Source organism: Empidonax traillii, unplaced genomic scaffold (genome assembly GCF_003031625.1).
Source record: "Empidonax traillii isolate 1590-97213 ecotype Southwest subspecies unplaced genomic scaffold, ASM303162v1 scaffold103:size1334136, whole genome shotgun sequence".
In the NCBI taxonomy this organism is placed as follows: Eukaryota; Metazoa; Chordata; class Aves; order Passeriformes; family Tyrannidae; genus Empidonax; species Empidonax traillii.
Window position 1 is genome coordinate 175,766 of NW_020955296.1, and position 61,595 is coordinate 237,360.

A 61,595-nucleotide genomic window follows, 5' to 3' on the forward strand; every position below is an offset into this window, starting at 1 on the left:
CAGAGGAATGGAGCCACTAGTTATGTTCTTCCACCACAGATTATAAGAGTGCTTCATTGTCCATGTAGGCTGTGTTTGTGAAAGGTCATAGTTACAAGCATAATTGATCTTCACCTCAGTGGAACTTTCTAGTTGCTTGTATTGGTTTTTTTTTTCTATGAGGTCATGTACTTAAATATTTGGTATGGTTCTCTATTAAAATAATAAGCTACTTTTGTAGCAAGCTAACTAAATGAAGTGTTGTTAATCAAAACTTAAATGCCTAAAGGAAAATCCTATTGCAGAACCTGTATGTCTCTGGTAAAACATAAGTCATATTGAGAAGTCCTGTAAGTCTTTTCACCTCAGTGCCTCAGAATAGATACTGTCACAGTGAAATAGCTAAATTAATAAAGATGAGGGAATTTTTTGTTTGTTTTTCACAGAGCTTGGGAAACTTGAGACAGTTTCTATATTGACTAATTTAGAATTCTGCATTGGCTATGCTTTTCTTGAAATCTGAAGTCAAGACTTTGCTCACGTCACCTAGGGTTCAGGTATGCTTTGGCCCTTCCCTTCTGTGGAGTTAGCTTCAGGAAGTGGCATGCTGATGTACAGTCGATGGTAGTATTTCCAAAAGACATGTGGTAGTGTTGTGGATAAGGCTAAATGACTATGAGCTGAGTTCACTCAAGAAATATTTGTAATGTGGTCTGCAAGTGCCTTCCTAATTCTCTTTACTTGGATAAGTCTTTCTGTAAGTGTGTGCTCTAGGCCCAGAGTGGGAATCACAACTGACAAGAGATATAAAAGTTTAGCATTTGAATGACATACCTTTGTGCTGGTGTACTTCCTAGTGCTGGACATTTTTCAGCTTGTGAGTAGAAACATGAGCAAAGGGATGCACTAACTAGGTAGGGTGATGCAGGATGTCTTTTGCTGTTGTTGAAACCTGAATTAGTACCAAAGGTGAACCTGTGACCTGCATCTATTCGTGTGATCTCTTGGTGTTGTGCGTGACATACGACCTGTGTCACCTCCAATGAATTCTCAGTGGGCAGCTGGCCATATCAGCATCCAACTGTTGTGGATATTTCCTGTCCCTTTAAACAATAAGAGCTGGGCCACACTCAGCAATTTGGAGAGGAAGGAAAACCTATTAGTTCAACTGTGTGAGGAAAAATTGCAGTCCTGTTTGCTCTTAAGAAGAAAATGTGGCCTCTATAGTTACTCATTTATCAAACACTAGATTCACTATGTCAGGGATTCATGAGCTTCCTAATGTTGCGTGTATTACTGTTTTCTGTACTGACTGTATGCCACATAAATGTTAGTTTTGACTGGTCAAAGCTGAGTGGTTCAGTTTCACTGGTGCTAAAAACTTTTTAACATACCGTGGTGCTGATAAAGTTGTGAATCTTGTCTTTAAAAGGAGGGAAGAAAAAAGTTTTGTTCACCTCATAACCTAAGCCGATATTCTGATACAGAAGAAAGAACTAAACGATTCATAAGCATATGTGCATTATTTATCCAAGCTAGTGAAACGACCTAGACTGCCGCTTAGAAAATAAGGAAGAGAATTCCAGCTATTTGGCCTCATCAAAACAATACCATGAGTATCGTCAGTGGGGAAAGGGCATATGGTTAATACATACAAGAGTAAAGAAAGACTACTGAAGCATACTGATTTGGGAGGATACTCTGCCTGCCTGCGTGAGATATAAAAGTTCTTGGACCCAAGCTACCATGTTCATAATATCCAGATGAGTTAAATTTCTTCTGCAGGTAGAACTTTTTAGATGAAGAGGGATTGTGTTCAATGGAGTGTTGTCACTATTGAACCATGAATTTCCTGGCTAATGCTAAATGCAGTTGGTCACTGACAACTTCAGTGTATTCTCTGTTATTAGGGGAGGGGTGAGCATATATTACTCAAAATAGGAAAAGATCCTTGCTTTAAAACTGTAGGCTTAAGCTTCTTATGTAGTCTTGAGAATCAATAGCCTCATCCTATTAGCTTTGTTGTTTCAGTGTCTTCAGTTAGAGAATGCCTACTTAAACCATTCTTAACCAAGAGCTGTTAATGTACAAGGCAGTGCACAGACCCACTGTATACAGAAGGTGCTGTACACTGGTTCTCCACTTTGAAGCTATGTTAGTTATCCGTATTTTTCTCAAGATGCTCAAAAACTGCCATCCTCTCCTTTTTTTCCCCCCTTCTCTTTTTTGGGGGGCAGGGGGGGCAGTCAGAAGAAACACTTGTAATTAGAGAGCTTCTTCCTACCCTAGGTCCTTTTTCAACTCTAGTGGTAATAAAACCGTCCTTGCTCTGTGTTCAGATTGTTTCTACCCAAGACCCACTAAGTGCATTAACTCTTCCTTTGCTTTTGAAGATTTGCACTCTGAATGGAATTTTTGCTTTGAGCCATATCTGCAAGATCAGATGTACTTCAGCCTCTGAGGAGGAAGCTCAGTTTGGTGGCAGAGTTTTAAGTGATTCAGGTTAATACAATAGCACAAGCCAATAGGGAATAGAAGGCTACTGCATGTATAGTACTGCACTGGCCACAGTAATATTGAATGCTTTATTCACTGCTGCTATTCTACTGGTTTTGTATTTTTATATACCCAGTAGAACTCTTAAAGATGTCAAATTACTGTAATGCCAGAGTTTTACATGAGACTTTCAGTGCTAATTTGCTAAGTATCAGATCTTATTGTCATAAAAACACATTGTAAATGTTAATGAAATATTTATTCATAATATTCATATACTTGCTCCATTTTTCTCTTTCCCCTTTCTCCAAGTCTCTTCTTATGAGAACTCATTTTACCATGGTGGATTGAGGTCTAACTGCTAGAACTGTTTAAATGGAAGCAGAAAGGTATGCAGCTCTGAGAGTTGTCTCTAAAAAAGAAGTATGGGAATTTAACCCATTTCCTGTGTAATTCATTCAGCAATGGAGTTCTTTGGTTCTGTAACTCAAAGCTTTGCAGCATCACTGAATCTCAAGGTGGTTTAAAAAGCAGCTAAGCTTCTTTTCCAGTTTTCTGTTGTCTTTAATGTTTTCTAAGTCAGCCACTTAATATGTGTATTTGCAAAGCTGCTATGGCACAAATTTACCAGTAATAATATATTACAAATATGTTATCTTTTTGCCTCTGAATGTCTTCACCTGCAGGGCAGGGAAAATTATTTTAGTAAAAATGTTGGTATGTGATGTATATGTGGGAGCTCAGATAATGTGAGATGTATAGACTTGTTTTTTAAGTGGTCTCATGATATGTCTGGTTGTGTTTGCTGTCAAGGGATTAAACTTGCTAATGAAAAAATCAGGATGACCTTTCTATTCTTATTTAGAGATGGTGATAGAACGAATACATTTATGATGGATTTTAAAGATTATTCTGGGTTCAGTGTTAAAGGTTTATATAGGGTTGTCTTTGAACAAAAGGAGTACTTTCCTTTTGTTTCCCTTGGATGTATTGATCAGTAATTTAATATATTTTGTAATAATGCACAGCAATATTTCTGACAGAACTTTAAAAAATAAACTAAGTAAACTGTGCACTGCATGTTGCATCTTTATTTGTGTGGAGGGCTATTCAGAAAGTGTCACTGATACAGGACCTCTGTGGTAGTTTCTCTGTCTTGTGAGTTTCAGGTTGGCTGTTTTTTAATGCAGGAGACTATGTATTATATAGCACCAAGAAGGCAAGAAATATTTTGAGATGAAAACTGGCATTTATAAAGGGTATGGATAATTCAAGTGTTCTCGTGATCATCCTGTAATTTAAGATGCAGCTCTGAAAAAAAAAAATGCACACTGTCACCTCGATGGGCACATCTGCTTACTTGTTATATTTGTCACAAAAGTGACTATGGGTTGGAGCTTTGTTGCAAGATACTCGGAGCAGAAAGCAAAGGGAGTTCCTCTGTGAGTAAGAGAAGTAAGTGCTTAATTGCAATCTGCTGATTAATCTCAACCACAAACATTCTGGATCTGTTTTTTAACAGGATCTACAGGAAGGGATATTCCAAACTTTCAAATTCTGAGTAACCTTAGTGGTATTTATAGACATAATATCTAGTGCACTGTGGTTAACGTCAAGTTAATTATGACCTTATCTTTCATCCAGGTTGGTCCTAATAGCTTCCGTGAGTAATGGATAGGAAAGTATTGTCAGCTAACAGTTATTTGTTTTGTTAATACATCTTTAATGTTTCATATTTTAAGGGCACTAATATCTTCTTTTGATGAGATGAAGTAATAATGACCTGGTTTTAAGCAGGAAAAGTAACTGTTTGCAGATGCACCAGTGAATGGAAAGTCCACATGAAGAAACAGAAGATGCCAGCAATATCAAAGTATGTTCACTCCCATGTAAATACAAATGTCTGTGTACATGTACACTTCTGTAAAAAAAAGGCTAATCTAGATGTGGACCAGGATATTTTGACTGAATATTTTATAGGATAAATTCGATTTCACTGCAATGACTTCACAAGAAGAATGTGTTTGTTTTAACTGAAATCCTTTCTAGTGCCAAACCAGTTGCTCTGCTGCCTTCCTCATCCCCAAAAAGCACTAGCCCAGTACTAAAGGTTCTTCCATAAAGGCTCTTCCATCTGGAAGAAAAAACTCCCTGTGCCATTCCTTCCTACATTGTCCTGGGTGAGTACATGAATACACACAGTGCTAGACTTCAGCTGTTATGTGCTGAGTTTCTCACTTAGAAGCTCTGACTGTTTAGCCTGTTCCAGAACAGCATTTACAGAAGTCCACAAAACTTACTAAATTAGCCCTGAAAAGTGTTGAGTGTGCTCTTTGCATATACAATATTTACAAGGCAATAGAATGGGAGGTTAATGGACCAAAAACGGTGAGAAGGGAATCTAGGCCTGTCTGGATGAAATGAGTAAGATGGCTGATGAATTAATTCTGCCTGTTCCTCATCTTTGATTAAAAAAAAATAAAAAAAAAAGGCCAAAGAAAACCAAACCCAGACTCATGCCACTCAAATAGGAAATTATTATGCTGGCAAAAAAAAAAAATTATCAAAGGGGACACTTCACCACTGTCTCACTCTCATCATTTGCCCACCACTGAGTCTTTGTCTGTCCATCTGGAAGGAGCAGCTTGACCACACTGGACTGAGTGGATCCTGATGCTACCACCACCCTGATAGGATCTGAGAGACTTGGTGACCTCAAACACCAAATGCTGGGATCTGTGGCCCTCAGGTCTTTTTCCTTTACTGGTTTTAAGTTTTTTATAATTAAACCTAACCTGCTTGATAAATATACATGTCTCTGAGCATATAGGCAGCTATATGCTTAAGTTATTTTAAGTTGTTTAAAGCTTGTTGGGGCTCAGGATATGTGAAGAGTTGGTGTTAGTTCTGCAGTCTTTTCCAGTTTGCAAACTGCAATAAAAAAGCTAATCCACAGACAGAACTGTCCTTGTTTTCCCATCCTTTCTGTTTTTTTCATGTCCTCTTGCCTGCAAGGAAGCAGAAAGATTCTATAGTAGCAGTCATATCGTGAGTCCCTCGTCACTCATGTTTTATCCCAAGCAGAACTGTTGCCACCACTTCTCATCCCTTCCAAAAGATTGCAAATTTCTGTTTAAAAAAAAAAAAAAAAAGTTGCAAAAATGAATTTACCTTGCTATTGTGTGCTGAAGATAAAGAGTGAGCTACAGCATCATGAAGGTAATCTTTCTGCTCAAATCCTGGGAGCCTGCTTCACTGTCTAGTCTTTTGGTGATCATGTTCTTTGAACCCACTTGTTCTGCAGAAACAACCATTTGGGTTGCACAGCTCTGAAAGACTCATTTTGACTGGGGGTTTTCCTCTTGGATGGAATAGGAAAATTCCTGAAACTGAGTGAGAGGAGGAGATTGTGCAACAGGAAAGTAATGTCCTTATTAGCTGTGGCCCCAGCCTCGACCAGTGAGCTTTCTTTTCCTTTTGGTTTGTACTCTGACTGATCTCTGTGGCCAAACAGCCCACGAGTGTTCCTGAGTTTGGTCATTTCATCCTCCTCCTTTGTCCCAGAAAGTCTTTGTTGCCTCCTGGAGCTAGCTACTCTCCCAACTGCAGATATTTATTCCAGCTGGTGCGTTGCCCCTCTCAGCTGGTCACCCAATGATGAAGGAGGAGAAAAGCCCTGGTCTGTTCATGGTCCTGAAGATCCTAGCTGATAGTTTCTCTCTGAGCTACCAGCAGGTTTGGCTTGACTTGGGCAGACATGACAGCTGTTAGCCTAGGGCAAAATGGATTCATAGACCAATACCTATGTTTTTTGGTGCCTTCTGTCCACAAGACTTACCCCACTAAACAGTGAAGGGGATGAGGCTAAACAGAGCAATGTTTTAGCAGTTGGGTATTGACAATTTTGGGAAAAAAAGCCCATCCTGCCTTCTCTTAGCTGATTAGAAGCTGATGTGATAGCTTGCTAAAAGCTCTGTGATACTGTCCAAAAATGTGAGTTTTCAGTTTCTCAACCCTCCCAAACAGAACCTGATTTCCATGAAATTCAGTTGATAATTGACACATTGGAGAAAAAAAAAAAAAAAAAAAAAAAAAAGACAAGGCAACAGCACAAATCTTTGCCTCACCTGACCTGAGGAGTCCTTACTCCTCTGCTACAGACCTCTATTGGTATCATTGGTTTTCCCTTCTGTCTTCAGCAGCAGATACTCCTCTCCCTGACTGCTCACTCAGCAGCAGGGTGTCATGCGAAGGTGTCATGTGAAGTTCGTGAGTCCGACCTTTTAAGTCCTACTACAGTATGCTTGAGTTAGCATTTTTATTTCCATTTTGGTATTCATGTATGCATGCATGGACTTGTTTCTCTCCAAGATTTAGCTTTGTTTCTGTTGCTGCCTTTCATAAAGTGGTGAATTTAGCCAGGTATGAACTCGGCCTTTGCTAACAGGGTGTGAAAGAGCCGTGGTACTGCCAAGGAAAGTGACACATACAAGTTTTCCCAGTTTCAGTATCACACCCAGATGTGATAAACTTCACACAGTGTGGAGTTGAGACTTGTCTAAGCAGGTGCGTCCAGTGTGATTCACCTCCTAGAAACAAGTCCTTCAGCTTGAGTTTCTTCATGCCAAAGTCCTTTATATAGGCATGTGCCTGCACTCATCCTTCTAGCTAAAAGGCATGGAATTAATCAATATTTTAAATTCAGTTCAGTGATCTGTATAGAGTGTAGGTTTGAATCCTCTGGGAATGGAAGGGGTTAGACTTTATAAGGGTAGAAAACACAGTGATCCTGAAAGGTAAGTCAGTACTCTTGGGAAAAGGAAGGTCAGACCACCAAACACCATGACCAAACAATTAAATAGCAGGACAGTGATGAATGCCCACTGTGGATTTCTTGTTTCCTTGTCCCCTGCTTTCACCAATGGAAACAAAGGTATGAATGCAAAAGAGCCATATTCCACTATTCTCAGTCTGACTGTAATAGTCTCAGATAAGTAGAATTTGATAATGATAAACTCAATTAAAAATTATATTATGTATATAAAAAGATGTTTTTAAATTATCAAGTATAATGTAATATTTATTTACCGTATTAAGTATATACAAATGTAATTATATTATAAATAGATCATATATCTATTTATAGATAAACACATATATCTACCCTTTGTGTCTCTGTAACAGTAAAAATGATAAATCATAAGCGTTAATAAAGATAGCCCCAGTCCAGTCCAACACTCCCCAGGTTTTTGAGCCACAACTGGGCATCCAACGCCTTCACATGTCCTTACCAAAATCTGAAAGGGTGTAAAAGGAAGCAATTTTATTATAGAATTCTAGTTCCTCGTGGTTCTTTTGAGCTGCATCTCGAATACTTAGTTCAGTTTTGGGCCCTTCAACTGCAAGAAGGATATTGGGATGCTGGGTGAGTTCAGAGAAGGGCAGCGATGATGGGGAAGGGTCTAAAGCACAAGTCTTATGCAGAGCAGCTGAGGGAACTGGAGTTGTTTAGCCTGGAGAAAAGGAGGCTCAGGGGGACCTTATTGCTCTGACTGATTACAACTGCCTGAAAGGAGGTTGCAGCAAGGTGGGGGTCAGCTTCTTCTCCCAGGTAGCAAGTGACAGGATGAGAGGAAATGGCCGCAAGTTGCACCAGGGGAGGTTTAGATCTGGTATTAGGAAACATTTCTTCACTGAAAGGATGATCAGGCATTGGAACAGGCTGCCGAGGGAAGTGGTGGAGTCACCACCCCTAGCACTGTAGATGAGGCACTTTGGAACATGGTTTAGTGGTGGATTTGGCAGTGTTGGATTAAGGGTTGGACTTTATGATCTTAGAGGTGTTTTCTGACCTTAGTGATTCTATAAATCTACATGTGGATTTTTTATTTTGGTCTTAGTCTTTTGGTTTTTTGGGGGCCCATCATAACAAATCTTTATTTTCAGCTGAGACCTTCCATACCAGTCTATGTTAGCTCACTGGGTTACTCCATGTTTGCTGTGGGTGCAATACCATGTACCGGGTTTTCATCACATGCTGTTTTCCTGCCTCTCCTGCAAGCTGGCACCCACTTTCCACAGAAAAACTCGTGCATTTTCTCCTCACCTTTTCCAACAATTAATGCTGGTTTGGTCTAGAAAAAAAAAGCACAAACTCAAGCTTCATTCCTGTCACTCTTTATCCATCAGAAAGGCGATGTGGAAGCAGCTTCACACTCATGTTGTTAACCCCAGAGCACACAGCAACATAAAAATGTACAAAACCTACTCTTCTCCCTAGCCTTTGGTCTCCTTTTACACACAGATCTATGTTTTGGGAGATGGGGGGTGTGGGGGGGGTGGGTGTGTTTATTTGCCCAGACTTTCAGTTGATGACTTTATTAATTCGTTTGCTTGTCCAGTTTCCCAGACACCAGTTCTCAGACCAGGACCCCAGTGTCACAGTTCATCACTGAGTAAGTAGCAAAGAAAGGAATGTCTTTGAAGAAGCAATTCTGATACAAAGCAAGATAGTCACATGATGGGTTTTTTTCCCTGTTTACTTTGTGACCATTAACCCTTAGAGCAGTCTACGCCTGTTTTACAATATTGATTGACCTTCAGATATGCAAGTGGATCTGCTGTAGTTCATTTAACCATCCTATTTACTTGCTTTCCTTCAAGTTCATGAGGTTAACTTGTATCCAGCTGCAGGCTGAATCTTTGAAAGGTCAATGGGTAATTTTGCAACATAACAGAGTTCCCTGCTGTCCAGTGACCTAAATAATTGTCTTCCTCCATCCAAGGCTTTAGCAGTATGTTTCTCATGGGCTGCTTTCTAACAGAGCTGCCATTTTTGGTATCTGTTATCTGTGTATGAAGAAAAAGAAGATTCCAGCCTTAATGGCAAGACCACATTATTCTCACTTCCACCCTTCACTACAGGTTGCCCTGCCTGATAGGAGACAGGCTGAAGGGATATACCGAGTATGGGCATGGCTGTTCCTAACCCAAAAGCTTCTTCTCCTGTGCACACACCTTGCTTTCCCCACAAGCAAGTCACTGTGGCAGTCACACTCCCACCACCTGAGCTGGGACCGAAGCCCCTTCACATCAGGTGACTCCAGTGGGTGCCCCACTTGACTCCACACACACATCACACTCACACAGTCAGACCAGATTTCCTTACTGGTTCAACTCTGGGTCTCAGACATCTCATTCTTTAAAATAACTTAATTATGGTGCAATAACAAAATAACAGCTCAAGCTGGGTGCCTCTGAGGAGGGACCCAGATCAGGCTTTTGTGAAGGGTCTTCAGTTGTGGCTCAGGTGGTTAGAGTGTGACTCCCAGAGTGGCTCCTGGGTGGCTGGACAGAAGTTTTCTTTATACGGTGCTGTTGAGGATGAGCCCCTGCATTTAACCAGAACTGTGGGTGCAGTGGGCAGCGTGTCTCCAATCTGCCACAGGGCTTCTGGGGAAGAAAGTTGTCTAACATTTCAGAGGCAAAAGAGAGATTGATGATATCCAGTGACAGGCTGAATGGAGGAGCTCAGAGCAGCTCCATCTGCACTGCCAAACACAGTGCTGCTCAGCCACCACTATCTTCTGAAAAAAACCAGGATGGGGGAAAAACACAAGAAATTCCCTCTCCTCTCCTAGGATGGGGGAAAACCACAAGAAATTTTCTCCCCTCCATATAATGGACAGTGTTTCTGAATCCTCGAGGTTCGAAGTCCCAAAGGCACATCAGAACTCCCCTCCCATTCCCACCATGGGGGGTGAGAGGAAAGAGAAATTATTAGAACAGGTTGTTTCTTCTAAATATAGTGCATATACTGCTTGAGGCGGACCTTTCACATGTACCATCACTTCCCTCCTGCAGAACAGCCTCTCTCATTTCTTATATCCAACCACACAGTAAATACATAATCCATTGGTCTAGGATGCACATGGAAGACAGTGGGTTTAGCACAGTCATAATGAAGCCGTCCCTTAGAGATGGTTATGTAGCAGACAAGGCTGAACTTGTTTCTACTCCAAGAACCATTGATACCTTAGTCAATAAGCATTTAGTGTGAACTGGATTAAAAACCACTTTTAAAAAGTGGAAAAGAGGGCTGGCTTACCAATAATGGGTGTAAATCAGTCTAGGAGGCCTACAAGGTGGGTAATTCATGGCACAGAGTCTGTGGTTTCTCACGTGTATTTATCGTATATAAATTCTGTCACTTTCCAGATAGTCCTGCTGCAGTACTGATTTGAATCTGAGCATCTTGTAACTGGTCTGTCTGCTCTTTGAGAAGCCCAAGCAATTCTCACAGGACTCATTCTTTCAGGTTTTTGTTTGTTTGTTTGTTTTGTGGTTGTTTTTTTTTTTTAAAAAAAGGAAAAAGAATTCACTTATTTTAGCAACTGAAGAAACTCCTGTGTGTGAGCCAGTGCAGCTGACTTCATAAATTTTGAGGTCAGAAAGAATGGTTTTCTGACTCCAATCTATTTTCCAATGTGACAGAGGTTGTTACTGCACAGTCTGTAATAATTATGCCAGAAGAATTACAAACCAGCTCTTGGCATAAGCGGGAGTTAGCTTTGAAGCCTAATGACAGACACTTGAAACAGCAACTCCCTAAACATTGCTGCAATTTATAGCTACTGCAATCTCCTCTGTACCATTGTAGGTGTTTAGGGTAGGTGAGACCCTTGTCTTTTGGTTTAGTTGTTAGTTGAGATTTTTTTTTTTTTAAGGAATCTGCTTTCCTTTTGCTCATTGAAAATTTTGATGATCAAACTATAATTAAGCCTCTACCCTACCTTCTGTTATACCAATTATTTGGGTAAAGATTAATCTAGTCAGCTATTTCCTTTAACTCCATGTATCTCTTCTTAATTGCTCTCTCTGATACAGTATTCCATACAGGTGAGTCTTCTACACACAAACCCGTATTTGTTGCCCAGCGAGTGTGTTGGTCAGCAAGTACTGATAAATAATGACACTTTTCAGTGCACTTATTTCTGCACTGGAAATGTTACTTCTTTTCATCACTGGGGTTGGAGAAATGCACCCAAACTATTCATACATCTCTGCTGCCACTCCTTGTGTACTTAAGGCAACTTTCAAAAAACTTGGAGAAATGCTTGGGATACTATTTGTCCCCTGGAAGGGATAAACTTACACACAGGAGAGATGTAAACTGGCACAACAATTATACATCACTTGCTCTTCCAGATGGAAAAAATGGTTGGATATAACTAACAAGGGTACTCCAAGTATCTTCAGGTGCAAGTAATGAATAAAGGGCAGCCACTTCTCAGGTGGAACAGGGCAGCTATTTTACAGCATGCAATTTTGAGCACCATATTGATGAGAATGCACTGTACCTTTGCTGCTAAGTTGCTTTAACAGCTAGTATTTCTGTTTTAAAGCTTTTGTTTATGTAGCTGAGTGGATGGTGCCCTTACCTGGAGCTGTTGGGATAGCAAGGTGAAAAGAAAGTACTCTCCAAATGTGAGAATATCCCATTTAGCCTGTTGCTGTGCTACCAGATCTGCTTTCCACACTTGAAACACGAATAGGATGACTAATTACCTCCCCTTTGCTCAGGGAAATACCAAATACCCCACCCTTCCCACTTTTAACTAAGAGGAAATTTTACAACAACTTTCCTATGGAGCATGTTGACTGTAGGCTGAATTTCCAGCTCACTTACCCCTGGGAAACTCCCTGGGCACCACGGGGCATCTGCACCAGGGTACATCTTGCCTCCTCATCTGCTTTTCTGAGTGGGAAGTGGTGCTGGCTCTGCAGAAGCCTGTTCCAGGTGTGGAAGGGGGCAGCTGGGGAAAACAGCCATAATGGCCTCTTTTGGGAGTTTAGACACCTATTCAATGTCTTCATATAATTCTTATAGGAGTGGGTGGTTTGCCACAAAGGAGAAAGAGGGTGGATTTTCCCAGCCTCCTCCACAGCCCCTTGAAGACACACCACTGACCAAACTGCATAGGAGATTGGCAGAGCTATTGAAAGGGATCTGTGAGGAGGGGCCCCAGCATCAAAAACAGGTAGGTGTCTGCTACATTTAAATCACTGGATAAAACACAATTGCTCACTTCTGCTGGCTGCGGTTTTCACAGCTGAATAGATCTTTATCTGCCTCCATAATCAGTTAAGAATGAGAAGCTCACTTTTACTTTTATAGCCCCTGTACTTAAAAACAGCCCTTCTTCTGCTTTTTTTCTAAATATGAGAAAGACCCATCAAGAGTGGGACTTTGAGTGTCATGAAGGCCCTGCCTGTAGCCCTCTGCACAGGCAGGATGTTTTGCTCTTAGCACAGAGCTTTCAATTCTGATTCTGGCAACTCAGTGCAAGTCAGTGTCATCAACTCTGACAGAGTTTCTGCACTGCTCCCCTTTCTGTCACTGGAACATCCCCCACACACAACATAGCATGTGTGCCAGGCCCAGGAGTCTTGCTGCTGGCATGGAGAAGAGTCTAAGTTGGGAAGAAACAGAGAATCCAGTAAGGGAAACTTGTTACTCCAAGGCTACAGCAGGAATAAGAAGTTCATGTAAGTAGGCACACTCTAAATGCCACAGTTTGTCTCTCACTAGACCCTCGATTTGTCCTCTCTGGGACACACAGGCTGCCTGTAAGAGCTCAACATTTTCAGTCTGTTGACTCAGTTGCAAGTGCCAAAAGGCCATTCTTTCCAGGTGAACCCATTGCCATTTAGGCTTAAAAAGAAAGGGCAACACCCTACCTCAGCATCAGTCCAAACCCTGCAGTGTTTCTCCTACTGCCATCAGTGACAGCATGAAAATCTACTACATTTCTTTTGATTGAAACAAACAAACAAAAAAATAAACCAAGTTGCTGCCGACCTCACCAGGGACTGAAGATGCTCTGCTTGCTGCAATAAAAACATGCTGCTTGCCTATGGGGAATGTCAGGAAAAAGGCTAGTTGTACTAAAAATAGCTTTCTGCTGAGGCCCCCTCAGTAAGTTTATGACAATTTTAAGGACAGAGAGAAGTAATCACTTGCCTTAAGAAGACTGAGTAAAAAGAGAACACAGACTTAGTCTGATGAGAAGTGACTTAGTCTAGGTAATTATCAAGATAGAAGGTAACAAACTTTGGGAGGTAGTGAGAGAAATCCCTTTTTCCCATTCTGACAGTACTTCCAGGAGGTTTTCTCAAGTTGGTTACCATGAAGTAGGAAAGATCTGCCCTGTGGCCCTGGCTGTGTGACATGGTGAGCAAAGTGCAACCCCAAACCAGACCCCTATATCCAAAATGCAAGTGTTTCTCATGCCACAGCTCTGGCCCAGGGACTTGTCTTAGCTTTTTGCTTCCAGGGGACTGAAAGCTTCCTCAGTGCAGAGCAGCCACTCAGCGCTTCAGTTCCAGCCTCGTGCAATCATCGTGGCAGCTGCAGGGCACAGCTTTCAAACCACTTCCAGGTTCACCCAGTTTACCTTAAAGAGGTCTGCATTTGCAGAGCCTTGTGCAATCTCACATGGCCGTAAAAGTGGTACTTATGACCATATACTGGGTGTGGTTTACAGAACAGGTTTTGTTTACTTCAGCTTACAATGTAAAGCCACCAGCTTTAATTCTCCCTAAAAAACAAAACAGCAGGGGAAGTGCATGATTCAGAGGGCCTGGTGCAAATTTTTGCAAAGTAACAGAGACAAAACCAAAATAATTCAAATTATGCATATGTGTAAAATTAAAGAAATTCAAGTTAAAATCAGGACTAACTCCTATTAGCCCTAGAGATGATCCAAGAATATGTATGGAAATAAATAAATCGTCCTAATTTTCAGTTTCAGCATAAAAGAGGGCAGTGCTCACAGATCTGAATGGTTTGGGTATTTACAGACGTCAAATGGAGAGAGGAGAAACATAAACAAGAAAAGCATTCATAACAGTGAACTGAAATGCTGCAGGGTGATTGCTTCTCCACATGCCTCAATGCAACTAAGAGGCAGCTTTAAATCACTGCAAGGGGCAAAAGAAATTACTTTTGAGCAGGATGCCTTCATTTGCCCCACACTGGAGGGACTGTGCCAAGGTGAGACCAGGTATCTACTAGGTTTGGCTGTCAGCACAGAGATTCCAGAGGTCCCCCACAATCCATGGCCACTGGGGCGGACAACAACAAATAAGTTGGCCTGGTCAGTCTAATTTATGAACAGGAGAGCAATTTATCCTATAATCCATCTGAAGGGAAGATTGCTTAAAGCCACATCTTCCTGGCGTTCCATGTGACTGTGCACGCTTTGAGGAGGAAGCAGCCAGCACAACTCAAGCTCTGGTCTTCAACAAATAAGCAGGTGATCAAAACACTTGGTGTTTCCACACAAAGGCCAATTAGGGTGCCATAGGTGACAGCAAGGAAAAGTAGGCCCTTTCAATATTTCTTTCAACATTTGCAAACCACAGTAGACAAAGCAACACCCTCCTTTATAAAGATGGCGTGGGCTTGTGCTCATAGCTGGTATTTCTGATGCTTTGTTGCCAGATAATAATGCTAGTCTGCTTCCTTTTTGCTGCACATGCTACTCAGGCCAAATCCTGACAGGTCAGCACTGTACTTTCAGTGTAGGCAGTGGAGCAGAAATGTTTAGTGCCCAACAGAATCAGGGCACATTCTGCAGTTAATGTCACAGCAAAAAAAATGTCCTGAAGGCTCATCTTTACCTTCTGTTTTCTTGTCAAGACCAATTTATTTATGGTCAATACTGTAAAGACTAGATTCAAGTGGTAGTTTTGTTATGTCCACATTTTTAATGAAATTTGACATTTAAGACAGCATTTCAGTTCACCTTCAAGCCTATAATTACACTTGCAAATCTGCTTAGCAAGACATCAGCAGAGTATCCCAAGGGACAGCTTGAACAGATTGGTTCTGTTCCCATAGAAGCAGCATTTGAGTACCAAGTGATGCTACAAAGCAGACACTGCGGACTGCAATGCCTGACACAGACACTTGCAAACTGGACCATTCCTATTCTTCAAAATAAAAACAAAACCAAAGGCTGCAAAGAGCCCTTCCTTTATCTGAAAAGCAACACTGCACTAAGTCAGATACCACTGGAGGTCAGGAGCACTTCATGAATGCACCACTGAGACAGGACTCCTTTCTACACCCCTTTCGTTATCTTTGGTCTCATGAAATCTGCAAGTGCTAAAAGTACCAGGATAGCCCCAGGGATGAAATCCTGTTAATTATCTCTTGGTCTAGCATCATGATGACCCAGTGCTGAGGAGCACCTTTATGTCTCTTGCACAAATGCAGACTCTGCCCAGCATCTTCTTCCCAAAGGAATCCATTTAGTTGTCTCTTCTCATTGTAGCCCTATCACCACAGAAATTTTGAGAGCAAATTTTGAGAGCCAAATGCCGGGATGCTCAGGATTACATTTCACACCCAATTTACACATCCAGCATTTACACCATTTACACCAAATTTACACTTTGCGCAGTTTATGCCACAACCCCCAAGATATGACTGAGTAAAGTACAGCTCAGACTCCATGTACATCCAGTTCTCTTCAGGTCTGGGAAAAAAGTGGGTCTGATTTGTACCAGTTTGGACTTTTCATCCATGCCCATGGCAAGCAAAGTGAAGGATCTCCTTCTCTCACAAGCCACCTCAGCAGATCTTTCTGGAGGACTCGAATGGTTTCATCCCTGAGTTCAACTTTAAAAGAGAGAAATGCAGTCCTCAGCATTCACCACACTAGCACCAGAACCAAAGAGAACATTTAGCACAGAGGTCTCTACTGCAGGAACAAGAAACAAATAAGCAGCACAACACTGGGAAAGATGGAGAAAAGCAGAAAGAGGTCAGTTTGTATCACACCAAAGAAACAGAGGGAAGCCTGATGACAAAAGGTTTGTACTAGTGGAGGGAAAAAGCTTACAGAAGGTAGACTGTGCTGTTCAACAGCAAAACCTTTGCAGCCCTCAGTGGTCATTTGTGATCATCAACAATGATCCCAGACTGGTAAAAAATCAAATCGGGAGAGCATTCTCAGACATAAGAACTTTCGAGGCCATTTCAATGACATGAGCAAAATTCAAATGTTTCTTTTTTTTCCCCGCAGGGATGACAACGACACTGTTCAGCTTAGTGCATACAGTTCTCCATTCTTCAGCAAGACTTAGTCTAGCTGACTGATGTGCAGTTCAGCTCTGCAGAGTCCTGCCTACTTGCTGCTGCCACAACTCCCTCTGGCCCATCAGCGATGCTGGGCTCACTGGAGCACTGCCTGTGGCTGAAACAAGTGGACTGCAGGAGGAGGCACTTGTCAGTACTGTCTGATTCCTCAATGACCATTCCTGTGTGCATCATGGAGGCCATTGCCAGGAGCTGGATATCCGAGTGAGCATTTGCAACAGTGTGGCGACGGATGCTACCACATTTCTCCAGGTAAGCCTCTCCCTCCTGCTCTGTCAGTGGGGTGAGGGCCATCTCACTGGGCTGCCGGGTCGTCACGTGAGATGGATAATTCAGTACATCAGTCTTAGGACGAGATCTGGAGTACCGTCTCTCTGGAAGAGAAAAAGGAAGCCAGAATGGTCAGTAGAGCACAGATAAAGCATTGCTCAAACTTCTAGGCTGGCTCAGGAAACAGAGATAATTCAGTGTGCAGCTGTAGTGTCCCACCTCCTTACCACTGGAAAACATTCAGGTGCTCACTAGTTTATACTGCTGGGGATTTGGAAAGGAGATCTGCCTCTCCCCCAGTAAGGAGAGACCTCCCATCCTGCTATAAGGCAATGGTGCTGGTGCCTGTGAGCAAAGTGAGTCAGAAAGCCACAAGTGCAGCCAAGGGACTTTCTTGAGCATCCTGGTGATCTCCTTCCTTATCCAGGGAAGAGGACTGAGTAGGAGCTCTCATGTGCAGGTTCACTAAAATGACTAACACTAAAGTGGCACAAGTCTCAAAAAAAAAAAAAAAAAAAAAAGAAAAACATTTAGAGAGGACTTGAGTTGCCAACTCTTCCTCTGAAAAATTTCTCTCAGGAGGTGCTATTAGTTGTTGTCAATGTGAAAGTCCTGACGCTTATACCGCACTGCCTCACCATCTGCCTAGGTAAAGGCCATTCTGCTGGCATTATCCCACTGTATTTTTCAAAGATCATGCCAGAAAAAGAAAATTTCATCCACCTTACAACATGTCTGGTTTGGGTGCTAGACACGGAAAACACCTAACAGTGCAGAGGAGCAGTCCACAAAGTCCTAGGGGAAGGGCACACGAGAGAAGGTCAGCACTTGGGGAGCAGGGATAAGGCAGTGACACAGAATTGATGGGTGTGGGGTGTGCCATCTCCTCAGCAAACCATTAAGGGGAAACAATGCCTGGTCTAAAAATCGGACTCAAGACACAGCCCCCAGTCTCGTATCATGAAGTGCAATTTCAATTCTGATACTCAAAGTTTTTAGAAAGGCAGTGGTCGGAGTTTGTGCCTTGGCTCACTCTAATTCACTCCCCTAGCAGATTGAATCAGACAATAAGAATCAGCCAGCACCTGCTGGCTTCCACTGCTGTGCAGCATTGCCATGTGATGCTAAACACCTCCTGTGGTCTATCTCTACAGCAGCTGAGAAAGCTATTCCATACCTGTCTCATTTCTCACCAACTTCACTGAAGTGCAGAGCCTCATTTCATGAAGCCAGAGCCTTTAAACCATATAAAAGGCCTACACCAAGACTGCTGAGCATAAGAGAGAGAGTAACAAAATGCAAAGCAAAGCACTTATCACTGAAGGTTATAAAAGAGTTTTGGAAGCTTGCATCAGGAACAAAAGCAGAAAACAAACTCTATATTGTTGCAGGGAGGCACGGTTGAGCACACAAAACCACCACTGGCAGCAGCCAAGCTATGTCAACACTTCACCCTGTTACTGCCAGTAATACATTCATTCAAACTGGGTCATTTTTTGCTTAAGAGCATGCACCAATAATTTTTGAGGTTGGTTACAATTCATATACTCGTTAGGTTTCATCTGCAGCTCAAGCCACAGCAAGCTGTAGTGTTGAAGGGCATTGGGATCCAACTCTTTCAAGCTAAAAACAGATCCATCCACAGATGATTTTTGTGCAAGAAAATTAAAATCCTTTATGATGAGAATCAGGTGAAATTAGGGTAAACTCTGAACATTCATTTATGGCTTTACTTTACTCCTTCTACTTTCCTGACCACAAAAGACAGTCTCTTAAGAGAGTTGTCATGCATAGTTTAACTAGACATTTTATTTCTATTTTGGTGCCTTATGACAAGGAATATAAACTTGGAAGCAAACTCAGATCAGCAGTGATGTTAGCCTTAATATATGAGGAAATAGGGTGAATGTTTTAATTTTATCTTCTCTCCTATCCCCAATATAAACATTGTTTCTTAGAAAACTGGATCCCTTCGGCATATTCCATCCTTACAATGCAGGTTACAGCTAACTTACACAGCCAAAGCAACAAGGGTGATAACAGAAGAGCAGGTGGGAACATTGCCCTCTACAATTCCCCTCTGTGAGTGGTCCTGCCCCCTTTCACACCTATCCCTGCTGTGTTCCTCTCTCACTTTAAATCAAGCTTAAGATACAGCAGCCTTGCAGACAGAAGTCTTATGTGTATTCACAGCTGAGTCAGACACCTTCAGTCACATTTCTCAACGTTCATTCTTCTTGAAGTCTCCAGTCCAGAGGGCAGTTTGGCCTCCACAGCAGCTGTGGACAATGCAAGCGTGCATTTCCCAAAAGCTGCTACAGGGAACTTACTGGGCTTCATCACCATTACAGGCTGCCCAGTGAGAGAAAAAACTGGTTCTGAGAAAGCAAAAAGATGACTGAAAGAGGGAGAGAGGAAGAGAAAGAAGTTTGTTTACGAGAGGGAGTTAAGGAAAAGAAACCACCAGCACAGCAGCACTTTGAACATACTAAGATNCTTGGCCACCTGGGCACACTGCTGGCTCATGTTCAGCCTCCTGTCGATCAGCACCCCCAGGTCCCTTTCTGCCTGGCTGCTCTCCAGCCACTCTGTGCCCAGCCTGTAGCGCTGCAGGGGGTTGTTGTGGCCAAAGTGCAGGACCCGGCACTTGGTCTTGTTGAACTTCATCCCATTGGAGTCAGCCCAACTCTCCAGTCTATCCAGATCCCTCTGCAGAGCCCTCCTGCCTTTCAGCAGATCAACACTCTCCCTCAGCTTGGTGTCATCTGCAAATTTACTAATGGTAGACTCCATCCCATCATCTAGATCATCAGTAAAGATATGAAACAGAATTGGACCTAACACTGATCCCTGGGGGACACCACTAGTGACTGCCAGCTGGATGCAGCCCTGTTCACCAGCACTCTCTGGGCCCGGCCCCTGAGCCAGTTCCTGACCCAGCACAGAGTGCCCCTGTCCAGGCCACGGGCTGCAGCTTTTCCAGGAGTATATTATGGGAGACAGTGTCAAAGGCTTTGCTGAAGTCCAGACAGACACATAAACAGCCTTCCCCTCATCCACCAGGTGGGTCACCTGATCATAAAAGGAGATCAGGTTGGTCAGACAGTTCCTGCCCTTCCTCAACCCATGCTAGCTGGGTCTGATCCCTTGTTCATCCTGTAGGTGCCGTGTGATTGCACTCAGGATGATCTGCTCCATAACCTTGCCAGAGACTCCTCTCCTCATTAATCCCTGCTACTGCAGGAACTGAGGTGAACACCACCTATGCTCCAGTCCCATTAACTAATAGACCCAGTTCCTTGAAGTCCTTTTTAATTAGCCTGGTACTTCTTTCATTAGTGTCATCACTGCCAGCCTGGACCACCAGCAACAGATAATAATCAGAGAGCCAGATTAGCTCAGAGAGTCTCCTACTAATATCCCTCACCCAGGCCTCGGGAAGGCAGCAGACCTCCCTGTGGGATAGATCCAGGCAGCATATAGGGCCTTCAGTTTGCCCTCAGAAGGCAGTCGCCTACTACAACTACTCTTTTTTTTTTCTTTATAGGTGTGGCTGTGGTCCATCTGGTAGATGGGGTGCAACTGGGAGACCCTCCAGACAGATCCTCTTCTTGACTGTCCTCTGCCTGACTCTCTGAGGCCAGGGCCTCATACCTGGATACGCAATTGCCCAGTAATCACAAGAACAAAACCCTTGAGCCACAGTTTGCCTAAAGCAATACCATGAGTTTGTTACAGGTACAAGTTGTCTGAGTCCTGATAAGTCCTTCTACCAAAAGCCCATCTTTTCCCCTGTGCTTCCAAGACATAGTACAAGACAGGTTGTGTGTCTCCAGCTTGCTACAATTTGCACAGAAGCAAAGGCTAAAGCGTATAAAAACATAGGGAGACTGGAGCTTTTTTTGCTTCTTCTATTTAAATCTTCTTGACTATCAAATCACTATGCCCATTAGCAAGCCAGTCTCTTCTGGCTGGCCACATGTGCAAGCAGAGCTCCTCTGGATCATGTACAAAGAAGTTTCCCACTATAAGCATTCCCTTCCTGAAGTGCTGTTCTCTCACCTAGACCCATTTATCCATAGTTTAAACACAGATTTTTAGTTTTATCTTTTTTAAACAGAATCCTCAGATGGAAGGAAGGCTCTGTGCAAGAATCCCTGGAATCCCTCAGAATTAACATGCAACAGTTCTGCAGTTTGCAAAGGCTAGCTGATGCAGCAGTGAGCATGGGAATTCAGGCAGCTGAAGCAGGGTAGCAAGCAGGGACAGAGAGTGGGCAGCAAAGCACTAGGTCTGGTCTCTCCCTGGGTTGAAGGCAGTACCCCAGGCACGGACCAGAGTTTTAAATCCATTCCATCTCCAGAGAGAGGAGGTATTTTCCAGGATGCGTGTGTGTGTGTGTGTGTGTGTGTGTGCGGGCGCGCAGTGGTGCAACAGTAATAGTTCAGTCAGTCGTGGAAAAGAAAAAGACTGTCACAAAAATCTACATTCAGAAATATTAACCAGGACCTTCTCAAGGGTGTTTTAGGCTTTGTTTTCTGTCTCTCACAGAGTCATGCACTGTCTCCTTTTCCAGCNGACACCTTCAGTCACATTTCTCAACGTTCATTCTTCTTGAAGTCTCCAGTCCAGAGGGCAGTTTGGCCTCCACAGCAGCTGTGGACAATGCAAGCGTGCATTTCCCAAAAGCTGCTACAGGGAACTTACTGGGCTTCATCACCATTACAGGCTGCCCAGTGAGAGAAAAAACTGGTTCTGAGAAAGCAAAAAGATGACTGAAAGAGGGAGAGAGGAAGAGAAAGAAGTTTGTTTACGAGAGGGAGTTAAGGAAAAGAAACCACCACCACAGCAGCACTTTGAACATACTAAGATTATTTGCAGAAAAGTGCTATTTTGCTGTCAATATCTTAAACTGCAAACACAAGTTCATTCTTTCCTTGAGCTCAGCATAGGGTAGGGTAGGGACAAAAGGCCACCTTGGAAATACCCACAAATAAATGGCAGCTAAAATAAAAGTAAATACAATGGTTTCAAGGCATATTAACTTCACAAGGCCACTTTGTGTTGATTTTTTTTTAAATGACACAGATGCCTCGGTCAGCTGGCAGAAATCCAGGACATCTAGAAGCTTCAGTATAGGTCAAGTGACCTTTCCAACTATCCCAGCAACATGCAGATGTCCATAAACAGCCAAGCAATAAAATTTGTCAAAGTCTGACTGTTTATGGGGGTTTGAGTCTAGATTTAGTCTCAGGATCAGGTCTGCAAATCAATGTTAAATTGTTTACACAGTTCACTTGCATAAAATCATAGAACCATAGAATCAGTCAGGTTGGAAAAGATCTCTGAGATCATCAAGTCCAGTTCCTGATCCAACACCACCATGATTACCAGACCATGGCACCAAGTGCCACATTCAGTTTCACCTTAAAAACCTCCAGGGACGGAGAATCCACCACTTCCCTGGGCAGCCCATTCCAAGGTCTGATCACTCTCTCTGTAAAAAATTTTTTCCTAATATCCAACCTAAACTTCCCCTGGCAGAGCTTGAGCCTCTTGTCCTACTGCTGGTTACCTGGAAGAAGAGACCAACTCCCACCTGGCTACAACCTCCTCTCAGGTAATTGAAGAGAGTGATGAGGTCTCCTCTGAACCTTCTCTTCTCCAGACTAAACAACCCCAGCTCCCTCTCCCTCTCCTCACAGGACTTGTGCTCAAGTCCCTTCACCAGCTCATTGTTCTTCTCTGGACCTGCTCCAGCACCTCAATGTCTTTCCTGAACTGAGGGCTCTAGAACCGGACACAGCACTCCAGATGTGGCCTCACCAGTGCTGAGTACAGGGGAAGGATCACTTCCCTGCTCCTGCTGGCCACACTGTTCTTGATGCAGGTAAGGATGCCATTGGCCTGCTTGGCCACCTGGACACACTGCTGGCTCATGTTCAGCCTCCTGTCGATCCAAATTCCCAAATCCCTTTCTGCCTGGCTGCTCTCCAGCCACTCTGTGCCCAGCCTGTAGCGCTGCAGGGGGTTGTTGTGGCCAAAGTGCAGGACCCGGCACTTGGCCTTGTTGAACTTCATCCCGTTGGAATCAGACCATCTCTCCAGCCTATCCAGGTCCCTCTGCAGAGCCCTCCTGCCTTTCAGCAGATCAACACTCTCCCTCAGCTTGGTGTCATCTGCAAATTTACTAATGGTAGACTCAATCCCCTCATCTAGATCATCAGTAAAGATATGAAACAGAATTGGACCTAACACTGATCCCTGGGGGACACCACTAGTGACTTCCAGCTGGATGCAGCCCCGTTCACCAGCACTCTCTGGGCCCGGCCCTCGAGCCAGTTCTTAACCCAGCACAGAGTGCCCCTGTCCAAGCCGTGGGCTTTTCCAGGAGTATATTATGGGAGACAGTGTCAAAGGCTTTGCTGAAGTCCAGACAGACACATCCACAGCCTTCCCCTCATCCACCAGGTGGGTCACCTGATCATAAAAGGAGATCAGGTTGGTCAGACAGTTCCTGCCCTTCCTCAACCCATGCTGGCTGGGTCTGATCCCTTGTCCATCCTGGAGGTGCCGTGTGATTGCACTCAGGATGATCTGCTCCATAACCTTGCCAGAGACTCCTCTCCTCATTAATCCCTGCTACTGCAGGAACTGAGGTGAACACCACCTATGCTCCAGTCCCATTAACTAATAGACCCAGTTCCTTGAAGTCCTTTTTAATTAGCCTGGTACTTCTTTCATTAGTGTCATCACTGCCAGCCTGGACCACCAGCAGCAGATAATAATCAGAGAGCCAGATTAGCTCAGAGAGTCTCCTACTAATATCCCTCACCCAGGCCTCGGGAAGGCAGCAGACCTCCCTGTGGGATAGATCCAGGCAGCATATAGGGCCTTCAGTTTGCCCTCAGAAGGGAGTCGCCTACTACGATTACTCTTTTTTTTTTCTTTATAACTGTGGCTGTGGTCCGTCTGGTAGATTGGGGTGCAACTGGGAGACCCTCCAGACAGATCCTCTTCTTGACTGTCCTCTGCCTGACTCTCTGGGGCCAGGGCCTCATACCTGGATACGCAATTGCCCAGCAATCACAAGAACAAAACCCTTGAGCCACAGTTTGCCTAAAGCAATACCATGAGTTTGTTACAGGTACAAGTTGTCTGAGTCCTGATAAGTCCTTCTACCAAAAGCCCATCTTTTCCCCTGTGCTTCCAAGACATAGTACAAGACAGGTTGTGTGTCTCCAGCTTGCTACAATTTGCACAGAAGCAAAGGCTAAAGCTTATAAAAACATAGGGAGACTGGAGCTTTTTTTGCTTCTTCTATTTAAATCTTCTTGACTATCAAATCACTATGCCCATTAGCAAGCCAGTCTCTTCTGGCTGGCCACATGTGCAAGCAGAGCTCCTCTGGATCATGTACAAAGAAGTTTCCCACTATAAGCATTCCCTTCCTGAAGTGCTGTTCTCTCACCTAGACCCATTTATCCATAGTTTAAACACAGATTTTTAGTTTTATCTTTTTTAAACAGAATCCTCAGATGGAAGGAAGGCTCTGTGCAAGAATCCCTGGAATCCCTCAGAATTAACATGCAACAGTTCTGCAGTTTGCAAAGGCTAGCTGATGCAGCAGTGAGCATGGGAATTCAGGCAGCTGAAGCAGGGTAGCAACCAGGGACAGAGAGTGGGCAGCAAAGCACTAGGTCTGGTCTCTCCCTGGGTTGAAGGCAGTACCCCAGGCACGGACCAGAGTTTTAAATCCATTCCATCTCCAGAGAGAGGAGGTATTTTCCAGGATGCGTGTGTGTGTGTGTGTGTGTGTGTGTGTGCGGGCGCGCAGTGGTGCAACAGTAATAGTTCAGTCAGTCGTGGAAAAGAAAAAGACTGTCACAAAAATCTACATTCAGAAATATTAACCAGGACCTTCTCAAGGGTGTTTTAGGCTTTGTTTTCTGTCTCTCACAGAGTCATGCACTGTCTCCTTTTCCAGCACAAATGTGCACTGCCTCACATTAACCAACCTGCGTACCATAATAATAGCTTCTGTAGGATGTGCATGTCTTACCGAGTAAGCAGGTGCTACCAGAGGAGCTGTGATCCTCACACAAACCTAAGTATGGTGATACCACTTGCTTGACCAGTTCTTCCAGCTGTAGGTAGCCCTCACTGGGGCCAGTAGGCTCATGGACACTCTGAAAATCAAACACAAAAAGTCAGCATTACCCTTAGAAGGTTTTTGAGTAAAGCCTAAGGTCTGTCAAATATCTCTGCACTGGAATATCCCAACCATTCTGGCAGACTATGTGGAGCTGGTAAGACCAAATGGAGGTTTGTGTGCCATTCAGGTCAACCTTCTTGTTCTAGTCACAGTCATAACCTCCCAGGTATGGAGCAGCCAGCTCTTTTTTCTGACCTAGGGACAGGAAGGTTCAAGGCATGCTCATACTGAGGATGTGCACAGCATACTACAGTGATATAATTACACCAGGGCAGTTCTACCAGGAAACATCTCTTTGTAGAAAAGCTCTAACACACCTCGGGCAAAGTACTGCTACTTTCCTAGGCAGGACTGCAGGCAAAGCACCCTCTGTGGTTCAGCTTACAGCTATGAAGATGGCAGATAACACTAACCAATTTAACAGTAATTTCAGAAACCTTTCAGACTTAACTTCCTGCAAAGCCTCAATAAGCTTATTTTTCTCAAATGTGTTGCTTTGAGACCCTCTTTGCTCTCAAGATTCTTTTATTAAAATAATATTTTAGGGAAAATGAGATATCTCCTGCTGTTATAGTCTGGGTCACTGGAACATCAGAACAGTGAGAAATTATACAGAACTAGAAGCTTAGCCCCTTTGCAATTATAATTGTGTTTCAGAAAGTTTCATTCCTAGACACTCGTTATACTGGAGAAGAAATAAAAGCCACCAAGCTGTGTAGTTGTGTCAACACGCTGGAGGAAAGGGATGCCACCCAGAGGGACCTTGACAGGCCTGAGAGTCCCTGTGCAAACCTTATGATATTCAATAAGGTCAAATGTAAGATCCTGCACATGGGTTGGGGCAATCCAAAGCACAAATATTAAGCTAGGTGGAGAATGGATTGAGAGAAGCTCTGAGGAGGAGAAGGACTTGGGTGTGTTGGTGAATGAGAAGCTCGATGTGACCCAGCAATGTGCACTTGCAGTCCAGAAAGCCAACTGTGTCCAGGGCTGCATCAAAAGAAGTGTGGCCAGCAGGTTGAGGAATGTGATTCTCCCCCTACACTCTGCCCTAGTGAGACATCACCACCTGGAGGTCAGTGCCCCCAACAGTAGAAAAACATGGATATTTGGAGCAAAGCCAGAGGAGGGGCATGAAGATGATCAGAAGGCTGGAGCACCTCTCCTATGAGGAAAGGTTGAGCTGGGGTTGTTCAGCCTGGAGAAGAGAAGACTTCAGAGAGACTGCATTGTGTCCTTTTAGTATCTGAAAGGGCCTACAAGAAACCTGAAGAGGGACTTTTTATGAGGGCATGTAGTGACAGAACAAGGGGAATGGCTTTAAACTGAAGGAGGGTAGATTTAGATTAGACATTAGGAAGAAATTCTTTACTGTGAGGGTGGTGAGTCACTCAAACAGGTTGTTCAGAGAAGCTGTAATGTACCATGTCTGGAATTGTTCAAGGCCAGGTTGGATGGGGCTCTGAGCATCCTGGTCTGCTGGAAGCTGTCCCTGCCTATGTCAAGGTGGTTGGATCTAGATGATCTTTAAGGTCCCTTCCAAACCAAACCATTCTATGAATGATTTTATGAACCCAAACAAGTAATATGGTATTTTGCAGGACTGTCAGGCTGGGCAACATAGAAAAAGATTAAACAGTTGGTATACAGTCCGCTGTATTTGGCATGCTTGGAAAGTACTCTGTTGAGGTCAGAATAAAGAGGATAGTTCTTACAGAAGATCTGGGTCTCTTGGGAGAGGCCTTTGAAAGATGTACAGCATGTACAGCCTACTGAGAAAAGGTATTTCTCCTCTCAAGGGCACTGCTTATCATGCCAGCCAGCCAAGGAGCTGGCATTGGACAGCCAGAAGCCACAGCTCATTCGAATTCCACTATTTGCTGTGATGGAGACTCACACTGCCATTGCAAAGCTGAGAAATCAGGAGAACAAGGGCACAAAGAGGCATTCGGAGAAGCTGGGAAATGAAAATTTATGTGAAGAAAGAGTCCTGTAACTGTTCCTAGGTAGGGAGGAGAGGTACCAAGACACCCATCTCTTACAAGGCAACATCCTTACCTGTTTCTAGGAAAGCTCAGGACACCCAAATTCAGCTCTCATTTCTACAGTTACCACTCCCAAATAAGCACACATCCCCTTCATCACATCCTCCACCCTCCCCATTCTCCAGTGTTCATATTAGTTCACTGAGGTAAAGATAGCCAAGTGGAGTCAGGCAGAGGCTCCCCACCTGCAGAATTAACAGCATCTGGACAATGGAAGGTGGAAGCTTTGTCTGGACCTGAGGAAGAATTTCTTCCAACTTTACTTTTAGCAAGACCAAGTCTCTGAAGCCAAGAAGAGCAATCTGACGGATAGTCAATTCCTGACCCTAAAAAACACAGAAGACAAAATCCAAGAGTTGATAAAGGGATATGTGAGCATTGCACCAACATATGTATGCACAGAGACAGGAAGTGTCTGTCCTGCCCATTGCTGCTGGGGCAAAACACCCCCCAGTCACTCAGGCTGAGGATTCATAGCATTCTTTGGTTGCTTTCCTCTCAGGCTCTGTCTCACACAAATTCTGAAATAAGCGTCACGTCCTCTGAGGCACCGCTAGGTTCGGAGTGAAGCCAAAAATGGACCTGTATTTCACGAAAAGACTACATATTCATGAAACCCACTTTGATCACAAACATTCAAAGCCCAGGGTGGATGTAGCTTGTGGTTTTGCCACTCAGAGCTGAGAAACCAGACAAGGTTTGTTAGGGAAAGAAGTTGGTGCAGATTATTCCTTAAGTAAGCCTACTTGTGATACACGTTGGATTCTGGTTTTGCTCAGTGTCTGCAACTTAGACCTTGCTGATATGACAAAAATCCACAATTCAGTCCATTACAGATTTTAGGATTTAGGTTGGAACAAAGCTAGCCAGACTGCTTGAATCAAAAATAATTTTAAAAAACAACAGCTTCGATATTCACTGCAAGGCATTCCATGTCCTCACAGCTACTTTTTTTAAATCAACAACACAAGTGAGCAGGCTTAATGGACGATGTAATATTTCTCAGCATATTTAAACACAGTCAAACTCCATTTGGCATTCTGGTGTTACCGCCTTTCCCGCTGCTATGCTTAATGTCTGAATGACTTTCGCTTGCCCCACTGCAGCTTAACAGCAGAAATTTTCCTCCCAGCCCCGCCCAGTACTCTCCAGCCTGAAAAGTTTGCCTTGTTATTCTCAGCATGTTAATCTCTGCCCCATAGTCTGTTTGGGAATCATTTTATGATCTCCATAACACACTCAACATGGCAAATATTTAGCTGGAAGGAATTACCAGCAGTTAAACATTAATTCATAATAGGTTTAATGTCATAATTAACAGCATCATCAATATGTAAATATGAATTAAAGCAAATAGTCCGGGGGGTAGCTTGGACATAATAAAAGCACTTTGTGGTTTTAAACCACCACGGTGTGTTTAGAAACATGGAGGTGTAGTTAAGATCAGTACGTATCTCAGAACTGTATATCAGCAGCTGCAAACTTTTTATTTATATCATGCAGTTTAGCCCCATTAACTTCATACCCCATTTCAAAATGCAAACATGTTTGTGTGCCAAACAAAACAAGATTTGTTATTCTTTTTTCCATATCAATAGTCACATCAACAGCTGCAACTATATAAAAGCCAGTGACCTGTTTACATAGTTTCTCTCTGTACAGCAATTTAACCAACCTGGCTGCTTAAAGGTCATATTTTTGCAACAGCTATGAGCCTCGGGTTTAAACTTAGCTGAGATAGGAAGTTACTTCTAGTTACTACCTTTGGTAACATACGCTCACACATTTGGCTGACTTAGTTTCATTCTGAATGGGCAGTTGCTGGGATCACAGAAGAGCACAACTAAATAATCGTGCTGACATTTGCAGGAAAGGACAGGGAACCAACAACAAACTGACTTTCCCATCTACCAGAGTTGCGTGCGAAGAACTGAAGCTTGATGAAAGACTTGCTAGATGAGCTCTCTTCACACGTTTGACACATTACGTAAATGGTTATGTATAGTTCCCCATTTCTAGGTAAAGTCCAGTCTTGTTATTAGGACACTGGCCTGGGATAAGAGCAATTTTTTATACCCTGTTGCACTTGCAACTGTCTCTGTGGTGCCTAGGGCAGCTTACTCTGGGTCAAATTCTCAGATGCATTGAGGCAGCTTAATACATACATTTGCGTAGAATTTAAGGTGCCTACAAATCTTTAAATATGCTGTTACCTTTGTTCCTCATCCATAAAATGGCAATACTTGCCTAACTTTACAGCTTCTATGATATATTTTGAGTGATTTAGATACTGTTCCAAGAGAAATACAGCAAAAAAACTGTGCTTTCAAAGAATCTCAATGTTCCATAGTCACACTTTCACCACTATAACCAAGTTACTTCCAAAGCTGTACCCACAGTGCTGTAATTTTTGTTCAGTTTCTGATCAGAGACGTTTAAATAGCAGGGGAGTAGATTTTTCTGGTAAGAGGCAGAACTCTTAGCATCAGTGGGTATGGCACACACTCAGCTATTTCCACAGTACACAGGCAGCTGCAGTGCAGACAAACTCCTGCCTAAATAGATGAGGTCACTCCCTCACTGTGAATTAATTGCAAAAGGAGAGAAAAAGATAGTATTATAATTGCACAGTTTTACCTGTCAAACACCTACCTTTAAGCATCTGCAGCAAGGAAAGAACAAAAATAAACACAGTAGAAAGGTTAGTGTCTGTCTTTGCAGAAGTCCTTTCTCTTTCAGGATTAGAGGAAAAGGGCAAGCTTTGAGCTTTACCTGCTGCCTTTCAAGCAATACAAGGGAAAAATAATTTTAAAAGGCTCTGGAAATAATGTCTTATGGAAGAGGCAAAAGTCAAGAGGAGGAGACTAGCATTTCCAAGAACGTCATTCTCTGCATGAGGTACATTCTTTTTTTCCTCCCATGGAACATAATTAGGCTGCTTGTATAGAAACCCTGACTAAGCCTACATTAAAAAATGATATGGGTCAGTACTTCTGATGGGATACTCAGCTTTCAAAATACCCAGTGTAAAAAGGTCTTACACAAAATTGTTCATTCATCATTAACCCACAGATTTATGTGACCCCTTATTAAAGCCTAGAAAAACCCAGCTGAGGATTACCCAAAAGCACAAATGGGATACAAGCCCTCCAAAGCAATTAGGGGTGAGTTCAACCTGTTTTCTCCTGACCTTTAGATTTGTCCCTCTGAAGACAAGTTGTCAGTGCTGTCATCTGCACCAAGAGTGCCAGCTACTTAAAAATGGAGGAACCATAAAAACTCAGAGCTTCAGTCTAGACAGGTGTAGTCCAACAGTTTCAGTGTCCAAGCTTAGCTAAGCACAGACAGAGGGTAGACAAATGGGAATAAACTGAGCCCAAAGCACTGTGTTTGTCCAGGAGATTTCAGAAGTCCTTCTTACACAGCTAATTCTGACTTGGACAAAGTCTACTTCCTCACAGATTTAGTTTAAAGGTTTTGACACCTATTCAGCCACTGGTCAAACAGTGCTGCTAGCAAAGAAGTTTCCATCTGCCATTAGCAGGCACTGAAGTTACACTGCTTTACCTGACTGAATTATAATTAAGATTACCTGGACCGGGTAGAATATTGCCTGAAGTGTAGGCAGAGTTTCTGTAAAATAGTGATCCCAGATTTCAGACAGGACATCAATGCGATCCTCACCTAAAGAAACAGAGATTGGGAGCAAAGACTTTAGTGACAGGGACACTAAAATCAAGTTTGATTTTCCAAATACTCTGTAATTTCCCAAATAAGAGCTACAAACCCACCCTTCACTTTCACAGTTTCTGCCCAAAACTGGACATTGCCCGGCTAAGCTTCACCTTAGCTGGCAGAGACACAGGGCTGTGACTATAAATTGTTCTGTCGCTTACTGCAAAGAGAACAGCTCTGTGCAAAACATGAGGCCAATTCCAAAAAAGGAGTGAAGTCCCTCTTCAACTGGAGGCTTTAAGTCCACAGCAAAGGACTGTACAGTCTCACAGCTCACAGCACACCTCACTAATGGGGGAACAGCCACACATTAGCAGGTGAATCTGAAATCCAGCGGATCACAGCCAACATCAACTGATCATCCAGCATCATCCAACTGAGTCAGCAACTGAGTCAGGGAGACCACTCACAAGAGCTGAGCCCCCTCTGGCATCCACCAACTACCAAGCAGCAGTCAGAAACCCGACAAGGCACAAAGCCACTGTGCTTCTCTCGAATGCGGTACTTGGGAAGGTTCCTGAATGGAATTCACTTGTGGCACCCCTCATATGACTCCAACTTAAACAAACACGCCCAGAAGTGGGTACTTAAAATGAAGGAAGACTAAGTTGTGCATCTTGTGATTCCCAGGACAAGAATACAACTGTGATCAAATTATGCTCATAGGATTGTCTTACAAAGCTGTGCGCTCCTCAGCAATTAGGCTAAAAGCCTCTAAGTTTTTAGGAGTTTTTTCCCATCCCAAAGTCTAAAGGTTTGCAATGTTTTTTCAGATTTTAGATACATCCCTAGAAATTTCAGGTGCAAATACAGACACAGGTTTAAAAGTACAACTTTCTGACAAAAGGATTTTCCAGGATACATTCCGTAGAGCCCTAGCTGGAGGTTAAATGCAGTCAAGACTCAAGGAGCAGTAATGTAAGATGGACACTCAAGACAGATTTGAAGGCTCAGCCTCAAAGTGACTAAAAGCCCTTCATGAGGAACTGGAATACACATAAAATTGCAACTCAAAGGAGCCTTATCACTCTGTATTGAAGTGCTTTCCGCATCTGGGGACTTCCACATGGCCTTTCAACATGCTTGCCCATGGGTTGTGCAGCTTAGGGCACAGTCAGAGAGCAGAGAGCCAACAGGACAAGATCCTGCAGACATTTTACTTTGAGCAGAGAACCCATCAAAAACCACAGAAAGGCTCAAAGGGAGTCTTCACTGTTTCAGGTATGACTCTGGCTTCAAAACTGGAACTGCAGGCGGACGAGAACCCACACAACACCCCCATAACAGCTAATCATTACCAGCAACAGCCGAGTGAAAGGGAAAAAGACAACAGGAAACAGACTAATTGAATGTTTAAATTTTTTCCTCCTCTGCCTCCTCCCCAGGACTGCAATGCTTTTCTGTGTGGAGACAGAATTAAATGTCATAGATCACTTCTCCTTCTGAAGGGGAAGCAGGAAAGGTTTGTTTCTTCAAGAAGTTATAAATCCTACAGGTGTTGAAAGAGATTCTGGCAGACTGCATAAAGAAAGATTGTGATTGAAAAACAGACACAGTAAAACACTGCCATGCCCTACAACAGGAGCATTACTCTGTGTCTGAGTGCTGGGGTAGTAGAAATTTTCCAGGAAGACAGAGATAACTGAGAAAAGAAGAAATTCTTGTTGCTGTTACCACAAGACCTGCAACAAGCCTACATGTTATGAAAAAAAGGTGCCCATGAGTCATCTGCAGAGATGCCAGACTGCACGCAGACAAAGTGTCTCCCAGTGTCACTTTAAACTAGGGACAGGTATCTGCCTAGGAAACCTCATCTTACCCAAACTGCTTGAGCATCTGCAAAATACTCTTGGGCAGCTCTCAGCTTATTACAGATTCGAACTCAATTTTCCTAATGCTAAAGCAGATAATGGAATAGTTTTACATGAATATAGAAACCAAGTCTATGATAAGCCGAGCAGCACTCATTCTGAAGAGCTGGTTGTGGCAGATCAGGTACCCACATTGGAGAAAAAGCAGGAGTCTGCCTTTTTTCCTCCCTTACAGGGCCAGTGCCAAAGGAGCACACACCAAGCAGCAGGCTGAAAACTGCTGAACTCCTCCGGGGACCAAATCCTACAGTCTGCCAGCTGGATGAAGTCATTTGGTGAAGAACAGTGCAGAGGAATCCAGGACCAGCAATCATGTGAGATTATAAGCATCTATTGGCATTTAATGACCCACATAAAACAGACTGGTGATTAGTAAGAGATCTTCCTACAGGCTACAAAACTGGGTCAAACCAAACAGCAGCTTAGTTTTGAATAAAGACTTGCTTGCTTTGCTTGAGCAAACAGTTACTAAGTGTGACCAACTCCCCACACATCCAACAGAGCTGCTGCACCACACTAGCCTTGGTCTACAGACACTCTGCAGTTGCAAGTGTCTGTACCCCAGTGGTCTGAACAGAACTTTGTGTCTGATCAATTTCTTTCCTAAAGGATTTCATTCTCACCAAAGGAACCTTTTTTTTCTTTAAATGTACATGAAGTTCAGCTCTCAAAAGCATGACAGAGTAACTAAACTTGTGCTTACATCAAGCTGCAAATTACATTCAGAAATAAAAGGCAGAAGGCAGTTCCAAGAAGTTTTGCAACAGGATCCACATCCAGACCAGAACAGCTCTGAGCCCAGGTTCAACTGCCACACAAAACCCACATTTCTGTTCTCATGATAAAGTCATGGCCGGTGGGAGCATTGTGACTCTGTGGCTATTAAAACAGCCCTCCATCCCTCCAGCTTCACAAGGGCTGCAGTGCAACCTGGCTTCTGAGGGGTTGTGTGACACCCTACTACAGTACCAGAAGGGGCTGTACAGTTTCTAGACATGCAAAACATCTTGTCTGACCAAACATCAAAGCACAACTCCCTTCTGAAACAGGTTACTACTATACTTGCCTTCACACAGCTTGACCTTCTCCTCCATAAATAGCAAGCCTTTCGCAAGGAGCTGGTTCTGCCAAGAGAGAAGAGAGACGTGCATTTGCCTTTTCTGAGATCTATAATAAACATATAAGAATGATTTTTTTCAGATGTTATCCACTATGCATGCAGTTATCTAAAGGTTAGGCATATTGTAGTGCCTTCTTCCAGCACTGGTCTCAGTGTGAGTGCTATACTTTCATTAACCCCCTCTTGTTCAGCTGCACATGAGAACACAACAGACACAGCAGTTGAAACACTTGCCAGAAGTAGGAAGGGTCACAGGGAGGGAATCAAGAAAATAAAATGGCTCTTACCATAATAGTGCAGCCACATAAGCTATCTCTCAGTCAGGTGATGGAAGTGATCAAAGGGCCAAATGCTATGAAAATGTCCCACTCTTTTCTTCCTTTGTACTAGCTCAGTGTTTGCTTAACTGCACAGTAAGTCAGTTCAGTTTTCTAATATCCACTTCTCTATTCCTACCTATTCCCTTTCAGTGAGGCTATTTCTTTTGCTATACCGAACAGTTGGCTTATCTCAGTATGTAGTCCCAAGCTACAGAAGAACTGGCAAGAGCAAGTCCTTCTAGATAAACTCAACTATCATGGACCAGACAGGTCGAGATACCAATACGCCCATTCACAGCTCACAACATTTAAATATCTGATTAGATTTTTGTTCCCACTTCCCCAAACATAAGAACGGTGCAAAAACAATGCCTATCTTTTTGTTCTCCCAACAGCACTAGGTGAATCAGTTATTAAGGTCTGAGGATCCCAGAGAAAGGTGCTGCAATCACCACATAACATACTATTACTGCATCCTAAAAGATATAGTCCTACTACAGAAATTATACTGATAGAGAATAAAGCCTTCTGTCCCTCTGAAAGAATTCAATATCAGGGTAGCACACAATGCATAGAGATGCCTCCACCCTTGTTCATCATACAGCTTTTGCTTTTAAGTGGGTAACCAGGTCAAAGTTGCACTTTTGAACCTTCTATCAGTAGAGGAGCAAGGCACATCTTTCTTCAGTCCCGGTGGACCCTGCTGTCACACCACTGCCTGGACACCATCAGGGCCTCCTGATGAGCTGCCATATTGCATACCTGCCCTGGCACTACTGCTCTGGGTGATGAACCTGCCTCCTGTAACCATATACCAGGCTGGCTCATCCATGACACACACAGGACCAGGCAACCAGGAAAGCCACCGCAAGCAAAGAGAGCAGCACACCTCTGCATCCTCCCTTCAACGAGAAGGAATGCAAATCTGGAGTAGTGTTGTAAAGTATAAACAGAAGGAAACAGTGTTCTGTGACATTCTCAGCCTGGGAGACACTCTTCAACTGGGGAATGACAATAGGAATCAGCAAGTTGGACAAATATGTTCACAAATTGAAAAAAACTGCAAGATTCCAAAACATTGCTAGCAACAAATGGAAGGTGACTGTTTTGCAAAGATTCTCTAGCCAAAATATGGGCCTTGGAGGAAAATATTAGGTTGTTGGACACCATTCAGGTTTTAGATTTGTTCAACAGAAACAATGGACTACACATGTCATGCTCTGGACAACAACAACAACAAAAATTACTTTCCAGGGGAAAAAAAAAACAATGCGAAAAAGGAGGGAGGAAGAAATCTGGAATGAAAAATATCATAATGTGAAAAAAAAATGAAACCCACTTACACTGTAGATATTTTTGTGTCTGAAAAATAAGATAGTGTTGAAGTGATATTGCACTTTAATCCTTCCAAATGCTTTCAGTTTATCAATAAAGTAATTTCTTTATTTTTCAATTTGTAGATCAAGGTAATTACCTCTCATATTCTTCAGGGAAAATTTATAGCTGGTCTTTGATACTGTGTCATTTTAACCTACTTTATAATAAAAAGTATGCACACACATATATATATATATGAGGGTGTCACCTTTTTTTTTTGTTTTTTTCTCAAGAAATATGAATTCTTTTTCTACCTGCACTAGAACATTAGGTTTCAATTTACATATGTTTCCTGAGCACTGTGGCTACAATCTTTCAGCTGCTTTGCTTAAAAGTTAGTATTATTGATATTTTCTACTTCCAGAGAGGAGAGGTTTTCTTTATTTTACAGCTATGTCAGCAACCAAAATACACAGTTGTACACAGTAATGAACAGAACAGTTATATCTGTTAAAAATATATATTAGTAGTAAAGAATTTATAATGCTCCTGTGAATGTCTTATCAGTACTTCCATGTGCTAAGCAGATTGCATTATCTCATTTTTGAGGTTTCTTCAAAAGTTTAGGTCCCTATAGTTACTACAGATGTTTCGCTTGTCTTTTCAGGTTTTCCCTTTTCCTATAGAAGAGACTCTAAAAAAAACCCCACAACACTTAATATCCCTTTTCCCCATCTTAAAAATATCTGGAAATTTTACTTATCCATCTTTTCTGCTAAAGTCACAGGGTTAGAAATTGATTCAATCCAAACATTAATCCTTCATATCAAGCCAGACAGGCAAATTGTCATTAAAAAACCCTACAGGGTCTGCTGACAAATCAATACAACCTAATAAATGCAGCCACAGCAGAGGTCTGTATCAGACCTTGTCTAGATTACATAGTCTTATTTTGATGCTGCATCCCTTCTTGCCAGAGGCAATCCAGAGGCACAGAGCTAAGAGCATAAATAAATCTATTTGCAAGCAAGGAGAGATAAAGACTCACACCAAGTAAGCTTGAAGGATGCATTTACTTGAAAAAGTTTAGCTTCCACCTTTTATCTCTTTCCACTTACAGCCGAACTGTGAGCTTTTGGAGGATTTTGGGAAAGGAGTTATTCTCTTCCCTCCCCAAATAAGCTTTTCCGGGTTCCCCAGGGTGAAATTCTCACCCTGCTGTTGGGACACCATGAGATGTTAGACACTCATTGAGGGGGGTGCAAACCTGCCCTAACTCCTGCTACAGAAAAGAATGATGTGCAGAGAAACAAAGTCTCAAGTTAACACCCCACACGTACATGCAGTTGAGAAATTTGGAGAGAGTTGTTTTGCAGCAGATAGAAGTGAGCTTGTGAAATCTCACAGGTTGAAACCCTCATAGTTTTCTCAGTGCAGAAAACCACAATAGCTGTTTCAGGTATACCACTAAGAAGAGCAGCTAAGAGAAAGCCTTAAGTAAGTTTTGAAAAGCCATAAGTTTTGAAAGACAGGCTTCAAAGCTAAAATACTCACTGTATTTGTTCCTCAGCAAAGACCCTCCCACAATGTGTGTGTGCTTGCTACTCTTTAAAGTAAGCTGCGCTGAAATTATTGGGAATCAAATAAAATTTTGAAGGCAGTCACACACCACACTGTAAAACATATATGCTTAGCAATTCCTTCCATTTTCCTGGCACAGATATTTTCCTCTTTCCCTGCCCTGTTAGAGAAATTGAGGCAAGTTTCTCCATTCATACCCAGTGGAGTAATTCCAGTTACCTCACCTTCTCAGAAGGTGGAACCTATCCCAGGCACAACAATTGGGGCTCCTCTCTCAAACCAGCAGTGCCAAATACCTTCTCCTGCCCTCTACCTTGGCAGGAGTCGGTCATCCCCAATGCGGGCCAAGGAGGCCCTTCCCATGCACACTCCCACTACGCTCTGGGCAAAATGGTACCCATCTGACTTTGCCTGGGGCAAATAAGATGTTGGCTGTCAGAAGCACTCTGTCAGCAGCCTGGTTGTGGTGACAGCCTCTGGACAGACCCAACAGGAAGGATTTCGGCATGACAGCCCTGCCACTAGCACAGCTTACTCTGCTGTGGGTGGTATATTCAAACAGAAGGGTGCCAAGAAACAACTAAGTAGTCTTGGCAGCAATTCCACAGAAACCATCAAGGAGGCTCGAGCCATCACAGGGAAATTCACATCTTGTCTGAAAGCCACATCTGCAGCATAGCAGGGTATAAATGAATTCTTCTCCTAATAAAAAAATAAGCCATTATCTTTGGGAAAAAAAATTTTACACAAGCACCCATTCAATTATGGACAAATTTTGCGTTCTGGTCACGTCTCCAAGAAAACATGGCCAGCATGCCTTTTAAAAGCCACCGTTAAATTAACACATTAATTAATACTAGTTCATCAAACAGCATAAGTTTGGAACAGAAGAAAACTCCAGAACATATTCAAAATAATTGACCTCATTTTGTAGGGTGAAAAAAAAAATTAGTTTTTCTTCTGCACTTTACAGCATTTCTTCAGTTCAGCCCCCTTTTCTAGCTGAAAGCTGAGGCTTTGTGTTCTAGTGCTAAACTACACTTTTACAGCCTCTGCAAACACATGGTCACTGTTTTGTGGATAATCTGATGTTAATTTAAGATAAAAGGCACCACCCAGACTTACTTGGAAGGTATTTTCTACAAAGTTATTGTCAGTTGCACACATACACCTACCTGTTTGTTGAAACTGTTTTACAAAATGTGAACTTGTGTGAGCTGCAGTATCTCATACCTACAGCACTCCCCTTTCTTTTTTCTCTAAAAAGAGAGAAAATAGTGACAAAAAAACAGAGAGCCTTTCAATCTTACGTGGAGAAGAGGTTGCAAGATAAATATGAAATAACATCCCCAAATTATTCTTCTTAGAGCTGGCTTTGTTCACAGCAGATTAAAAAAAGCCTAGTTAAAGAGAGAAAGTGAGGCAGGGAGGGTAAGAAGGATAGCAGACCAGGCAGACCAAGCAGGCAACACTGCTACAGTCTAGAGCACAAGGTGCCAGCCAGGCGGCAGCTGTGGGAATATCCCACAGCCGGGCCCCCTGACTCTGCACTGTGAGTCACTGCTGCAGGTGGGAACCCTGCTTAGCCAGGGCATGGCTCACTGCCCCATGCCACACTCTGAGCGATTCACACATGTCTACAGAGTTAATGTGAGCAGGGCCTGAAAGCATTTGTCCCTGCTGCTGCCACCCGGGACTAAGTCCTCTGCTCGATAACAGTGAGGAGCTCCCGGGGGACCCCATCCACGGCAAAGAAGCTAGATAGTTGCTATGGAGTGCCTGGAGCTGCCCCATGAAAACTCAGTCCTAGAAAGTGCCAGATGAAGCAGAAATAATTAGCAGACCTGCACGAACAGAGGTTCCCAGCCAGTCAGGAGAGAAATACAATAATAAAGACCAGCTTGACCCAAAAGAGTATTGCAGACATACAGCTGAGCTCTGCAAATCATACAAGTGTGAATTCTCTTTCTTGTGCAGCAGCTCAGCTGCTGCAGCCTCTGGTAGCAGGCATGAGACAGTACTTAGCCAGAGAAGAGCTAATGTCACCTGTGTTCAGAAATAACCATCACTCCAATAACCTATACAACTATTTCCTTGCTTTGCTTTGAGACAGGTAGACATAGAAACCTGGCATCAGGAAAAGATACATCACACACCAGATTTTTCCCTTTGACTAAGCAGACACATGGTATCTCCAGCTGTTAGCTAGGCTTTACAAAGCAGCTTTTCAAAGGAGAGAGCAAGCATCACGAGAGATGCTGGAGTCATCTCTCCAGGCTGGAGTCCCAGAAAAACATGCAGCAGGGACCTAAGCAAGAGCTTCATGGTGCCACCGTAGAGGGAGGAGTGCATGTTTCTCCCTCCCACTGTGGCCACCTTGCACAGCCCGCAAACCTACAGCTAGAGAGACTCTGAGCCACAGGCTGGTTCACCAGTACCACTTCTAACTGCCCCAAAGGGAGAAGATAAAATCAGTTTTGGTTTGGATCCAGGCTTGCCTCATCACTAACACTGCTTACTTTTCAGCTATCCATTATCACCTTGCTCTTTTGACTTTGCATGATACCCCACAATGTGTGTGCTCGCATGCTGCAGTTTCTGTGGCTTCGCATACAAAGAGAAAGCCAGGTCTAATTCTGAGTCAGGACTTGCCGCCTCCGCTGGCTCTCCACTGCAGCAGGTTGGAAATTATGTAACAGCTTGCTTCTGATTTTAAGACATCAAAGCTCTCTTTGGATGAAATAACGAAATACAGTCCACTCGCCATTCCTCAGCTGCCATCTCTGCCAGGGCAGGAAGTGGACGTAGGCTGAAAAGGCATCAGCTCCGGGCATTTGACTTTCTGCATTTGCAGCCCGTATGTTCTGGGAGAGGATACAGTGCCTGGGAAGGGATCAGGTCTCTCCACCCTGGGAGAAGACAGTTTGGAGTTAGTATGCATAAATGCATTTGCTTTTTCCGCTCCCCATGAGTTTCAAGATTAACGAGTCCCCAGAGAGTGAAAAGAAGCAGTTCATCCTTTCCAAAGGTTTTGTTTCAGGCTGTTTGCAGAATCAGGCTGATAATGCATCAGTTCATCAATACTCACTAATTTTATACTTAAAAAATTTTCTCCACAAGCACAAGGGTCAAAGAGCAGGAAAATAAAGGGAGCTATCTTGTCCAGCTGCACCAGAAAAGTCCTAATCACCAATACACCCTGTTCCTTCAAATCCCAGGCTCTTATCTTCCACGGTCATAGGATTTCTCCATGTTGTTGTTCAGCTGACCACCAGCAAAGCAACCCAGCAGAGAAAGCAAAAGGTGAGCTACTGGGTTACTGAACTAAGAGGTGAGTGCAAAGTGTCCCTTTTCAGCAGCAGGAAGCTGTTGAATCAGTTAATGGGCAAAGTCGGTAATGCAAAACCTGGAGCACAAAGCCCTGCTTTAAGGCAGATCTGCAGCAAATACTGCAAATCTCAACTATTTAGCATTTACACTCAGACTCCTAACCAAGGAGATGGATTGTATATATAGTAGGACTGCTAAAGCAGCAGATCTATAAACACAACTCTCCTTCAGAAAGAAACATCTGAGTTTGCACTGAAACTCTTACAGGAATTATATTTCTCTTTCAAAGACAACAGACTCACTAACTCTGGCGTGATGATGGTTTGGTAGCAGAAAAAGACTGCACAAACTCCAACCATTTCCTAAACATTCTTTTAGCAATCTCAGGACCTAAAAACTGTTAATTTGCACAAGTGTTGATGAAAAGGACTTGTGAGTAATCAAATCAAGTTGATCACAAAGGTAGCTTTGTCTCACTATAAAAGCTATGTTCCATTTTAGTCTTGTATATTCAGTGGTTAGAAAAAAATGTGCATGTGTGAGTTTATAAAATATACATAATGCAAAATCATGAACTCTTAAAGCAAATGTGATTTTAAACGTTATCTTAGTGACTCCTGTTATAAGTGCTGTGGCATAAGAAATGGAAAACATTTAAGTCCATTTATCTCATCTAAATATTACATGATTAAGTTAGTTGCTCTGATTGCTGCTAGGATGTTTAAAACTCTCTGGCTAAACAGATGGCATAACCTTCAGGGTCCATTTCAATCTAAGAGGACAGAAAACTTGGTTCTTGGGATAGCTTTCAATGGGCCTTAACGGATGGAGGAGGAAGTCACCGCCAAAAGACTCCACTCTACATACTGGTGACCCACTCCCAGCACCTCCCCCATGTCAGAGGTGATGACCACAACACGTCAAAGGAAGTAGTTGAAAACTTTATTTTTTTCTTTCAAGGTTATTTTTCAGCCAAATCAGCAGCTTGATTCAACTCTGCTCATTTTGGTGGCGCAGTATTGCCGTAATTCCGCTGGTATCAGCAGTGAAACAGAACCCACAGACAAATGAAATAATGTTGTCAGCCCTTCTATGGCACATGAACGTTCTTTATCCACTCCATGGTCCTAGGATTTTTGAGGAAAGACATTCAGGAGGGAGTGATAGCTTTTATCATTGCCATGTGCTGTTAGTCTAGAATCAGAAATAAGTCTGCATCTTACCTCACAGAGGGGAAAAAAAATCTCATTTCCAACAATAGCCTTTATCTCACAGTTTGTCTCACAACTTGCCTACACTAAGAGTTTTACTTCAGGCTAAGTCTGATGGATGCCAAGTTACGCCTTGTAACACTGAGCAAAAATAACCCAGAAATTAAATTTGAGTGCCAGTGGCTGCTGCCAGACCCCTCTCAGGCTCTAGGAAACGTCCTGCCACGCGACACCAGCAGCCGCCTCTTTGCAGTAAACAACTTGTGCAGAGAGGGTCTGAGGAAGTGGAACATAACTATCTCTGGGGCAGGAGTTTGCTTCTCACTTGCCAGCACAGCAGGGTTTTTTTTTTTTAAGTCTTGTAATCTAATAAATCATGTAATCTGATAGGAAACAACACTAGTCTTCGTTTTCCTCCTTTGAGCTGTTAGCATGGTACAAAGCGGCATCAGCCGCTTCAGAAAGTACTGAAATTTTCTGTCTCTCTCTTACTCAAAGGGAGAAAAACCCTCATGTTTCCAGCAGTGTCTTTTGTTTTAATCAACGCTACACTGATCAAATTAAAACACTGAAAGCTATCAGTGCTTTCTCAAAATCATCCAACAGGCTTTCATGTGGTTACATGTCTGTCTACCTGGACAGTATCAGTAAAAGGCAACAACACTTACTCACAATTGTGATTGTTCAAGTCTTCCCTCATCCTTCATATATTGCTTTTTCAGAAGTTGCATTTGTATTTATGGGACTAAAAAGCAAAAAGTACCCAGGTTGATTTCCTGCTGATAGAAACTTCCTTCTCTGTGCCCCCTTCTGCCTCCAGGCAGCTATTATCATTTCTCTTCCCCTTTGCTGGCCCCTGTTGCAGAAAACCTAATTCTGAATTTTCTGTTCTAGAGAAAATGTATCCCATCTTCTTAAAAAAATTCAAGTGAATTCCTTCTTGATCTTGGCAGGCTACTAGCAGCCTTTCTTAATAGCAAAGGAAGACCATCCTTAATTTTGCACATACTTCTCTAAATATGGTTACTCCCAAGGCTACACAGCTTGCATTTAAAAAGTCCAGTACCTCCAGCAGCCTGTGTAGGAAAATAAAAATGAAACGTGTAGGCTACACGCATGTAAAGAGGTGTCCTAATTTTTTTTATAGGCTAAAAATCTGAAGAGAGCAAACCTCAAAACAAAGCAAGGAAATCATGCAGTACCTGAAAGTAATCTGTGATGAAGGATCCGAGTTCACTCTTCAGCAGCCGTCTGTAGACAGAAGGAACGCAGCCATGAAGTAGCAATCATTGCTGGTCATGTCTTACAGGTATATCTACACTTTACTACCAGTAATACCAAAGATATGGGAGAACACGTGAATGTGTGATTTTGGCCACAGTTAGATTTCTTTTACAGTTACATAAATATTTTGCAAGTGCCCGCAAAGGCTATCGTCAAATTTTAAAGGAATGAAAGAGTTTCTCTGAAGTCTACATGCATCTAGAACAAGTGAAAAAAACCCCAAAAACATTTACCCCCTTGAATAAAAAGAAAGCTGGGGAAACAATTTATTTAGATTGAAATCCATATTTTTTCCTGGTTTTTTGTTTAAACAAAGGTGTCTTTCATTCTGCTGAAGATAGCATATCTCCCTATTGTTGTGCTTCCTTTTCTCTTGGAAATAAAAAATGGGAGGATAAGGAGAAGAGAAATCAAGCAGAAGCTGCAGCTTCCCCATCGCTACCAGATCACAAAAAATAAAAGAGAAGACATTTTTCAAGAAAGAGTTTCTAGATATTCAACAAAAGCTGTTTTTAATACATGTGGGCAGAAACCATTCTAAAGAAGTCTTTCTAATTGAAACTGTTGACTTTTAAACTACGCTGTGAGAAAAGCTTTAAATTCTAATACATATTTATATTTCAAAACACCAGTATAAAAATCAGGATTGTCTTACATCAGAAGAGGCATTAAAATACAACTTACAAAGTTTAGTATGTTTGCACTTTCAGCTTTCAGTGACTGAACATAAATCCTATAGCAGTAAATTCTGCCTAAAACTTAAAAGTCCCCCAACACTTTCCATTGCCAAATATTGTGGGGTCTCCTCTTAATCATTGCCTCTTGCTTCCTGAAATTCCATCTTGCAGTGGCATTTCTTACATTTCCTCTTGCTGTCACAACTGACTTTCAGAGCAGTTAAAAAAAAAAAAAAAAAAAAAAAAGCCAGAAACATGGTATCAAATCACAACAAAATGTTACCACCTGCTCATCTCCTGGTCCTGTCATTACTGTCCTCTAAAGCGCTCCTGTGTTTCCCACTGTCAAATGGCTAAGCATAGCACAGAATCTGAGTCTCTTATTGCATTTGTTAGCTACAACCAAGGAGCTGAATGGAGAACTACGAAAAAGGAAAACGCACCAGCTCAATCAAATGGACACAAAAGCTGGATGTCTGACAGGTCTGGCTTTTTGCCCAGTGTCAAGTCAGAGATTCACCTCACACACATAGAGCTAACGCTGTGTTGGGAGCTACACCAAGAACCACAGGTGCGAGGCTGCAGGTGTTCATACAAATATAAATGCAGATGCACGTCCTTCGCTCCTTAGATGGACATTAATGAGCTACTTGAATGTTAAATGGCCTATTTAAAGAATGACATTTGGAGATGTAACCAATGCTAAAGGCACCTGCAGGAACATTACTCATGTATGTCAAGGTGAGTGCTTCCAAGTACTGCTTAGGAGTGCATGTCTGTGGAGGAGGGCATTTCCCCTTCCACCATCAGCGCTGCTTTCAAAGGATATACAGCTCACAAAGAATTTCCTGTTCTTTGCCTGACTCTCAACAGTCTAGATTCACTTCAGTAACCAACATGAAGCACGGTTCACCCGCTGGGGCCAAGCCCAGGCCACACAGCACTTCTGCCCTTTGTACTGCCTCTCTACAAGGTTGGGAAGGAGAACCTGCATGCACTGTGGGGGTACAGCAGGATGCAGCCACTGCCGTGGGCAACAGCTGGGAAGACAAGTCACAAAGCCCAAATCCAGTCCCCAGGTCTGCTAACAGGCTGTGGGTTAAGGTATTTCCCAAGCCTTATTACATTTGTTTTTATTTTCACATTCAGAAATAGTCATCCCATGGAGAATTAAGACTGCTCCAAGTACTTAAACCTAACTTGAGGACTTCTGACCCAAACACACCAAAGTACCATTAAAGTATGAAACGCTGCCCTTGCTCAACTCTCAAAAGGAATTATATTAAACTTTTCTGGTTTGGGAGCAGACCAAGTCGGACAGAGTCTCCTGCACTGATAGCTGCATTTATTTTGAAAGTAGGGAAAGGGGTAGTTTAGAGTGCTGCTCAGCACATGCTTAGCTCAAATTGCCATTTGAACCTTGGAGTTCAGAAAAAATGCAATAAGGGTGGGGGAAGGGCATACAAAAGGAGGAGAGAGACAGCACTCTTGATGAATGAATATGAATGTAGTCATAAAGAGAGGAGGATAAGCCTACATCCATGAACCCTGACAATACTCTTAGCAGGACTTGAAACCAAGGCAAGAATAAATTATTCTTTATCTACTCTACAGTCCTATCTATTGCTAATCAAACTTTCCAACTAATCAGAATGAAACCACAGATAATCATGAAACCTACTTTTAAAAGAAAATGATACTTTTAACCATCACTAGCATCAGTGCCAGATGATGTTTGGTAGGGTGTTAGTTTTTTTATCTTAAGGTTCATATTTTCAGGTCTTGCTGTGCAATTATCGTGTGAAGATTAAGCTTTCAAATTAAATGTTGGGGTTTGTTTAAACACTCCCCCATTCTGAGAAGCTTGGTTTTAGAAAAGAGATGTTACTATCTTCGCAGTTTCCGTGACAAAAATGTGTAAAAATAGCCAGAAGAGGCGTAGTCCCCAGGAAGGGACAAAACCCTTACAATTCAAGTCAATAAACAATCTGTCCTTGTTAAAGCTACATATCCATGCAAGTCAGACAAACATTATCCAAGTACCCCATACCATTCACTTCACCCAATAGCGAGAAAGAAGGAAGTTATCCTGAAACCCCAAAACTGTGCTTAAGTTTGCTTTGACCCCCCTGCTCCTCCCACTAATATTCTTTAACTGTGGTTCTGTAAGGGAACAAACCCAAGCAAACACCAAATGAGCAGCAATTAAAATCCATTTTCACACATTTCAGCAACCTACCTGATATTTTCATTGAGGGTGTAAAGTTCATTGTTTTGCAAGCCTCCTCCTTTGAACACATTTATCACTGCTGTTTGAACACTGTTAAAAAAGAAATGAGACAGTGTAACATCTGTTAATAACAGCCAGCAGTTTGATTTAACACAGAGCACAATATGAGCTGGACACCAAAAGTAAAGTGGTTATAACCAGGTGGAGAAGTTAATTACCCTTAAATACTTCCACTCTTTCTCACCTTGAAATCATTACTGTTATTTACCTTCATCTGTCCTCAGAGGCAGAGCAGAATTAACCTCCATTTCTGTCTACTGTAAGCAAGGGAAAGTTGTTAGAGGGACACTGTTCGTGCTGCAGGTTAATTGCTATGAGGAGACACAAATTTTTGGTAATACCTGCCAAACACATCACGCTGCATTACGCAGGAACCACACAATCTGCAGCATCTGATGAGACCCTGGCTGTGCTGGAAGACATTCTGCAGTGAGCATTACCTCAGTCACACCCAAGCTTAAGTCTTGTTAATGCCTGTAAGAAGCTGTTGAGTATCTTCTAATTCATATCTCTCTCACCAGCACAGAGGAAGTCATGAAGTGACAGCATACAAGATGGTTTAGCAGGTCTAAAGGTTTGTCATGGCTAATAAGAACAGGTGTCATTCCCTTAATGGACATTCCCTTCTGTGGGCCAGTTACAGCATTTGCATGCTTCACAGACCTCAGCTCACTGTCGTGGCACAAAACTGCAGTGGTTCTGCCAGGCTACTTTTGTGCAACATTGGTCAGCTGAGCTGGGTCAGCACGAGAGAAGGGTCTGCAGAGCACAGAGCAGGTGGCAGAAGGTGGGAACACCCACTTTTGGTATCAGCACACCGTTAGATCAGATCAGGACAGAGGACATCTCATTGTTTTTTCATCACCCTTCTCATTGTTTTCTCAGTTGCTATTGCTGCATGACATGCACTGCAGACAGGACTTGGTTGTCAATAGGAAATGCTGGTAGAAGCCACAAGCTTAGTAGTTTTCAGAGGAAATTGACTGTGATAAAACCTTCATAATATGCAAATAAATTTCTCTGTGAATTAGGGAACTGTCATTTATTACAGTAGTAGGAATATGTTTTCCTAAATGTTTCTTAAAAAATGCAACTGTGAACTAAAAACAATTCTTCTTTACTTCAAGACAGTACCACTGAACAGCATTGATCCAAACCAACTGAACACTACTAGCTCTAAATTTTTCAACTCCATGGATGCTTTCAATACCAGCAAAATTTGGTCATGCCAAAAATTCATGCATGCTTATAAACAGACGAGATTAGCTATAAATGGTGTGAAGCACAAAGATAAGACATACATGGCCCTTACTGTGGAGCTGCTACAGAGCAAGAGCTCAGCCCAGGTAGATCCTGCTCACCTGTTCCAGGCAGAGTTGGAGCTGAGCTGCATAGCCTGCCTGGCTGCCTGGAACCGAGGCAAATCACTGAGGACAGGGGAGCTCATGAAGCGAGGTCGGGGCCTTCTGAACGAACCCATTTTGTGGAACTGGAGAGCAAAGGACGGAGCTATGGCGAACCCTCCTTTCATAGGGTCAGGTGGAGTGGAGCAGGACCATCAGAAAGTCTCTTCTCTTGAAGGTCCGAGCACTAATCTCAGCAATGTCAACGAAACTTCAAATCCAAGGATTCAGTCAACAGCAAAAGCAAAGAGTCAGCCTTGGACCAGCAGTTCCCCACAGTGTCAGGTTGTGACATGGGCACGCGTTGCATTATGATAAAGGAACTGAAGCAGTCCTGCAAGGCAAAAAGAAAGAAAAAGAGTAAGGCAGAGAGAAGAGAGATGAAAATATCCTGTGCCATTAACAGCAAGTTTGGGCAAATCTTCCTGAGTTCTTTAGCCGTCCCATTTCCCATCTTGCTCCTTAAATAATGACCCAACACAACTAGTCAAAAATACAAGCATGGTCTCTCTTTTGATTTCAGTTTGCAGAGATACAAGAACAAAGATGCCTAAACTCTTCTGACAGAGACACTTTACAAATACCTTTAAATAGAGTTAGCCATTCAGCCTGTATATAAAATAGTAGTAATTAGAGAAAGAGAAAACTATTCCACTAGAAAGAAAAAAAGATAAACAATGGAAGAAAAGATGAACAAACACAACGCTTTTTTTTTGAGAAGTGTTGTGCAAAGGAATAAACCCACTTGTTATCAGTTCACTACAAAAAGGATACAATGGAGAGCTTTTGCAAATGGGTTCTGACAACCAGATATTTTGAAAGTAAGCATGACTTTTATGTCTGTGTTTTTTCTACATCATGAGAAGTAATTGCTAGGCCAATTACGAAATGCCTGTATTTTCCACTCTGATCATCATCTTCATCTAGACGAATATGTAGCCCCAAGTAAACCACAGAAATAGAAGAAGTGATCTTGGATAAAAACCACAAAAAAACTTTGGCAAAGCTTCTCTACTTTGAAATCTTCCCACTTCAGATTATTACAAGCTGTAGTTGTAGTTGGCAGTTTGGAGAAAGAGTTGTGGGAGAGAGGAAAAAAAAAAAAAAAAGATAAAAAAGTTGAGTAACTGAACTGCACGTGAAGGATTTCAGGGAAAATCTTCCTATTTCTGCTACACCTTCAGCATGAGACAAAAAAAGAGATGATCAGGCAAATAAATGTTGTATATCTGCACAATGTTTCTAATGTGACTAGCGTTCAGCTCTAGGAAACTCTTTCCACTGCCTAACTATAATTAACTCATACATGTATGAGAACAGCTTTCTTCCCTCCCAACCAGCCCCATTTCACACTGAGCTCACTTTGCTACCCCACTTGTCAGATTGCATGGCCTTCTCAGATTCTGGTCAACCACCATGAAGCCATCTCAAAGCCCCTGCTGTGCCACAGACACCACATGCCCTACCAAGGAAGTTAAAGGAGAAAACATCGAGAAAACGTTTCATTTTTAGGCCCTGGAACATGTGGTACTATCATTCTTGATACTATTCAAGAAATAAATATGGTTGTTATTCCCTCACTAGCTAAATACAGCTTTCAGAGATCTCTGTGCAACTGGAACATGACTACAAGTGAAACTCTTTTCCGTCTTTAGACATCTCCCTCAGAGATGACAAAGCCCAGATGGTCTTTCGTGACACAAGCTTAGCCCTAACTGTTGTTGGTTGAAAGGTCAGCAATCTGTTGATTCTACGGCTGCTCTGTTCCAATTACAAAAAAACAAACAAACAAAAATCCCCAAAACAAAAGAAACAAAAACAAACAGAAACCCAAAAAACAACAAAAAACCACACATAACTTTCAGAAATTGAGAATAAACGTAAACTAGTACAACCAAATCATCAGGATCTTCTGTGTGCATCCTTAAGCAACAATTAATTTGACATTGCCCGCACATTTTCAATCTGCCAGCAATTTCTCTATTGACAATAGTAACCACATCAGAAATCACTAGAGGAAAAAAAGCTACAGCACCTTGGAGAGCTGAGTGCAGGCTCTTTCGACAACGGACCAAAAGGTGTCCAGGAGGTAAAGTGCTGTTTTTGTTGCGAAAGAAGAGCTTGTGCCACTGTTTGTCATCTACAAGTCCCAAAGCTGACTGCACGAGGAGCTGAATGAGTGACAGCTCATTTCTCCTGGCAGCACTGTCAAATTTGTCACTTAACAATCTTTACACACAGAAACATTGAATGGTTTGGGTTGAAAGAGACCTTAAATATCCTCTGGTTCCAATCCCCCTGCCACGGGCAGGGACACCTTCCACTTTCAGAGCTATAAAATGCTGTATAAATGTTATTTTAGACCATTTGTAGGCATTTAACAGGTCTAGAAAGCAGTGGTTACAATGTGCTAGCCCACAAGCCTTGTCCTATCACTATTCCAGGTGCCATAAGTGCATACAAGCATCTTCCTCCCCAGTAGTGAAATGATTTTATAAAGATACATTTATATTTATGTTAAGTTTTAAGGGGAAAGTTTAAATTCAGAAATGTAAGTAAGTAGAGCAACCTCTGTGACTGTATAAAATATAAAATATAAAAATAAAAAAATATAAAATATAAAATATAAAATGTGACTGTATAAAATACTCTGTGATGTATAAAATTCTTTGGCCCATTCTGTGCAAGCAGTAAAACACAATCAGGAAGGTTTCTCCTGAGCTATAGGAGATGAATTCCACACAGCAGAACCATGGCATTACACTAAGCCCCATGATGAATTTCCTGAACACTTCTTACCTAGGGAATGTGCTTAAGCTCACAAAAACATACATGTCATTTTCCCTAATGTTCCCTGGTATTCAAGTCACCAGGACAGATAATAACTAGCTTTTGTCTGAGAAGAGCAGACAAGACACCTCTCTTCCCCCTTGCTCCCCCAACCAGCCTGCAAGGCTGTATTACAGTCAAGTCAACCTTGTTTAGAACCTCATTAGGAATTTCAGACAAGATCTTCAGCTTTAGGATGTGGTTCAAAATTGTTTATTTTCATTTCTTCTGGACTCAAACATACAAATCTCTCCTATCTTATCTAAACCCAAATCTAAATCTTACCTCACTACTAAATGTCAGGCACACCAAACTGTTAATTTTGAAGGCAGGCTGACCACCAAATGGTATCCAAACATAACTGGCCCTCATGTTATCAAACTGGAAATGCCAAATTCTGTGAGAAAGACCATCCTCTCCCCATACCCTATTTAAACTATTTCCAGAGTTCCATAAATCTAAAAGTAACAGAGCATTTATTTATAAACAGTCTTTTGGCACATGTACTTTGCAGATAGAGAGCACCCACAGGTACAACAAAGCACCCAAACGCTTCCATCGTACCAGACTGTCCTCCCACAGCAACTAGTTTTCACTGAAAGTTTTCCCCAAAGCAAGGCAGCCTTTTAAAAAATGCTTCATTTTCACAGGGAGGTTGCAGTAGCAGTTTGTTGGCAATATCTGTGGTGTGCATTCTGCAGTGTGCAATTTTTTTGGCTTTTTACTGGGAGAAACTGCTCCTGTGGCGAGAAAGGCATTAACATAGTTATAGGTTAGCAAGAAGCCCTCATGGTATTCAGGCTATTTTAGCTATTGGGAATGAACAGTATTTAGCAAAATGCTGAGTACAGCAAGGAACAATTTTCCTTTTCATTTTGCTGTGAAAACTCTCATAGAATTATGCAGAAATGTTCAGCAACACTGTTCTCCTAGAGGCTTTCAGTCCAAACTTCACATCTGCAATCTACTCTTGCTAAGATTAAAGTGGTTTAGAAGACTACAAAATAAAATCTACTTTAATAATCACAGTTGTATTATCAACTACAGAACTAGAAAAAAACTTTCCAGAGAAGCAATTACTTTTCCCCTTTTACACAGAATGATGGAAGACACCAGGGTGCAGCATGTTCCAGCCACCAAGCAACGCTCTCACATCGATTATAAAAGACATAAAGACTTGGAGACTGAAGCGCAGGGACTTCATAAAACATACAGCCACACCAAGATAATCTTTCACTGCCATATGCTCCAGCTGCTGGGATAATTCTTTAAATGGCATCAGGGGATTTCAAACTGTTTGCCAGCTGATACATCCTAAACCATACCCCACTCTCCTCATCTCACTTAATGACACTGCACATCTTTTTTGGCAAGACACTTGTTATGAGTGAGTCAAAGAGGTAGGTATTACTCTTCCTTCCCTTCCAGCTGTCTTACCCCCAGTCTTTTTTTTTTTTCTCTTATCCTTGATTATCATCTCAATCTAGCTACAAAAACCCTTTAGATCTCTAACAAGGCAGATATGTTATCTGTGTTAAACTCAAGTCTTCAAGGAAGCAAACTCTTCAAAGATGGAAGTCAGTGTTCCCAACTGAGGGAGCACAGTAGGACGATGAGTCAATCTCACAACAATGTAATTTCATCCACTTGTAATTCATCACATCTGAGTAAACACTTCTAGAATTAATCTGAATCTTTAAAGAGAAGAATCAAGCATGTAGACAAATCCTTTTCCAACACACGTGGATATAAACATTTATAAAAACATTACAGTCATGAAGCTAGGAAATTTTTATCATTTGTTTTCTGTTTGTCATGAAAAACAACAGATAAATCATTATACAAAGATTTCATGAATAGACCTTTCCCTCCCAACAGACCATAATATATCTGACTGTCTGCAGGAAAAGCAAGATCAGGTGTTATACCTGCTTTGATCTCTCTCCGCTAAAGAAAAAATAATGCAAAGAAAAATTTGGCAGCAATTCCTCCAAATTATGAATCTTCATGGCAATCTTGGGCCAAGCAAGCAAAAGGCCTGTGGTAACTGAGATTTAACAAAAGAACAGACCTTTTAAAATTCTCTGATATCTTCTCTGCAAGACTCAGAGTAACACCTGCTACAGGGCAGCAACAACCACTGGTTTTGCTTTTTAGAGGAAAACTTTCACCAGCACTGCTTGATAAAAAATTCACACCAAAAAGCTGCAAGCCAAAAAATAACTTTAAAACAGCTGGCAATGGAGGGAAAGGAATAGTGGAGAATGAAATAAAGCAATAGGGAATGACAGGTTATCCAGATATAACTGATGTTTTGCCATTTAATTTTTTTCAGTTTTAAAACCAGCCCCTTCATGAAGAAAAATATCTACTTGCTTATATTTATCTCTTTTATATGATTTGTGCAACAATGACCTAAGACTAAAAAATACATAAATCAGACACTGAAACACACGTCTGAATTTTTTTTAATGATTTTGAGTGTGGAAAAAACATAATCTTTAGAAAAATGCTGCACTGCACTAGGCTTACAGATCCATAAAGAGTGGTTTCATCCTGCCTCAGACACAAAAAGTATGCAGAGAACCAGCTAGATTCTTGTTAGCTGATTCTCCTTCCAGCCCAGTAAGTCCTTAACAAAGCGTGTGATTGGCAAAATTCTTGATTTGAGTTCAACAGACAAGATCTGAAAACACTATTTTTGACAAAAATCCCTCATTTATTTGCTATGCAGCCATACTGAAAAGTGAAAAAACAGCCCACAACCTATAACTTGAAGTCTTCTAGATCATCACAATTACACATGCACATGTATGAACTTAGTTTATATTCTAACACAGAATTTGCCACTGTTAAATTAAAAACATATTCAGTTCTTCTTATAGCTTCCAATTGCTCAGTTTCTTAAAATTTCAAAAGGAGACAAGATGACAAAATTGAGATTTTTTTCTAATAACCAATAAAGGTTCTTTCTGGTTAACACTGATCAGAAGCTGCATCTTAGATACATCTCAGAAGTTTTTGAATGCAAGACTGTAAAAAATTTTGGAGGAAGTCTAGGGCCCAGTCCCAAGGCATGACCTCATCCTTTCATGCCTTCACACCTTTGGCTATCTGACTCATGGAAATTTTAGTGCTTAATCCACAGCCTATCAAAAACAATAGGAATCTAAATATTGGTCTTAACATGGTTCGAATCAAGTCCTGAAACACCATGAAAAGTGATGGCACTTTGTCCTGTGAGCTGCCCCTCACATAAGCTGTATATATAAAGTGTATCTTCAGGTGTGCTCATGCTAGCACCAGGAGCACAGCCCATGCTAACAGACATTCCCAGTTCAGGAAGGTAAATGTAAGAGTGCAAAACCAGCCTTCGGGTCTGTTAATCTTGTCAATAGGATTGTTTCTAGTTGCAAACTTTAAAAACAGCTTCTTCCACCCGCAAATTAGTGCCACTTGTTTCTGAAATCCCAAAGATCAGCCCAGAAATTTTGCAAGGGGAAACTCTGGTGAAGCTGTTATCAGGAATCACAGGCCATAGATAGGCTAAGAGGCCATGCCCCTACTCCTCAGCACAAGGGCAGGATCCAGATGGGAAGTAGGTCAGTGCTCCACCTGCACTTCATTTGTCTGTGCCTCAGATGCTGTCCCCTGGGGGAATGCAAGGTGATTCCTCCAGCTCTCTGTGCAGTTTACATGCAAGATGGAAAATGCAGGACTTCAGCCAGCCAAAGAACATTCCCTGCAACCCCACCACGCACCTCCTGCCAGCCCCTCGGTGGCCCCAGCTTGTGCAGTGCCAAGCGCTGCCAGGGTTGCCTGACTGCCTGCCCCACATCTGCAGCCTGCCCTCCCCACCCTGCACCATGGGAAGGCCCCGAGGGATATCAGGCAGGCTGAGCCACGGGCAAGATGGGCCACTCAGTCCTGCCAAACACTTCTTTCATCAAGAGCTCTTGCAGGTATACTAATAAGACTAAAAATAATTACCTCAATTTTCTGGTGGAGGAAATGAAGATGCTAAGCCAGTGAAGTGACTTAGCCTGGTCTTCCACATTGCAAGCCAGGATCGTATTCATCAAACAAAAATATCCCTCTAAGGTTCTATAATGAAGCTTTCAAATTAGGAGAGAAAAAAAAGAATAATCTGATCTACCTCTCCTTTCCTAAGATAGCTCAATACTAAAAGGTGTAACTATTGTTGTTATTGTTATTGTTGTTGTTGTTGTTGTTGTTATTACTATTATTATTTTGCTGGGCTACACCACCACAAAGGTAGCAACTTGGTGCCTTATAAAAAGTCCAAGGGTGCTCTATTGGCCTCTCCTATCTTTAATTAAATTTCATAGATTTTAACTATGAAGCTTATGTAAGTAAAATAAGTGATATCAATAGATACGATGCAAAGTGTTCACACACTGGTATGGAACCATAAATTCAACAATTTCACTGCTACACTTTAACTACCCAAAACAAGATCTCACCCTCCTTATCTTGCAAGTACACACTTGTCTCCACAATAGAGACCTCAGCATTCCTGTCTTCCTCCCCCATCTTTTGCATATTCCATCTTCAGCTTTGACCCACACTATGCCTTTATTCACAATACATCTCAAACAAATTTACAAACAGATCTAAACTGGCTTTGACAACAAAGTCATGTAACTTTTGCAAAGAAATTCAATGGTATTCACTCAGTTATGCTCTGAGTTTCTGATGTTAATGCAAACCTGAAACTCGAAGTGAAACTCTGCTTTGAGTGAGAGGAAATATATGACATCCCACCATGATCTGAAAACCGTCTTTGTAACTGAAAGACCCCTCCAATCCCTTTGGAGTTTACAGCCAGATCAAAGTAAGACTGCTACTTCACATCTATACATGATAGTACAATTACTCATAAAAAGATGTAAGAAATCAGTAATAGCACAGAGCGAGCCAGTTCAATGTGAACTAAAGAGATTCGGTCATAGAAAAGAACACACAGAAAAATAAATAACTTGTAATATAGGAGTAGCATCTAAGACAACAAAGTTATTTTGTTTTCTACCATTGATTTTCTGTGTTATTTCAAAAATATTTTTTAACTCTTAGGAGTCACATTATTCAAAATTAAAGAAAACTGTTATGGCTATTAACAGGTACCACGTTTGCAAAACGCTCTGATATGCTTGAGTGGAGAATAAGAGAACACCTCATTAGAATTACTTATCTGACCAGTATGAAGGTAGAGACAAATTTGAATTAGATGCAGTAACAGCTGATTAAATCAGGTTGAAATAAATTGTATTGCCTAAATAAGCAACTACCACACCAAAAATGTAGCTATGAAAGGCAAGAAACAAAAATGGAGTAAATGTTCAGAATCATAAAACTGATGTACTCATTTAAGAAAGAAAAAATAGACTTAATCTATTTGGTAAAATAAGAACCCAATCCAATAGCAGAAGGGAGGGATAAGAAGGGGGAAAGAAGAGATCTATCACCATTTTTTGATTAACTGAAAGCATTCAGGTATTTCAGGTATTCCATAAAGTCGTATCCATGACAGCTGCAGTAACAATCCTTTCAAAATGGAACACTGCAGTGCTGTTCTAATCCACAGAAGCTAGAACAGAATTTTTTTAATCAGCAAATCTATCTGCACCCCTCTTTTGAGTCTTACCCACTAAGACACAGCGGATTTAAAATCATCATTGCTTTGTCTCCAAATCTATACCAAGGCTTTACTCAAGCTCTTACACTCCAAAACCCTCAACTGATTTAATAGCAAAGCAGTACTCCCAAGGTCTCAGGCCCCCAGTGCAGTGGCCTATGTTATTCCCAGATGTACTAGTTTTAAACTTGCTTGATTACCAAATGATTTTTAATCAATACAGCTAAATGGGAACAAGCATGAAAACATGAAAAAAAAATTTAAAAAAGGTGATACACACATAATTCATTATTTCCTTTGACTGGCAGGAATAGTGTTTAATAGCAGTACTAAGTGCACCCCTACTGGAGAAAAACAGGCCAGGAATGTATCACCTGAGTGACACAAGTATGAGTAAGCTATCAAACTCTTTCTGTAGGAAAGGCCTTCAGATTGAATAAACAAATACGTTTTCAAACCCTGAAAGTAACTTAGCATCACACTGCCTTCTGAATTTCACCCATGCAGGAAGAGATAACCCCCATAAAACAGCTATTCTTTCAGCACGGGCTCTAAATATATTTCCACAAAGCTCAGAGAAACTTTATCCTTTTAGACCACTTCTTCCCTGGTCAAATGCAGTGAAATTCAAAAACAAATTCATAAAACTACAAGAGGGGAACAGACAAGCCACAGGCATGCTTTCTTGAAAGTGATCACACTCAAAGTTGCAGTCAATGGCTCCTTGTCCAAGCAGAAAGCAGTGTCAAGCACTGTCCAGCTCAAAGCTGGACATGGAATGTTGTTCCTCAAGGGTCAGTTCTGGGACCAGCACTGATTAACATCTTTGTTAACATGAACAGTGAGACTGAGTGCACCCTCAACAACTTTGCTGATGGCCACAAGCTGTGTGGTGCAGCTGACACCCCATAGAGAAGGGATGCCATCCAGAGGGACCTTGACAGGCTTGAGAGGTGGGCCCATGCAAACCTCTTGAAGTTCAACAAGGCCAAGTGCAAGAGGCTGCACCTAGGTCAGGACAATCCTAAGCACAACTACAGGTTGGGCAGAGAACGGATTGAGAGCAGCCCTGAGGAGAAGGACTTGGGGGTGTTGGTTAATGAGAAACTTGACGTGACCCAGCAATGTGCAATTGCAGCCCAGAAAGACAACCATATCCTGGGCTGCATCAAAAGCAGCATAGCTAGGAGGTTAAAGGAGATGATTCTCCCCCTCTACTCTGCTCTTATGAGACCCCACTTGGAGTATTGCATCCAGTTCTGGGGGCCCCAACACAATAAGGACGAGGACCTGCTGGAGTGAGTCTAGAGCAGAACCATGATCAGAGGACTGGACTATCTCTCCTACACAGATAGGTTGAGAGAGTTGGGGTTGTTCAGCCTGGAGAAGAGAAAGCTCTGAGGAGACCTTAGAGCACCCTTCCAGTACTTAAAGGGGGCTACAAGAAAGCTGGTGAGGAATTGTTTACAAGGGCATGTAGTGACAGGTAAAGGGAGAATGGCTTTAAGCTGGAAGAGGGTAGGTTTAGATTAGATATTAGGAAGAACTCTGTACTGCAGGAGATGAAGCACTAGAATAGGTGCCCAGAGAACTTTTGGTTTGCCCCATCCCTGGAATTGTTCAATGTTAGGTTGGATGGTGCTTTGAGCAACTTGGTCCAGTGAAAGGTTAACTAGATAATCCTTAAGGTCCCTTCTCGCCCAAAACATTCTATATTTCTATAATTTTATGTAAGGCAGAAGCATGAAGTGAGAGAAAAACACAGTTTCAGAAGCAAAAAGGTCATATCAGTCTAAATGTAATTACATGTTTAATTTTATAGGAATATTGATGGGAAACCATTCAGGATACACTTTATCAAAATCAATCAGCAACTGCAATTATTTTCACAACTATCTCTGCTGCAACTAGAATGACAATCTATTATCTTTGTGCTGTCCTGCACTTTATTCTTATTCCTTTTCATTTGGTTTTTGTTTTCACATTCCTGTTGTTGTTATTAAACACATAAGCATGCCCCACATTTTTAACCCTGGGGCTACAAAACATGGTAGTTAATTAGCTGCTTATACATCACAGCCCATCCTCAGCCAGCTCTAGTGTTACCGGAGTTTTGCTAAAATCCTCAGAACAATCTTCCATCCTCTGAGCTGTATTTAAACCCATCTTGTGTAGTAAGAACAGGTTGTTACGCCCTACTGAATAATCCCTGGAACTCAGCATATACTTAGTGCATATTTATGCTTGAACTCACATCAGCAGAAACAATGAGTACAAAAGGCCATACATTGTGGGGAAAAATAGCCACAAACACCACTGGCACCTAAAAAAGTCACATGAAAACTGAACTCATTTAATATGAGTTCAAAAAGGATAAAATTCTAGTACTTATATGTCTTCTACTTTTAAAACCTTGATGATGCATTCAAGTCCCATTCCTCCACTCTTTCCGTAAGAATGGAAGCTACACCCAATAAAAGATTAAATATCTCACCTGTTCTGTGTGTTTGGTTGGTGTAAATTTAAGGAATTGAAATTCTTCCAATAGAGACGGAGGAGTCAGTAAACACTACCTGTGTTCCAGCTGAACTTTGAAAGCGAACGTTGAAAGTCTTATCAGAGTTTCAGGTGATATCAGACAGCCTATAAACACACTGAATAAAAGTAATTACAAAGAATTTTATCTTGAAGGCGGAAGACAAATGTGGAACTGTCACCTTAGCTCTGTTGCAAAATTGCCAAAAGGAATTATTGCTATTAAACTGACAGAGCAAAAAAGACTCCCATAAATGCTTGAGTGCACTTGTACTTCCCTGTTCACCCTTGGCACTTCCAACTTGAAGGTACTATCCATGTAGAGCTCAATGCAACACATCTTACCTGACTTGACAGCTATTTCAGTAAGAGATTGCAGACACCTCCATCATAGACAACCACAGAATAATCCACCTCTGGAAAAGTTTCTTTCTCGCTTCGCTAAAAAGCAGATGTTTTTTGACCCAAATAAAAGAACTGCCCTTACTTAGCCATTCATTGTCTATGAACTGTGTATCAAGAGCATACATTGTCCTTGATTACTGTGAAATTTGCATTTACTTGAGATCTGAAGTCTGCTTTTTCTTGTGTTTTGGAACACAAGAGAATATTTTCTTTTTTCTGGTTCCGTACTTTGGTAGAAGCCCTGAGTTCATGAATGTCCCCCATGTTACAGCTAAAAGAAAAGTTGCATGCCTTCTGCAAGAATCTCTCTGCATCTTATGTGACAGGTCAATCAATCACAATGGTTTCTCTTGGCTGTAAAAAATATAAGTAGCTTTAACAGGAGAAATTGAATCTAAGCAGAAAAAAAAAGAAAAAAAAATAATGGAAATGCTTTTACATCACGATTCTCCACTTATCTACACAGAAAGGTCATTAAGCTTTGGGTTGCTACCACAGAACATGTTCTCAAACCTAACATCCTTGTCATGGCTGTAAAATAGCTGGTATAATTTACTGCACAGACTTTTAAACTATAGATCACTTTTTGTTGTTAAAATGCTAACGAAGTTTTTCACAGAGGTCAGAAGACAGAACTTTACCCCAGCTAGATGGTCATCAGTATATCACGTCTTGCCTCCTCTGATTTAGATCTATTCTAGTAGGGGCTACTGCACAGTTGGACTGTGGCATCTGTTTTAGAAAAAAAACACAGTCTGCATATCAGCTTCTGTGTCTTGTGCATACTGCCTCAACATGAAATACGATCTATGGGTATATACATTAAATATGCAGGCACATACAGCACTATATGCAAGATATAAACAGGTCTTGCATGCTGATCCAGGTACCGATGTGTTCTGCATAACCAAAACCTTTCACACCACAGAATTGCAGCATCGCCTATAAATACGCTCAGCACTTGTTTCTGACAAACAAAAGATCCCTCTAGTCAAGACAGCCCACTTACATGAACAAACCATCATATGACTGGGAAAGGTGGAAAAAAATAGCTGTGCTTTGGACTATTCTTTTCAGCACAGACAGTCAGGAGCTGTGTTGACTGGAGTCACTGCTGGAATGACGTGTGGCTGTGACTGATGTCCCGCAGAGAAGACGGTGGCAGGGCATGTGTTTGTCAGTTGTAAGAGCTGAGAAGTAAATTATGCCCACGAAAAATGGAAAGCACTTTAAATATTCCTAGGGCAGAGGGGCTCCCGGTGTTGTGGAAAGACGGGTAGCATCACCATGCGAGAGAGGTCCAAGAGAAGAGAGAAAAGAGTGGAGATACATTTTACTTCTTCAAACAGGTGGCAATCTACTCTTATGGCTTTTGTCTCATATGGCAGCAGCTACGTGCTAATTCAATTTATTCAGGGAAAGACGGGAGAAAAATCTCTTGCCCTCCACCCTTGGTTTCAGAATTATTGCGTCTCCTGGGGGGAAGGGTTAGACGGAGACATTTGGTTTGGAAATGACTCACTCGGCAGCGCTATGGAGCCGGAGGGTCTATTTTTAATATTTTTAAATGGAGAACTTACCCAGGTCTTATGCCAGCGCTGTGCTCCAGAGGCACCGCCGAGCGAGGGGAGCCGGCCCAGCCCGCTCCCTTCCGCAAGCTGCCCCCCTCCAAACATCCCCTTCGCGCCACCGGCGGCATCGCCGCCAGCCCCGCTGCCCCCTGGGCGGGTGGCCCCGAGACCCCAGTCCGAGAGGGGCCGGAGCCCGAGGTCGCGGCTCGCACTCACCGGGGGCCGGGCTGCGGAGCGGGCGGCGGCAGCGCCCCGATCCCCGATCCCCGCGTCCCGCGCCGCCGCCAGCCGAGGGACGGACGGACAGACGGACGGACGCGCTGCCTCCTCGCCGCGATCTGGCGAAATTTGCCACCCACCGGCCAGGATTTTACACTTCCTGGCGGCTGGCCAGCCCTGGCTTCTACAGCCTGCCCCGGGCTGGCTCCTCCCCGCCGAGGCAAGAGCTGGCCGGGCCGGGCGGAGCGGGGGCAGCCGCTCTGCCTCCCCCGGCTCCCACCCCACTCCCGGTGTGGGTAGCCCGCACAGACCCGTCCTGTCCCGTCAGAGTCAGGAAGTGTAAATTCTTCTGACCTTTAGCCAAAGAAAGGGAAGGGTAAGGATGGAGGAGCTCCGGAGGCCCTTCCCGGGGAAGGGCGGCCGGCCCGGGTCCCGCGGGGTGTTCCGTCTCCCCCGCCGCGCCTCCCCGGCCCCGCGTCTCGCCGACTCGGCCGAGAGATGCTGGACCTGCCGCCGGCTCCTCGCAGGCCCGGCTCAGGGCGTGGAATTTGCCTTCGCACCCAGCTACAGATAAAGAAACGGGTCGTGCGGCACGGGGAAGGGGATGTGCCGTTTAAAGATATTGCTCTTCTTTTATTTTGGTCTCGTGGTTCAAGGTTCCTCTGCTGGCCGTAGCCCTGTGCAGTTTGCTCTGTTCTGCTGTCACAATCTACATGCAGGTATAGGACAGGAAACTGCTGAAAAAAAAATCACTTGTTATTCGGGGTACTTAAAGAGATTAAAAGCCACAATTAACTCCAGTCAGGGAGCAATCACATGGAACATGTAAGGGAAATAGTTACGCCGACTTTTGGGGAGCTACTCATTAATTAAAAACACTAAAATATTTACATGTTTAAAGGAGACAAACAAAATTTGTAAAATAGAGTAATTTTCTCTGTTTTAGAGCCTTCTGTGGATTAGTTTATGCACGATACTGCTGATGCTTGGTAACCCAATGCACTGCTTGTTAAGAGAATTCAAATCATAACTCTACAACTGAGTTGCATCTGGTCTTAGAATGACAAAA

General features: G+C 42.5%; 2 protein-coding genes across 3 annotated transcripts in view; one reads left to right on the forward strand and one right to left on the reverse strand.

Annotated features, from left to right (window-relative positions):
• The window catches only part of TRAF6 (TNF receptor associated factor 6), a 21,534-nt gene extending 18,225 nt beyond the window's left edge, over nt 1-3,309 (forward strand). Inside the window, exon 7 of the mRNA XM_027882181.1 lies at nt 1-3,309. This exon is cut by the window's left edge and continues 897 nt beyond it. The gene's annotated coding sequence lies outside the window, so the exon portion shown is untranslated.
• Nucleotides 3,310-16,561: 13,252 nt separating this feature from the next.
• PRR5L (proline rich 5 like) lies at nt 16,562-60,406 on the reverse strand. 2 transcript variants are annotated; one of them, XM_027882215.1, is made up of 9 exons: nt 60,317-60,406; nt 47,270-47,645; nt 45,858-45,938; nt 42,860-42,908; nt 33,845-33,902; nt 30,765-30,856; nt 27,358-27,498; nt 24,975-25,101; nt 16,562-17,016 (listed from the first exon to the last, which is right to left on the reverse strand). In XM_027882215.1, the coding sequence occupies exons 2-9, from the start codon at nt 47,437-47,439 to the stop codon at nt 16,631-16,633; spliced, it is 1,104 nt and encodes a 367-aa protein (XP_027738016.1). In that variant the 5' UTR covers nt 47,440-47,645; nt 60,317-60,406; the 3' UTR covers nt 16,562-16,630. The 2 variants fall into 2 exon arrangements, with proteins under 2 accessions (XP_027738016.1, XP_027738017.1); XM_027882216.1 differs by lacking the exon at nt 27,358-27,498.
• Nucleotides 60,407-61,595: the final 1,189 nt, after the last annotated feature.

Bases quoted from the DNA above. Each gene is read 5' to 3' on its own strand.
- PRR5L (XM_027882215.1), bottom strand. From the start codon at position 47,439: ATGAAAGGAGGGTTCGCCATAGCTCCGTCCTTTGCTCTCCAGTTCCAC. The intron at 45,939-47,269 runs GTGAGCAGGATC...CTTTTTTAACAG, and splicing joins TCCAACTCTGCCTGGAACAG to TGTTCAAACAGCAGTGATAA. The intron at 25,102-27,357 runs GTGGGGAGCCTC...TTTGATTTTCAG, and splicing joins AGATGCTGTTAATTCTGCAG to AGTGTCCATGAGCCTACTGG.